The 72,089-nt window shown below is 45.5% G+C and overlaps 1 protein-coding gene and 2 long non-coding RNA genes across 4 annotated transcripts; 1 reads left to right on the top strand and 2 right to left on the bottom strand.

Moving 5' to 3' along the window:
- Nucleotides 1–19,736: 19,736 nt before the first annotated feature.
- LOC123077376 (uncharacterized) lies at nucleotides 19,737–22,868 on the bottom strand. 2 transcript variants are annotated; one of them, XR_006436608.1, is made up of 4 exons: nucleotides 22,322–22,868; nucleotides 22,029–22,221; nucleotides 20,432–20,571; nucleotides 19,737–20,333 (listed from the first exon to the last, which is right to left on the bottom strand). It is a non-coding gene; the product is annotated as an uncharacterized lncRNA (long non-coding RNA). The 2 variants fall into 2 exon arrangements; XR_006436607.1 differs by lacking the exons at nucleotides 22,029–22,221; nucleotides 22,322–22,868 and having other exon boundaries at nucleotides 19,737–20,025; nucleotides 20,108–20,333; nucleotides 20,432–22,008.
- Nucleotides 22,869–44,901: 22,033 nt separating this feature from the next.
- LOC123076147 (putative uncharacterized protein ENSP00000383309) lies at nucleotides 44,902–48,436 on the top strand (the record flags this gene model as incomplete). The annotated part of the gene is made up of 3 exons (XM_044498543.1): nucleotides 44,902–46,221; nucleotides 47,621–47,753; nucleotides 48,055–48,436. A coding segment is annotated over one exon (1,194 nt), but the record flags the coding sequence as incomplete, so codon positions are not given.
- Nucleotides 48,437–53,895: 5,459 nt separating this feature from the next.
- On the bottom strand, nucleotides 53,896–54,818 carry LOC123074105 (uncharacterized). Its single transcript, XR_006435860.1, has 3 exons — nucleotides 54,654–54,818; nucleotides 54,472–54,540; nucleotides 53,896–54,170 (listed from the first exon to the last, which is right to left on the bottom strand). It is a non-coding gene; the product is annotated as an uncharacterized lncRNA (long non-coding RNA).
- Nucleotides 54,819–72,089: the final 17,271 nt, after the last annotated feature.

The following is a 72,089-nucleotide window of genomic DNA, read 5'->3' on the forward strand; positions in this document are numbered from 1 at the left end:
GACCAAGCCCCCTTTAGTCCCGGTTGGTGCCACCAACCGGGACCAAAGGTCTCTTTTCAGCATCCCAAAGGGCGGGAAGCAGAGGCCTTTGGTCCCGGTTGGTGGCACCAACCGGGACTAAAAGGGGGGCATTGCTCCCGGTTGGTGCCACGAACCGGAACCAATGCACCCCTTTAGTCCTGATTGGTTCCACCAACCGGGACCAAAGGCCTTGTGCTGCCCGCGTCGCGGCCAAAAGTTTAGTCCCACCTCGCTAGTTGAGAGCGCTCGAGAGTGGTTTATAAGCGCTGTTGCGCCCACCCTCTCGAGCTCCTCTCAACTACAGGCTTTTCGGGCCTAATCTGTCACTATGTGCCTGTGGGCCAACTGGGCCTGCTGCGGGCCTGAATCCTGGCCCATGGTTGGGTTTCTAGTCGTATTCATGACGTGGTGGCCCAGTAGGTGGCACTTTTTTATTTTTTTTGTTTTCATTGTTGCGTTATTTATTTTATTTTGTTTCTACTTACAACAAAATACTTACTATTGCTATTTTTTGTTTTATTAAAGTTTACTTATTTTACTTTATTAAAGTTTATTTTGTTTCTACTTATTTATTTTATTAAAGTTTATTTTATTTTATTTTATTTTGTTTCTACTTATTTATTTTATTAAATTTTATTTTATTTTGTTTCTACTTATTTATTAAAGTTTATTTTGTTTCTACTTATTTATTTTATTTTCTTTTCTATTTATTTTATGAAAAAAATTGCTTTTATTGTTTTGAACAGAAAATACTTTGATAATTTTAGTTGCATAAATTTTATATAATTTTAGTTTCAATAATACTAGAGGTTTATAAAAGCTTTTTAGTTGATTCCTTTAGCTATTAGAGTTTCATTAAAGTTTTCTAGTTCATTCTTTTTTCTATTAGAGTTTCATTAAAGTTTTCTAGTTCATTCTTTTAGTTTATTATTTTTGCTATTAGAGTTAGATAAAAAATTTCCAATTCATTCTTTTTTATATTAGTTCATTCTTTGAGCTAAATGACCCTGAAATTGAAAAGCACTTCAGATGAACTCTGAAGAGGTTGAAAACTGGCATAGTATCATCATTTCACCCACATAGGATGTGCTAAAAATTTGAGAGTGTTACGGCAAAAACTGGATGCACTTCGTGTACAAAATGGACAATCTCTTTCGAAGTATCAGGGTTTCATACGGAAACTCATCTGTTACAAAGGGATTACATTTTTTTTGAACTTATTTGAACTCCAGACTTTTTGTGTGTTCAAAATGCACCATTCAAAGCCACATCATCAATTTTCGACCCTTTCTGACTTCATTTGTTATTTTTCATGCATTTACTAATTTTTTAGCTATATTACCCTGAAAATGAAGAGCACTACAAATGAACTCTGTAAAGGTTGAAAGTTGGCATGGTATCATCATTTCACCCACATAGCATGTGCTAAAAAGTTGAGAGGGTTATGGCAAAAACTGGATGCACTTCGTGTACAAAATGGACAATCTCTTTCGAAGTATCAGGGTTTCATACGGAAACTCATCTGTTACAAAGGGATTTCATTTTTTTTGAACTTATTTGAACTCCAGACTTTTTGTGTGTTCAAAATGCACCATTCAAAGCCACACCATCAATTTTCAACCATTTCTGACTTCATTTGTTATTTTTCATGCATTTACTGATTTTTTTTTTGAGCTATATGACCCTGAAAATGAAAATCACTACAAATGAATTCTGAAAAGGTTGAAAGTTGGCATGGTATCATCATTTCACCCACATAGCATGTGCTAAAAAGTTGAGAGCGTTACGGCAAAAACTGGATGCACTTCATGTACAAAACATACAATCTCTTTCGAAGTATCAGGGTTTCATATGGAAACTCATCTGTTACAAAGGGATTTCATTTTTTTGAACTTATTTGAACTCCAGAAATGCACCATTCAAAGCCACATCATCAATTTTCAACCCTTTCTGACTTCATTTATTATTTTTCATGCATTTACTGATTTTTTAGCTATATGACCATGAAAATGAAAATCACTACAAATGAACTCTGGAAAGGTTGAAAGTTGGCATGGTATCATCATTTCACCCACATAGCATGTGCTAAAAAGTTGAGAGGGTTACGGTAAAAGCTGGATGCACTTCGTGTACAAAACGGACAATCTGTATCGAGGTATCAGGGTTTCATACGGAAACTCATCTTTTACAACAGGCATTTCATTTCTTCACATGTAACTGCAGTGATATTCTAGATCAAAGGCATCATCATAATAGTTGTGGAGAGAAAGTCTTCACTTTTTCTTCGCTTGTGTCCTTTGCTTATTGCGCCATAACCATGGATATTTTTCATCGCTTAACAGGGTGCTTGGGTCAGCCTTGACTTTGAAGGGAGGAATTTCATGAAACTTTTCATAATCTTCAGACATGTCTGTTTTGCCCTCCAATCCCACGATGTCTCTTTTTCTTGAAATAACTATGTGGCGCTTTGGCTCATCGTATGATGTATTCGCTTCCTTATCTTTTTCTCGGTTTAGTAGACATGTCCTTCACATAGAAAACCTGCACCACATCATTGCCTAGGACGAATGGTTCGTCTGTGTACCCAAGATTGTTCAGATCCACTGTTGCCATTCTGTACTGCGGGTCTACCTGTACCCCGCCTCTTGACAGATTGACCCATTGATACATCTCCAACGTATCTATAATTTATGAAGTATTCATGCTATTATATTATCCTTCTAGGATGTTTTATATGAATTTATATGCTATTTTATATGATTTTTGGGACTAACCTATTAACCTAGAGCCCAGTGCCAGTTTCTGTTTTTTCCTTGTTTTTGAGTATCGCAGAAAAGGAAAACCAAACGGGGTCCAATTGACCTGAAACTTGATGGAGTTTATTTTTGGACCAGAAGAAGGCCATGGAGTAAAAGAGTTGGGCCAGAAGAGTCCCGGGCTGCCCACGAGGGTGGGAGGCGCGCCCACCCCCCTGGGCGCACCCCCTACCTCGTGGACAGCCCGGAGACCCCCCTGACTTGTTCTCGACACCAAAACCTCTTATATATACAGAAACCCCTAGAACATAACCTAGATCAGGAGTTCTGCCGCCGCAAGCCTCTGTAAACACCGAAAACCAATCTAGACCCGTTCCAGCACCCTGCCGGAGGGGGGGATCCCTCACCGGTGGCCATCTTCATCATCCTGGTGCTCTCCATGATGGGAGGGAGTAGTTCACCCTCAGGGGTGAGGGTATGTACCAGTAGCTACGTGTTTGATCTCTCTCTCTCTCTCGTGTTCTTGAGTTGGCACGATCTTGATGTATCGCGATCTTTGCTAGTATAGTTGGATCTTATGATGTTTCTCCCCCTCTACTCTCTTGTAATGCATTGAGTTTTCCCTTTGAAGTTATCTTATCGGATTGAGTCTTTAAAGATTTGAGAACACTTGATGTATGTCTTGCCTGTGCTTATCTGTGGTGACATTGGGATATTCACGTGATCTACTTGATGTATGTTTTGGTGATCAACTTGCGGGTTCCGTAACATTGTGAACTTATGCATAGGGGTTGGCACACATTTTCTTCTTGACTCTCCGGTAGAAACTTTGGGGCACTCTGTGAAGTACTTTGTGTTGGTTTGAATAGATGAATCTGAGATTGTGTGATGCATATCATATAATCATACCCTACGGATACTTGAGGTGAAATTGGAGTATCTAGGTGACATTAGGGTTTTGGTTGATATGTGTCTTAAGGTGTTATTCTAGTACGAACTCTATGATAGATCGAACGGAAAGAATAGCTTCGTGTTATTTTACTATGGACTCTTGAATAGATCGATCAGAAAGAATAACTTTGAGGTGGTTTCGTACCCTACAATAATCCCTTCGTTTGTTCTCCGCTATTAGTGACTTTGGAGTGACTCTTTGTTGCATGTTGAGGGATAATTACATGATCCAATTATGTTATTATTACTAAGAGAACTTGCACTAGTGAAAGTATGAATCCTAGGCCTTGTTTCAAAGCATTGCAATACCGTTTGTGCTCACTTTTATCATTAGTTACCTTGCTGTTTTTATATTTTCAGATTACAAAAACTTATATCTACCATCCATATTGCACTTGTATCACCATCTCTTCGCTGAACTAGTGCACCTATACAATTTACCATTGTATTGGGTGTGTTGGGGACACAAGAGACTCTTTGTTATTTCGTTGCAGGGTTGTTTGAGAGAGACCATCTTCATCCTACGCCTCCCACGGATTGATAAACCTTAGGTCATCCACTTAAGGGAAATTTGCTACTGTCCTACAAACCTCTGCAGTTGGAGGCCCAACAACGTCTACAAGAAGAAGGTTGTGTAGTAGACATCACCCATTTGCACTTAAACAAAGGGACCTTAAAATCATGTCCGTAGTCAAGTTCCCATATGTCCACTATGTAACCATAATATCTGTCCTTTCCCCTCTTGGTTGCTGCATCAAAGAGGACACCGCTGTTTTGGTTGGTGCTCTTTTGATCTTGGGCGATCTTGTAAAATGTATTACCATTTATCTCGTGTCCTTTGTAAGGCAATACAGTCGAAGATGGTCCCCTGGACAACGAGTACAGCTCATCAGAAACAGTGTTTTCACCTCTGCGACGTGTTTCCAACCAACTGCCGAAAGTCCTGATGTGTTCACATGTAATCTAGTCGTCACACTGCTCCGGGTGTTTGGAGCACAGACTGTTCTTGTGTTCATCGACATACGGGGTCACCAAGGTAGAGTTCTGTAGAACTGTGTAGTGTGCTTGAGACCAAGAATGCCCGTCCCTACATATTATTGAGTCCCCTCCAAGCGTGCCTTTTCCATTCAGTCTTGAAGTCAACACAAAACCCAATGACATCCTCTGTTTGATTGCCCATGGAGACGCTTCCTTCTGGCCTAGCGCGGTTATGGACATATTTCTTTAGGACTCCCATGAACCTCTCAAAGGGGAACATATTGTGTAAAAATACGGGGCCCAGAACGACAATCTCGTCGACTAGCACTACTGTAGGATGCTGCTAACGTGACACTACAATCAAAGACCCTTCGAGAAACTGTGTGCGATGCCATAATCGCAAACGGTGCTGTATGAAAACCGTCAGAAATGTATAAAATGTTTGCGATGACGGATGCATCAAACATGGTTCAGTTTTTAGTTGCGTGTGCGATGAAGGGCATATGGTTCAGTTCAATTAACTATTTGCGATGAGGAGGAACAAAAGAAATGGGCAGCCAGATGAAGGCGTGTGCGATACACAACATACGGTTCACTCGGATGAACTGTTTGTGATTAGGCAACACAAAAGAAACGGGCAGCCAGATGAAGGTGTGTGCGATATACATCATACAGTTCACTCAGATGAACTGTTTGTGATTAGGCAACACAAAAGAAACGGCCAGCTAGATCAAGGTGTCTGGGATATACGGCATGCGGTTCACTCGGATGAACTGTTTGTGTTGACACAAGAGTACAGAAATGGTTCAACTTAACAAGACGTGTGTGTTGTGTGATGGGATTGCATGCAGTTCACTCGGCCCTTGTTGTCAGTGTGTGACCTCTGTGGCAACTGTTCGCTCCCCAGGCGCCTCTTCGTGTACCGTGGCAACCGTCCACCGACTCTTCGCCTTTCCCTCTTGATTTGGAACTGCTGTCGCACGGTAGCTCTTCCTCCCTCCTCCATTTTCCTTCAACCTTCCTTCTGCCATTGTTTGATCGTATTCTCCATGGAGGGAACGAGCCGGAAACGACCCCGTTATTCTTGCCCCGATCTGAATGATGACGCGGTGGAGGAACTCATTGATCGGTGCGACGTCATCACCTCGGCTAGCATGGCAGGTTCGTTCAAGACCATTCTCGACTCAACTAATAACATCATTACAAGGAACCCAAGGGTTCATGAGCGGTTTGATCTCCCCTATCTTCTTCGCCGTGACCCTGCTGACTGGTGCAGGGACGAGGGAAGCCTCGCCTTGTGTAAATTGATGCCGCTTCATAATGATACGTATGATGTTAAGATGCCATCACTTGAGGGCAAGGCTTGGGCAGGCACAAATGGAGATTGGGTTGTTTATGTTGGGTACAACTGCGAGTGGGAACTTGTGAATGTGTACACTCGTCACCGGGTTCCACTTCGAAAAATCTCAGACGACTACCCAGAGGTTGAGTACACCGGTATTCTACGTGAGTTCAAATACGATCATGCTGACTGTCATCTACGGAAGATAGCAATTTTTCGAGTTCCCAACCGCTCTTGGGGTTATAGGAATTCTTATGTTGTCGCCATCTTCAACAAGCTTGTTGCCGTCCTTCATGGTTCGACTCGATGGATATTGCTCAAAAATCAGTTTCTATACACGGATGAGTACTGTGATGCAATTCAATACGAGGGTCTTGTGTTTGCTGCCACCACTCGTGGCACTGTTTTTGCATGGAATCCTCATGATTTCGATATGTTTGTCTTCCACCGTAATTATAATTGTTTCATCCACATGCATGCGGGTTAGCTAGTTTCCCTTTACTAATTAACCTTCTTGTGTTTCCAAGGTCCTGTGAATATTCCACCACCTATACTTGAAAATTTTATTCACGAGCATGAGGACGAGCAGGACCCATATACTCAGTGGCGCCTGGCAACTTATTCCAATGGATCACCTTCTTGTCTGTATGCAGGGCACTGCTGATGTTACTAAGGAAGCAGGTGTTGTCTCATATGGTCGCACTCTCCGGACCTATTCCAACATCCGTTGCAGAGTATTCAGGATGGATACTGGTGTACTAGCGCCAACACCTTCTCCCTAGTTCAGTATTGAAAGTCTTGGAGGAAACTCGCTCTTCCTTGGACAAAACTATCCAATGATGGTGGAAGGTGATCCAGCTGCTGTTGACACAACATTACTACCATTTATGAGAAGCAATTGTATCTATACCTCGGACATTACTATGCTTCCCTACTGTCCCAATATGGGTATTGAAATAGGCCGCTTCAGCCTGGATGAGCAGTCCTGCGTTGGTCTCGAGATTGAAAGTAGCTGGCCCTTCCCAGAGAATCACTTCTAGTTCAGAGCAAGCATTTCCAACGCCGACGAGTGGTTGATCTTAAGTTCATTTCATCGCTTTGTTATTTGTTGTGTGAGAAAAACTTTACTAGAATGTTTTGTTGGAAATGATCTATAATCCAACGTGTATCCTCGTTGTCGTTGTGGGTTGATGACTTGTTGTATGTAATCAATGGTACATTTGCATATGCGTCCACGAACTCACGCCTGCTAGTGGTGTCCATATGAACAGTGCTAGTGATTTGAGTTGCAAAAGTTAGATAGTGCTAGTGATTTGTAGCTGCATATTTTGACAAATCGCAGTGTTACAAGGTTGACGAATGGCAATGTTACTAGAAAAAAAATGTCAATCTTTCTAGTTTGAGAAATGGCAACATACCAAAAATGATAGATATGCAAATCTTACCCAATTTTTTGTACGTGGTTGCACACGGGTCGTGCAGAAATCCTGCTCGGCACATTTTCCCTTGGCTTCCTGGGGAAGCTGTCGGTTTGCATACGGGTGTTCTAACTAAAACGTTTGCGATGAGTGTTTTATATTTAAAAACCGTTGACATTTTTTCAAAAGAAAATTGTTTGATAAGTCTGTACATTAAGAGAGAAAAAACGCAAGTTCGTTCAAACCATATCTTTCATTCAGTCACACTGTGAATTTATATTCATATGATTGAGAATTCGAGATACAGTATTAAACCCCAAAAAACTATTTCCGGCGGCGGCAGAGGCGGCGTGCCACGCCGTCGTTTTTGTTGTCGTCCTCCGGGACGCCGTTGTTAAAGTCTTCAAGGCAGCACAAAATGTTCTTCACTTGTAAATCAAACATCATGTCGTCGCGCGATCGACGGGGGGGAGGGGGCGCGGGAGGACGGCAACTGGTGCCGCTGAGAGGTAGCGGTCGACGGCAGCGTCCCATGCCACTGAGGGGGGCCCGCACGGGCACGGGCACGGGCGCGGCGGGTGCAGCCAAACACACGGGGACCGGCGCCGCGGTGGGTGGAGGGGCGGGCACGGGCGCGGCGGATGTAGCCAAACGCACGGGGGCCGGCGGCACGGTGGGTGGAGGGGCACGCACGGGCACGGGCGCTGGCGCTGGCATGCACACGAGCTCGCGCGGGCCGCGGAGACCTCGCTGAAGCCCGCGGCTACCAGCTCTGCGATAGTGCTCGGCGACCAACCCGTCAATGCTACGGGGATGGTCGCTGGCGCAAGCGCATGGATGGGAGCTAGGACGGGAGCGGGGGCAGCAACCGCCGCGGCCAGCTTGTTATGGGCCATGTCCATGAGGCCCCATTCCTCCTTATTTTCTATCTCCTCCGGCTCGGAGTCGACTTCACCATACTTGAAGACTAGTGGCAGATGATCATTCTGCGCCATGGCGGTGGAGGTGTGCGGTGGGGAGGGGAATGGGAGGCGAACAGTAAGGCCGCCCGTATTAAATAGCGGCTCGGGCGCCATTAATGGAGAGGAAGGCGGGTGGCCATGGAAGTCAAAGGGCTCCCTTCCCAGTGAGCTTGCGCAGCGTAAAGCTCGCACGCTTCCCGGTGAGCTTGCGCATTGGAGGACAGCTTGCATGCCTCTCGGTCAGCCTGCGCACCGGACTGCCCTCTCACGCCTCCCGTTCAGTCAAGGTCAAGCAGCTGTCCGCACGGCACCTACTACAGCCATTAAAACCAAGACACGTGGTGTCACGTGAATGGTTAACAGAATGCACACGTTTTGAATTATACAAACGTTTGAGATATTAAGTGGCAGCTATTTTTTCAAAATGCCTTTGTTGGCTGTCATTATTCGAGTGCGCCTTCTCTCAAAATGGACACGAAAAATGCCACATCATGTCGGGCGCCATTCCAAGACAGCATGCCGAGTTTCATGAATTTCAGACAAGTTTTGGATTTACAAGAATTTAAAAACCAGGAATCTCAGTGTTTTGTCGGCAATCAACGGCGCCCTGGTGTTTGAAATTCATTCCCATTTATTGCATGGGACCTAAGCATGCACCCAAGGACACAGATTCTATTTTTCAACCAATTTATATGCACTGGAGCATGTGCATGTAGTTCAGATTCAAATTATGCACATAAATGCATTGAAAACTCAGTTAATGCATAAAAATGTCCAAAAGAACCCCGAAAAATCACAAAAATTGACACAACACTCCTGTTGTTCTATGTTGACATGAGAAAAATTTTGGAAGCAATAAGAGGCAGTGGATATCGTTTCGTCCCCAAAGGTGGGACGTTCCCTACCGAAACCATGATGCTTGTTGTGAGAAGCTCTGGTTTGTGAGAAGCATATACCCAAACCTGCCCCAAACGGGACAAAATTTTACCACGGCATGTTGATGCCGCTCCATGAAAGCATGCCAAGTTTCATGAATTTCAGACGAGTTTTGGATTTACTAGAATTTAAAAACGAGGCATCTCAATGTTTGCCGGCAATCAACGGTGCCCTGGTGTTTGAAATTCATTCCTATTTCTTGCATGGGACCTAAGCATGCACCCAAGGACACATATTTGATTTTTCAACCAATTTATATGCACTGGAGCATGTGCATGTAGTTCAAATTTGAATTATGCACATAAATGAATTGAAAACTCAGTTAATGCATAAAAATGTCCAAACGAACCCCGAAAAATCCCAAAAATTGACACAACACTCCTGTTGTTCTATGTTGACACGAGAAATTTTTTGAAAGCAATAAGAGGCAATGGATATCGTTTCGTCCCCAAAGGTGGGACGTTCCCTACCGAAACCATCATGCTTGTTGTGAGAAGCTCTGGTTTGTGAGAAGCATATACCCGAACCTGCCCCAAATGGGACAAATTTTTTAACACGGCATGTTGATGCCGCTCCATGATAGCATGCCAAGTTTCATGAATTTCAGACGAGTTTTGGATTTACTAGAATTTAAAAACCAGGCATCTCAATGTTTTGTCGGCAATCAACAGTGCCCTGGTGTTTGAATTTCATTCCCATCTCTTGCATGGGACCTAGAAATTCACCCAAGGACACATATTAGATTTTTCAACCAACCTTAGTGCATTGGAGCATGTGCTTGTAGTTCAAATTTGAATTATGCACATAAAATGCCTAGAAAACCCAGTTAATGCATAAAAATGTCCAAACGAACCCCGAAAAATCACAAAAATTGACACAACACTCCTGTTGTTCTATGTTGACACTAGAAAATATTTGAAAGCAATAAGAGGCAATGGATATCGTTTCGTCCCCAAAGGTGGGACGTTCCCTATCGAAACCATCATGCTTGTTGTGAGAAGCTCTGGTTTGTGAGAAGCTTATACCGAACCTGCCCCAAACGGGACAATTTTTTACCATGGCATGTTGATGCCGCTCCATGATAGCATGCCAAGTTTCATGAATTTCAGACGAGTTTTGGATTTACTAGAATTTAAAAACCAGGCATCTCAATGTTTTGCCGGCAATCAACAGTGCCCTGGTGTTTGAATTTCATTCCCATCTCTTGCATGGGACCAAGAAATTCACCCAAGGACACACATGTGATTTTTCAACCAACTTTAGTGCATTGGAGCATGTGCTTGTAGTTCAAATTTGAATTATGCACATAAAATGCCTAGAAAACCCAGTTAATGTATAAAAAGGCCAAACGAACCCCGAAAAATTCCAAGATTGAACACAACACTCCTGTTGTTCTATGTTGACACTAGAAATTTTTTGAAAGCAATAAGAGGCAACGGATATCGTCCCGTCACCAAAGGTGGTACGTTCCCTATCGAAACCATCATGCTTGTTGTGAGAAGCTCTGGTTTGTGAGAAGCTTATACCCGAACCTGCCCCAAATGGGACAAAATTTTCACCACGGCATGTTGATGCCGCTCCATGATAGCATGCCAAGTTTCATGAATTTCAGACGAGTTTTGGATTTACTAGAATTTAAAAACCAGGCATCTCAACGTTTTGCCGGCAATCAACAGTGCCATGGTGTTTGAATTTCATTCCCATCTCTTGCATGGGACCTAGAAATTCACCCAAGGACACACATGTGATTTTTCAACCAACTTTGGTGCATTGGAGCATGTGCTTGTAGTTCAAATTTGAATTATGCACATAAAATGCCTAGAAAACCCAGTTAATGTATAAAAAAGGCCAAACGAACCCCGGAAAATTCCAAGATTGAACACAACACTCCTGTTGTTCTATGTTGACACTAGAAATTTTTTGAAAGCAATAAGAGGCAACGGATATCGTCTCGTCCCCAAAGGTGGTACGTTCCCTATATATTCGAAACCATCATGCTTGTTGTGAGAAGCTCTGATTTGTGAGAAGCTTATACCCAAACCTGCCCCAAATGGGACAAAATTTTCACCACGGCATGTTGATGCCGCTCCATGATAGCATGCCAAGTTTCATGAATTTCAGACGAGTTTTGGATTTACTAGAATTTAAAAACCAGGCATCTCAACGTTTTGCCGGCAATCAACAGTGCCATGGTGTTTGAAATTCATTCCCATCTCTTGCATGGGACCTAGAAATTCACCCAAGGACACACATGTGATTTTTCAACCAACTTTGGTGCATTGGAGCATGTGCTTGTAGTTCAAATTTGAATTATGCACATAAAATGCCTAGAAAACCCAGTTATGTATAAAAAGGCCAAACGAACCCCGAAAATTCCAAGATTGAACACAACACTCCTGTTGTTCTATGTTGACACTAGAAATTTTTTGAAAGCAATAAGAGGCAACGGATATCGTCTCGTCCCCAAAGGTGGTACGTTCCCTATCGAAACCATCATGCTTGTTGTGAGAAGCTCTGGTTTGTGAGAAGCTTATACCCAAACCTGCCCCAAATGGGACAAAATTTTCACCACGGCATGTTGATGCCGCTCCATGATAGCATGCCAAGTTTCATGAATTTCAGACGAGTTTTGGATTTACTAGAATTTAAAAACCAGGTATCTCAACGTTTTGCCGGCAATCAACAGTGCCCTGGTGTTTGAAATTCATTCCCATCTCTTGCATGGGACCTAGAAATTCACCCAAGGACACACATGTGATTTTTCAACCAACTTTAGTGCATTGGAGCATGTGCTTGTAGTTCAAATTTGAATTATGCACATAAAATGCCTAGAAAACCCAGTTAATGTATAAAAAAGGCCAAACGAACCCCGAAAAATTCATTCCCATTTCTTCCATGGGACCTAAGCATGCACTGAAGGACACAGATTTGATTTTTCAACCAATTTGTATGCACCGGAGCATGTGCATGTAGTTTAATTTTGAATTGTGCACCTGAAATGGCTAGAAAACCAGTTTAATATATGAAATGTCCAAACGAACCCTGAATAATTCCAATTCTTTTACGACACACATACAGTTGCATGTTCACTGCAGATAAAAGGTCTAGCAATTCAAACACCGTCCATTGCCGCTGTGACCCCATTTTGTAATTCAAATCAAGTAGATCCCACACAGTTTATTCTCACCAACCGTGTGAGATGTAGTACAAACTATCTTGGAGCACCGTCGGTGTATAGTACGCCTATGGCTTACGCGAGAAGGTGCATCGGCTACAATCCACAGCCGGCGTGTCAAGCACACTAGCTCGCTCCCCCAAAACTCCCGCCTCTGCATCCCTCTCTGCTTCAGTCCCTTGATTCAAATTTTCAGTAGCCCCGACATTTTACTCCCGCCTCTGCATCCCTCGCAATCTCAAAAATATCTGCTCACCCTTGATCCAAATTTTCAGTATCCCTGCCTTGTTACTCCCGCCTAGTAAAATTTTCAGTTGTCGCAGTATTTCCTCAAACACAACCTCCGCTCACACAGACACACACAATCCTCGAAACCATTGGTAGGTCGCCGCCATTGCCGGCGCCTCCGTCCTCAACCTCTGCCGGGGAACTTGAGTAGCCAATGGCCAAAAGGAGGTTTATCGCGGCCTTTTCGCCCGATGCCGGCGAGATAGCCGCCGAGGTGCCCCCATCGTCCTCCGCGGGCCCGATCCGCCGTCGTCGGTCCCCCGATCCGCCCGCCGCCGCGCCCCTACGCCAGCTCGAGGACTTCCCCATCCTCCCTCGGACCCGGCAGCCGACGAAGTCCTACCTCGGGGTCCGGCAGCGGCGGTGGGGGACGTGGGTCGCCGAGATTACAGATCGAGAGAACCACACCCGCCGGTGGCTCGGTAGCTTCCACACGGCCGAGCTCGCGGCCATGGAGTACGACCGCTGGCAGGTCCGCTACCACGGCGCGGGTGCTAGGCTCAATTTCCCCTTCGGCACATGTCCGGTCCACCTCGTTCCACCAGAGCCAGGGGTGGTGAGCTCGGCTATGGCGCGGGAGGACCGCGAGGCGTGGAAGCATCTCGAGGCCGAGGCTGCCGACGAGGCCTACATGCAAGAGCTCCGCTGGCAGCACCCGGAGCTCGTGGAGGCGGAGCGGGCGATCTTTGCCGGCGTGGAGGGCGGCGAGGTTATCGCGCTCTCCTCCGATGACGAGGTCGAAGGTGGCGAGGACGGCGGTGCGGAGGGCGGCGAGGTTATCGTGCTCTCCTCTGATGACGAGGTTGAAGGCGGCGGCGACGGCGGCGAGGAGGGCATCAAGGTGGGCCCCCAGGACGAGGAGATCGACGTCGACGAGTGGAGGAGGGCCTTCCCCAACGACCCCGACGACGGTACTGGCCCGGACCCAGCTCGCGGCACACCATACATGACGAGGAAGGATTGGCTCGACCTCTACTTCGACCGAAAGTAGTTTAGCTTAGTTTAAATTTATGTTTTATGTTCGGTTATGCAAAACTATCTATGTTTATGTTTGAATGCATGCTACTTTCGGTTGAACCTGCTTTGAACTTGATCAAATTGAAGTTTACAACCTTAAGTTTAGGGGATCGACTAGAAAAGGACAAAAATTGTTGGAGTATATATATATCCACTAAGGGTTTTAGTCCTTTAACTTTTTAAGGATCGCCTAGAGATGTCCTTATGACTTGTTTATTTCAGTTCTTCACAATGTGATGCTCTATATGTGCAACTATTTGCTGTGCAGTTCAATTTCATCAATAACAGTTTCAACAATACCACTATGAATTACGATATTTGGTTGCTGTTAAGGATATTGCAGTTAACATGCCTTTTCGTTTTTCAATTGTTGTTTAGCAACATGCATTGTACTGAATGACTAAATATGCAATCCCAGGCTACATAGCAACAAGGAAGAGTGTTACCTTAATGTTCTGATGATGTCTAGATATACATGTAATAAAATCTTATATAATGGGATGGATGGAATGTTGTACTACATCATTTTTCAATTGTTGTTTAGCTTCTAATATTAACTTGGTGCTTTTAGGTACATATATCATTGCCAAAGATCCACACTTCGACCCTTTCTGCGCATGGGGCAATGAGATATTCATGAACCAGCATCAAGTGAGGAAACTGATAAAGATTGTTACTAAAATGGGTCAAAAGATGTCAATCGAACTATTTGTTTACACTTTATGCAAGACAACAGTGAACTGCAGGATGGTAAGTAAGAACCCTGTAGCCTTCTTTTTACTGCCCGTAATGAGTTGTGTTAGATGACAATATCTGAATCTTTTTTCTTTTGCAGTGGATCCTGAAGCAGTTTACTCAAGATTACCTCTCAAACTACATGATTGGCGGCCGGCCATCACAAGGGGTTGGACTAGAGTCCTGCATGCCTTCTGCATCCAGGAGAGCACAATAGGGCCATTCCGCTTCACCTTGTTCAGCAACTGGAATGTCTGTCGCCTCTTTCTTTACCATCTGTAATAGTACAAGTATAGAACCCTGGTACATCATTCTTTATTTGGTGCTTCTGTAATTCTTAAACATATGTACCTGTGAATCGAATAATGCATTGGTTGTTTGAACCTGATGGATATGAATAAAGCTATAGCCTACTTTCAAGTTTAAATTAGGTACAAGTTTAAATAGCAGCAATTAAATTAGGGCAAAATTACGTTGTGCAGGTCATTACGGCACACACGGTTGGTAAAACACAAACGTTTGCGATATACACCATAATCCGAGACGGTTCACAGAGAGGAAACGTGTGCAAGCATGCACACAGTTGCCGTTCGCAAAGCGTGTGTGATGTCAGACACTATCACATACGGTGCGGGAAAACTAAATGTGTGTGATTGTCTACCTATCGTACACGGTTTATAATCATGAACTGTTTGTGATGTGCCAGGCATCGTAAATCTCCCGTGCCTGGAATCTGCCTAGAATCTGCCTAGAAAGCTCCCGTGCCTAGAATCTGCCTGGTTTTAGGCAGAACCACAAAACTCCGACTGCGATGGCAATGCGAGCACAAATGATTAGCAAGGATGAAGCGTTTGGGATATTCGAGATATCAGAAACGGTTATATAGGGACAACTGTATGCATCAAGGCTCCCTATCCCCGACGGTTTCTGGGTCGTGTGGGAAGGACCCCCCTATCGCCCACACTCACTTGGCGACGGTTCCAAATGCCGTCGCAGAAAGGGGTAAAAAACTGATTGTTTAGGACCGACGCGCACCAGTGTAGATGAACTAGGACGTGCGTCATGATATTGAAGAAGCATGGTGGGAACACCAGCTCGAAACTGACAAGACATTGCGCCACATCACTCCTTAGCCTTGGTATGATTTCTGGATCGATCACCTTGTGAGAGATTGCATTGAGGAATGCACATAGCTTCACAATGGCTAATCAGATGTTTTCCGGTAGAAGCCCCCTCAATGCAACCGGAAGCAGTTGCGTCATAATCACGTCGCAGTCATGAGACTTTAGGTTCTGGAAATTTTTCTCTGGCATATTTATTATTCCCTTTATATTCGACGAGAAGCCAGACGGGACCTTCATACTGAGCAGGCATTCAAAGAAGATTTCCTTCTCTTCTTTGGTAAGAGCATAGTTGGCAGGACCTTCATACTTCTTTGGAGGCATGCCGTCTTTTTGTGCAAACGTTGCAGGTCCTCCCGTGCCTCCGGTGTATATTTTGTCTTCCCATACACGCCCAAGAAGCCTAGCAGGTTCACGCAAAGGTTCTTCATCACGTGCATCACGTCGATTGAAGAGCGGACCTCTAGGTCTTTCCAGTAGGGTAGGTGCCAAAATATAGATTTCTTCTTCCACATGGGTGCGCGTCCCTCAACGTCATTTGGAACGGATAGTCCACCGGGACCCTTTCCAAATATTACGTGTAAATCATTGACCATAGCAAGTACGTGATCACCGGTACGCATGGCGGGCTTCTTCCGGTGATCTGCCTCGCCTTTGAAATGCTTGCCTTTCTTTCGACATTAATGGTTGGTCGGAAGAAATCAACGATGGCCCAGGTGCACATTCTTCCTGCATTTGTTCAGGTATATACTTTCGGTGTCAGCTAAATAGTGTGTGCATTCGTGGTATCCCTTGTTTGTCTGTCCTGAAAGGTTACTGAGAGCAGGCCAATCGTTGATGGTTACAAACAGCAACACATGCAGGTTAAATTCCTCCTGTTTGTGCTCATCCCACACACATACACCGTTTCCATTCCACAGCTGTAAAAGTTCTTCAACTAATGGCCTTAGGTACACATCAATGTCGTTGTCGGGTTGCTTAGGGCCTTGGATGAGAACTGGCATCATAATGAACTTCCGCTTCATGCACATCCAAGGAGGAAGGTTATACATACATAGAGTCACGGGCCAGGTGTTGTGATTGTTGCTCTGCACCCTGAAAGGATTAATGCCATCCGCGCTTAAACCAAACCATACGTTCCTTGGGTCACCTGCAAACTCAGCCAGGTACTTTCTCTCGATTTTTCTCCACTGCGACCCGTCAGCGGGTGCTCTCAACTTCCCATCTTTCTTACGGCCCTCTCTGTGCCATCACATCAACTTGGCATGCTCTTCATTTCTTAACAGACGTTTCAACTGTGGTATTATAGGAGCATACCACATCACCTTGGTAGGAACCCTCTTCCTGGGGGGCTTGTCGTCAACATCACCAGGGTCATCTCGTCTGATCTTATACCGCAATGCACCGCATACCGGGCATGCGTTCAAATCCTCGTACGCACCGCGGTAGAGGATGCAGTCATTAGGGCATGCATGTATCTTCTGCACCTCCAATCCTAGAGGGCATATGACCTTCTTTGCTGCGTACGTACTGTCGGGCAATTCGTTATCTTTGGAAGCTTCTTCTTCAATATTTTTAGTAGCTTCTCAAATCCTTTGTCAGGCACATCATGTTGGGGAACGTAGTATTTCAAAAAAATTCCTATGATCATGCAAGATCTATCTAGGATAAGCATAGCAACGAGCGAGGAGAGTGTGTCCACGTACCCTCGTAGACCGAAAGCGGAAGCGTTTAGTAATGCGGTGGATGTAGTCGAACGTCTTCGCGATCCAACCGATCCAAGCACCAATCGTACGGCACCTCCTCATTCAGCACACGTTCAGCTCGGTGACGTCCCTCGAACTCTTGATCCAGTTGAGGCCGAGGGAGAGTTGTGTCAGCACAACGGCGTGGTGACGGTGATGATGAAGTTACCGGCGCACGGCTTTGCCTAAGCACTACAACGATATGACCGAGGTGTGTACTATGGAGGGGGGCACCGCACACGGCTAAGAGATTGTCTGTTGTGCTATTGGGGTGCCCCCTGGCCACGTATATAAAGGAGGGAGGAAGAGGAGGCCGGCCTAGGAGGGGCGCGCCTATAGGGGGGTCCAACTAGGATTCCCAATCCTTGTTGGAGTCCCCTTCCTTTTCCAAGAGGGGAGAGAGGGAAGGAGTAGGAGAGGGAGGAGTCGCCCCCTCCCAAGTCCAATTCGGACTTGCCATGGGGGGGCGCGGCCACCCCTTGAGGCCCTTCTCTCCTTTCCGCTAAGGCCCATGAAGGCCCAATATTTCCCCCGGCGAATTCCCGTAACTCTCCGGTACTCCGAAAAATACCCGAACCACTCAGAACCTTTCCGATGTCCGAATATAGCCTTCCAATATATCGATCTTTATGTCTTGACCATTTCGAGACTACTCGTCATGTCCGTGATCTCATCTGGGACTCCGAACAAACTTCGGTCATCAAATCACATAACTCATAATACAAATCGTCATTGAACGTTAAGCGTGCGGACCCTACGGGTTCGAGAACTACGTAGACATGACCGAGACTCATCTCCGTTCAATAACCAATAGAGAAACCTGGATGCTCATATTGATTCCTACATATTCTACGAAGATCTTTATCGGTCAAACCGCATAACAACATACGTTGTTTCCTTTGTCATCGGTATGTTACTTGCCCGACATTCGATCGTCAGTATCATTATACCTAGTTCAATCTCGTTACCGGCAAGTCTCTTTACTTGTTCCGTAATGCATCATCCCGCAACTAACTCATTAGTCACATTGCTTGCAAGGCTTATAGTGATGTGCATTACCGAGAGGGCCCAGAGATACCTCTCCGATACACTGAGTGAAAAATCCTAACCTCGATCTATGCCAACTCAACAAACACCATCGGAGACACCTGTAGAGCATCTTTATAATCACCCAGTTACGTTGTGACGTTTGATAGCACACAAGGTGTTCCTTCGGTATTTGGGATTTGCATAATCTCATAGTCATAGGAACATGTATAAGTCATGAAGAAAGCAGTAGCAATAAAACTAAACGATCAATATGCTAAGCTAACGGATGGGTCTTGTCCATCACATCATTCTCCTAATGATGTGATCCTATTCATCAAATGACAACACATGTCTATGGTCAGGAAACATGACCATCTTTGATAAACAAGCTAGTCAAGTAGAGGCATACTAGGGACACTCTGTTTTGTCTATGTATCCACACATGTATCAAGTTTCCGGTTAATACAATTCTAGCATGAATAATAAACATTTATCATGATATAAGGAAATAAAATAATAACTTTATTATTGCATCTAGGGCATATTTCCTTCAGTCTCCCACTTGCACTAGAGTCAATAATCTAGTTCACATCGCCATGTGATTTCACACCAATACTTCACATCTTTATGTGATTAACACCCATAGTTCACATCGCCGTGTGACCAATACCAAAGGGTTTACTAGAGTCAATAATGTAGTTCACATCACCATGTGATTAACACCCAAAGAGTACTAAGGTGTGATCATGTTTTGCTTGTGAGAGAAGTTTAGTCAACGGGTCTGCCACATTCAGATCCGTATGTGTGTTTTGCAAATTTCTATGTCTACAATGCTCTGCACGGAGCTACTCTAGCTACACTACAACAGGAACCCCCCTATAGCAACGCATTTTTCTGTATCTAAAAGTTCATATATGCGTTGTTAGTGTCTTTACCAACGGAATAGGATGTGTTGCCTTACACGGCGTTGCTAGCGCATAATGCAACGCTTATATTGTCGTTGGTAAAAGGGACCGTTGCAAGAATACAACACATAAAAGAGAATTGTGCAACACTTCTATATGTTGGTGCTTAATGTACAGGAAACAAAATCCCATTGCTTGGCAACGAAGAATTTGCAACGCTTCAAGTTTTGGTTCATATATAGCGTAAACAATATTATTTTTAATACATATTGCCAGCAATTAAATTAATGCTTCACATAATGCTGATAATAATTTATTTCAAGTGAAGAAAAATGAGAGAAAATACTCATGGGAGACAGAAATCATATATTAGTTAAAACTGTTTGATTACAATGGTAGACATTACATGAGGAAAATCATCCAAATGGGATGTATAATATAAATGTTCTCTTGATGGTGAAACTTAAATTGAAAGCATGCATCAACATCCCTACAGATTAACTAAAACATAATTGAGGAACATCATCCCTACAACTTTACTAAAACTGAAAGCATCCGTCTCCATCATCATGAACACGAACATCATCGTCATCATAGTAGTATGCTTGCCCACACACCCATATAATCATCCATTTATCTTTTGAATCTACAAACAAAAAAACAAAATGAACTGTTCACACACAAAGCATGATGCAATTCGTGATAGAGGCAGGATATTAGTCACTTACAAAGGTTGCCATGCAAAAAAATTCTGCATTACCAAGAGTATTACAGTTTTTGCGACTCCATACCAAATATTTAGTTTTCACAAGTGCCATATCGACATGCACTACCTACAATTCATTAGTAATTTCAGCACCATCAAGCTCAGATTTAGGATCACAACTTACAATTGTAGCAATACCGGTCTCCGTTATGATTTTTCAGGCTCATTAAAAATACTTTTGGTCCTGCCTGTTAGAGAAAATCAAAGTTACCATTGGCAGAAACATGTTGAGCAAAATAATTAAAAGAAAAGTGACATATAACAGAAAAAGTTCAGAGGCCAAGACCTATCGTGTTTGCATCTTTTCCTTTACTATATGGTCTCTTGTGTTGTCCCATGAGATGCCATCTTTGAAGTCTTTCAAGGGATAAGAGATTATAAGCCAGCTAACACTGAGTTATATTGTGCCATCACACATGTACCTGCCTGCTATTTAAAGGACATACCAATATAAATGGGGCGGGAAATAATGGAAGCGTGTAAAGAATTTAAAATGCTCAAACCATGCCACATTGTAAAAACATACGTCTAGTCAATGCACATAGAAGAAAATGGAAGGAAGCAAGGGAAAAAGCCTTTCAGCATACAACGGCTATAACCCAACATCACACACGTCATATGGTTATGAATACATTCTTCTACGGGTTAATCTCATGATGTGCAACATCTATGAAATTCTATGAAGCCTTTCACTACCAACAAAGTAGTTTTGGTGATGAACGCTTAAAATAATTAAACTTCATATGATAGCTTCAGTGTAGAACACAAAGATAAACATTTTTATTCAAGTAGCAGTATGGTACGATCAACTGCATAATTCTGAGGCACCTACTGGGAGATACTGAAGCAGTATGTTTGAGCTTTAATCAGGTAACAAAATATTACTATATCAATACCTTGGACATATTAAGCCAAAAGATAAATTAAATTTACTGAATTAGTACAAATAAAACATATTAGACAATATAAATAAGCTTTGAAGTATAAGATCCATCATAAATGAGGTACTCCCAGTACCGGCCTAATGATTTTGCATGAAGTGCAGCGAGGACAGCAGGGAGGATCGACCATTAGTTCATCTTTACCACCAACTCCTAATAAAATAGCTAGTATATATCCAGATCAAACTCTAAATAGCACATCTGAGCAGATCAATCAGTAGTGACACTACTAAGAAAAGGAGAAGACACGGCAGAGAAAACAAGACTGTAGCATGCTCGAACAAATAATTAGGACGCCCTGTTTGTAGACTACAAATACAAATTTACTTCTCTTTTCCCCATGGTGTGTATTCTTCTTTGTAAAGGAAAAGCACGTCAAGGGAATAAAGGAGTGATATTACGAATGTAGGTAAGCATAGTACAAAGAGGAAGCATGGACCACACAAGAAGTGTCTAGAATTTGGCAAACCAGTAGAGAGAACCGTGTAGGTATATGTTGTTAATAATATGAGAAAGGGGACATCAATCAAATTCCAAAAGCCAAGTGAATAAATGGAAAACATCCATGGTTTTTTATTCCTGGAACACAATCTAGTTCAGCTATCTTTACAAAATACAGAAGTCAGATAAGTTGTAATAGGTGTAGAATTTTATCTAACATGTCACTTGACTAAATAAGTACTACTCGTCTCAGCGTAGTTTTATAAGACCTGCTTCTCTAATCTCTTCTACTGTATTTAGGGGTTACACAGTAAACATTTTATGTTCATAAATCATAAGTAAATCGCAAGATCTGCTTGCTTCAAAAAAAATTGATATGACATGAAGCTCACATAAACATCTTTTAAAATGGCAAGCATAGCTCATGGTAGATGTACTCAATAATATTTTCAGAGTTTTCTGACAAGCAACAGTGATTGATCACCAGATTGCCTTCCTTACGCTCTTGAACTCCAACTGTAGTGGGCAGAAAGCCTTATGAAGCTCTGAGTGCTAATAATGTCACCAGATGCTGATGGATGATGATGCGGAGAACTGTGGATCAGAAGCCCTAAGATCCAACAAGTACTCGGCCTTGCCATGCTCTGCACCGATGTCCTTCTCCCCCAGCGTCACAGTGGCTTAGTCGACCGAGCTTCATAAAGTTGTCAAGCTGCTCCTCAGTTTGTAGTAGCAGAGAACATAGAGATCGAAATGGTCTTTTAAGCGGATGAATATATGCAACAAAAAGTTACCAAACTGTGTCTCAAATAAAAGACAGGGAGAAAGTTTTGGGGTCATGTCCATTGCAACATATCAGTGCTTGAGTGTGATTGCATTTCTCTACACCGAGTGTAGGTAATTATTACTTAGTAGAGAAATTTGATATTGTAACCTGCTCCGAAGTCTCGGAAAGAAATATGAGCATATGACGGCGTGAGTGATCAGGCCTACAACATAAGCAAGTGGCACCGTAAGCAGAAAGTGGAACTTTGAAGCATCAACATCAACCACGAGACTAAGACAACAAGCCTTATTATACAATCAGTCAATCACATAATCAAAGACAACAACCAACGACTGCACAATCAAGTTTCACTTCCATGGGCTGGTGACAAGCTCCTGAGCCATAACTAGAATCAATTCAATCACAGCAAGAGGCCTCAGCTAGAAGCTCCCCTCCGCACCAACCATCTATAATTCAACCTCTCGGTCATTACCAGGGACGAGCAAGTCGTAAGTAGCAATTCCCAACTAGACTGAAGTCGAGTAGAGCAAGATGGGGAAAATAAAATTGGAGAAGAAAAGCGGTCCGGCTCACCACGGCAGCGCGATCGCGAGGGTTGTTGTAGCGGTAACTCTGCCCGTAGCCGCAGGCCCTCGTGCGGAGGTAGTAGACGCAGTTGGTCGTAGGGAAGCGGTGACGAGGGGCGGCGCGCCGGGAAGCAAGGTCGCAGAGGAGAGTTGACTAGGGACGGCGCGCCAGGATGGAGAATCGCAGGGGGAGTGGTGAGGGGCGGCCTTCCGAGACGGAGGATCGCAGGGGAGTGGTGAGGGGCGGCGCTCCGGGATGCAGGTAGGTTGAGGGGCGGTGGGCAGCGTGAGAGAGATCGAGAGGAACAGGGAGGCTGGGAAAAGGTAATGACCTAGATTAATTGTGAAACCAACTTGGGCCGGGCCACAAGAGTCTGGAGTTGTGGAGCACACATCTACAACGCATATTCTACAATGCTTATTATCTGTATCTGTTGGGAATTTTGTAACATACAGTCAAAACGTTGTAGAATATATGTTGCATTATAGGGGGTTTTCTTGTAGTGCTAATAGCTCCCACTTTCAATATGTATCTAGATAGAGACTTAGAGTCATCCAGATCGGTGTCAAAGCTTGCATCGACGTAACTCTTTAAGACGAACTTTTTATCACCTCCATAATCGAGAAATATTTCCTTATTCAACTAAGGATAATTTTGACCATTGTCTAGTGATCTACTCCTAGATCATTATTGTACCCTCTTGCCAAACTCATGGTGAGGTACACAATAGGTCTGGTATACAGCATAGCATACTTTATAGAACCTATGGCTGAGGCATAGGAAATGACTTTCATTCTCTCTCTATCTTCTCCAGTGCTCGGGTTTTGAGTCTTACTCAATTTCATACCTTACAACTCAGGCAAGAATTCTTCTTTGACTGATCCATTTTGAACTCCTTCAAAATCTTATCAAGGTATGTACTCATTGAAAAACTCTTATCAAGCGTCTTGATCTATCTCTATAGATCTTGATGCTCAATATGTAAGCAGCTTCACCGAGGTCTTTCTTTGAAAAACTCCTTTCAAACACTCCTTTATGCTTTCCAGAAAATTCTACATCATTTCCGATCAACAATATGTCATTCACATATACTTATCAGAAAAGTTGTAACACTCCCACTCACTTTCTTGTAAATACAGGCTTCACCGCAAGTCTGTATAAAACTATATGCTTTGATCAACTCATCAAAGCGTATATTCCAACTCTGAGATGCTTGCACCAGTCCATAGATGGATCGCTGGAGCTTGCACATTTTGTTAGCACCTTTAGGATTGAGAAAACCTTCTGGTTGCATCATATACAACTCTTCTTTAATAAATCCATTAAGGAATGCAGTTTTGATATCCATTTTGCCAGATTTCATAAAATGCGGCAATTGCTAACCTGATTCGGACAGACTTAAGCATCGATACAAGTGAGAAAATCTCATCGTAGTCAACACCTTGAACTTGTCGAAAACCTTTAACGACAATTCGAGCTTTGTAGATTGTATCACTACTATCAGCGTCCGTCTTCCTCTTGAAGATCCATTTGTTCTTAATGGCTTGCCGATCATCGGGAAAGTCCACCAAAGTCCACACTTTGTTCTCATACATGGATCCTATCTCAGATTTCATGGCCTCAAGCCAGTTCGCGGAATTTGGGCCCATCATCGCTTCCTCATAGTTCGTAGGTTCGTCATGGTCAAGTAACATGACCTCCAGAATAGGATTTCCATACCACTCTGGTGTGGACCTTACTCTGGTTGACCTACGAGGTTCGGTAGTAACTTTATTTGAAGTTTCATGATCATCATCATTAACTTCCTCACTAATTGGTGTAGGAATCACTGGAACTGATTTCTGTGATGAACTACTTTCCAATTCGGGAGCAGGTACAATTACCTCATCAAGTTCTACTTTCCTCCCACTCACTTCTTTCGAGAGAAACTCCTTCTATAGAAAGGATCCATTCTTAGCAACGAATATCTTGCCTTTGGATCTGTGCTAGAAGGTGTACCCAACAGTCTCCTTTGGGTATCCTATGAAGACGCATCTACGATTTGGGTTCGAGATTATCAGGTTGAAGCTTTTTCACATAAGCATCGCAGCCCCAAACTTTAAGAAACGACAACTTCGGTTTCTTGCCAAACCACAATTCATATGGTGTCATCTCAATGGATTTAAATGGTGCCCTATTTAACATGAATGCAGTTGTCTCTAATGCATAACCCCAAAATGATAGTGGTAAATCGATAAGAGATATCATAGATCGCACCATATCTAATAAAGTACGGTTACGATGTTCAGACACACCATTACGCTGTGGTGTTCCAGGTGGCGTGAGTTCTGAAACTATTCCACATTGTTTCAAATGAAGACCAAACTCATAACTCAAATATTTGCCTCCGCGATCAGATCGTAGAAACTTTATTTTCTTGTTACGATGATTTTCCACTTCACTCTGAAATTCTTTGAACTTTTCAAATGTTTCAGACTTATGTTTCATCAAGTAGATATACCCATATCTACTAGGTTAGAGAATAACGATACCCGCCACGAGCCTCAACACTCATCGGACCGCATACATCAGTATGTATTATTTCCAGATGCTCACTCCATTGTTCCGGAGAACGGAGTCTTAGTCATCTTGCCCATGAGGCATGGTTCGCAAGCATCAAGTGATTCCAAAAGCCCATCAGCATGGAGTTCCTTCATGCGCTTTACACCAATATGACCTAAACGGCAGTGCCACAAATAAGTTGCACTATCGTTATTAACTTTGCATCTTTTGGCATTAATATTATGAATATGTGTATCACTACGATCAAGATTCAATAAACCACTTATATTGAGTGTATGACCGTAGAAGGTTTTATTCATGTAAATAGAACAACAATTATTCTTTGACTTAAATGAATAAACGTATTGCAATAAACATGATCCAATCATATTCATGCTCAATGCAAACACCAAATAACATTTATTTTAGGTTCAACACTAATCCCGAAGGTAAAGGGAGTGTGCGATTGTGATCTTATCAACCTTGGAATCACTTCCAACACACATCATCACCTCGCCCTTAACTAGTCTCTGTTTATTTTGCAACTCCTATTTTGAGTTACTACTCTTAGCAACTGAACCAGTATCAAATACCGAGGGGTTGCTATAAACACTAGTAAAGTATAGATCAATAACATGTATATCAAATATACCTTTGTTCACTTTGCCATCCTTCTTATCTGCCAAGTATCTAGGGCATTTCCACTTCTAGTGACCATTTCCTTTGCAGTAGAAGCACTTTGTTTCAGGCTTGGATCTAGCTTTGGGCTTCTTCATGGGAGTGGCAACTTGCTTGCCATTCTTCTTGAAGTTCCCTTTCTTTCCCTTGCCCTTTTACTTGAAACTAGTGGTCTTGTCAACCATCAACACTTGATGCTCTTTCTTGATTTCCACCTTCGCCGACTTCTGCATCACGGAGAGCTTGGGAATCATTTTTGTCATCCCTCACATATTATAGTTCATCACGAAGTTCCAGTAACTTGGTGATAGTGACTAGAGAACTTTGTCAGTCAGTATCTTATCTGGAAGATAAACTCCCACTTATTCAAGTGATTGTATTACTCAGACATTCTGAGCACAAGCTCACTAGCTGAGCTATTCTCCTCCATCTTGTAGGCAAAGTATTTGCCAGAGGTCTCATACCTCTTAACACGGGCATGAGTCTAAAATACCAATTTCAGCTCTTGGAACATCTCATATCCTCCTTGGCATTCAAAACGTTTTTGAAGTCCCGGTTCTAAGCCGTAAAGCATGGTGCACTAAACTATCAAGTAGTCATCATACCCAGCTTTGTCAAACGTTCATAACATCTGCATCTGCTCCTGCAATAGGTCTGTCACCTAGCGGTGCATCAAGGACATAATTTTTCTATGCAGCAATGAGGATAATCCTCAGATCACGGACCCAATCCGCATCATTGCTACTATCATCTTTCAACTTAGTTTTCTCTAGGAACATATCAAAAATAAAACAGGGGAGCCATACACGAGCTATTGATCTACGACATAGATATGCAAATACTATCAGGACTAAGTTCATGATAAATTAAAGTTCAATTAATCATATTACTTAAGAACTCCCACTTAGATAGACATCCCTCGAGTCATCTAAATGATCACGCGATCCAAATAAACTAAACCATGTCCGATCATCACGTGAGATTGTGACACCCTTGATTCGACCGTACACTAATCATACACGCAAATGTGTATGACCAAGATCAGGGACTCACGGGAAGATATCACAACACCACTCTAGACACAAATTAAAATAATACAAGCTTCATATTACAAGCCAGGGGCCTCGAGGGCTCGAATACAATCTTGATACACAAGAGTCAGCGGAAGCAACAATATCTGAGTATAGACATAAGTTAGACAAGACTGCCTTAAGAAGTCAAGCACAAAAGCAACACGATCGAAGAGGCAAGGCCTCCTGCCTAGGACCTCCTAACTACTCCTGGTCGTTGGCGATCTCCATGTAGTAGTATCCGTCGGTGGTGGCATCTGGCTCCAAGGATCCACCATCTGGTTGCATCAACCGGAAAGAAGAAGGAAGGGGGAAAAGGGGTAGCAAAGCAACCGTGAGTACTCATCCAAAGTACTCGCAAGCATCAGATCTATACTAAGTATGCATTAGTATCAAAAGGAAGGGCTGTATATGTGGATTGAACTGCAGAATGCCAGAATAGAGGGGAAGGCCTAGCCTATCGAAGACTAGCATCTTCAAGCAGCTCCAAGCATCTTGCAGCATGTGGAAGAGTAAAGAATAGCAGTTTATATTTAACAAACATGTTGTAGCATTAACGCCCAGAGATCCTTCCTCGACTCCCTACGAGAAAGCAATCCTGGAGCCACATATCCATCTCATGTCTCAAGTATCCATTTCTAGTTATATAAGATCCGGATACAAGTCTGAACGTCCATTACCGAGGACACGGTATTCGAATATATATCTTCCCTGCAGGGGTGCACCACGTTACCCAACACGCTCGATCACTCTGGCCGGACACACCTTTCTGGGGTCAATGCCCGGCCTCGGAAGATCAACATGTCATAGCCCTACCTAGGTTCAGCAGAGAGGTCCCCGTCGGTCTACATCCTAAGCACTCCGGGGTCTGGGCCCATCGCCCGTTGCACTCTGGGTCGTTGTGCGACGAGCCGGGACAAGCACCACCTCATACTGGATGGCACTGGCCCGACAGGCCCACAATGCTGAACTGGACGTCTGACAAAGCTTCGGCTGATACTGTGACGTCGAGGCCCATAACTATTCTTGTGTCGTGGTTAGTGCATAAAGGCCAAAGGCCAAGAACAAATACCCAAACTTGTTAGTGCATTGGGGGCTCGCGGAGACGAGCAGAGACTCAAGATAATGTGACCCCGTCGCCCTGTCTCATGGACTTACAGCAAGGGCCCAGACTGCCCGGCCGTGCCATGTAGAAAACTCGCGGGTGCTCAACGGGCCCGCCCGACTTTCACATCAACTCGCGGGTACCCCTCAGGGCCGACCCAACTTCAACAAAGGTCTCAAGTAAAGTCCCGGTAACCATGTGTCCAAACATCAAGGGTAAAACCCGAGGAATCACCCCCGGTGGATTCCACTCAATGTAATCATCAAGGTGAATGTAAGAGGGACCACCCTCGAGGTTCACACTTGAGGTGTTGCACGACAGAGCCGTATCGGGAATGGTTAAAGAGGAAATCACCCTCGATGACCACGACCGAATAGCTACACTACAGAATTATCATCAGGAGTGCGTTATGAGGGATCACCCTCAGTACTCTATAGTAGCTCCGCAGAGTCGAGCAACAAAAGGGGCGTCATGTGATGTGTCAGCCTCTGGTCATCGATCACGTTGATCGAGTCGTCACTGATGAAGCAGGGGCAACAAGGACAAGGTGGGGGTCACTGATGTATCACTAACCAACCTATACTAAGAAGTTTAGGATATGCAGGTAAGGTACAACAGCAGGTTACAAAAGCAGGCTATGCATCAGAATAGGAGCAAACAATAACAGTAGCAAAATCTAATGCAAGCATGAGAGAATGGAATGGGCGATATCGGGATGATCAAAGGGGGGCTTGCCTGGAAGCTCCGCTGAAAGGGAAGAAGGGTCGTCATCGACGTAGACGATCACAGGGGCATCAGCAGAGGTCTCGGGGTCTATCAAAGAGAAGAGGGGGAGAAGAAGTAAATACATAGCAAGCAAATGTATAACAGGACAACAGGCAGAGCAAGACGTGTTCTAACGCAGTGCTACACATTACCGGCGCAGGGGTAACATCCGGGAATTCTTTCCCGAAGTTTGGCATTTTCGGACAGACGAACCGGAGGGGAAAGGTTCGATGTTCTCTATGCTAGGGATGTGTGGCAGACAAACGGATCGCGTACTCGGATTCGTCTCGTCGTTCTGAGCAACTTTCATGTATAAAACTTTTTCATCCGAGTTACGGATTATTTTATATGATTTTCAAAGTTTTAGCAATATTCTAAAATTATTATTAATTCTAAAATGTGGTTATTGCATCAGCATGACGTCATCATGACATCAACGGTCAATTGAGTTGACCAGAGTCAACCCTGACGTGTGGGGCCGGTCAGTGCCCAGTCAGCAGTACAGTCAGTGTTGACTGGGTCAATGTTGACCAATCAACAGGGTCAATGGGGCCCATCTGTTAGTGTCACATACTTTAAATGGGTGTTTAAATTAAACTAACTAGGGGTGGGGCCCCACTGTCACAGAGTCCTCTGACTAACTAATTAGTTAATTAGGCAAAATTAATTAAGTTAATTAACTATCTTACTAATTAATTAATTATATATTTTTCTAACTCGCTTTTTTTAACAGGGCAGTGGGGCCCATATGCCAGTGGCCCGGGGGCTTAGCGGGCGCAGAGCTATCGGGCATGGGCGCCCGCCCGAACGCACGGGCGTGTGGCGCGGCGGACGAAGGTCGCCGGGGCACGGCGGGGCACCGCAGCCGGCGAGGTCGGGGAGGCCAGCACCGGCGAGCGGTGGGGCCGAGCCGGCCACGCGATAGGGAAGGGGCCCCGGGCGCGGCCATGACCAGGCAAGCGCGACGGGGGGGCGAACAGGCGCGGCCTGGGCGTCGCGGGCGGAGCAGTGGGGCGGGTGGCGACGGCAGTGGAGGCTGCGGGCTCCGACAAGCGCGCGTGGGAGGCGAAGGCGGTGGGCGTGAGCAGGAGCTCAAACGAGCTGCAGGCGGCAATAGCGGTTAGCAGCACGAGCTGCAGCAGTGCAGAGCAGCGAGGGCGGGCGCCGGTGCGGGGCTGACGAGCGGGCACTAGGCGTGGGCGCAGTCGTGGGTGGGCACGCACACGGCTGTGCGGGGCCGTGGCAGCAACAATAGCAGGTCGAGCAGCCGGAGCATGTGAGCGTGCATGCGCGGACGAGTTCCAGCGGCAGCGAACATGGGACGGCATCTACGGCGAAGGATTCAAATGGGAAACAGGGGAAATCGAATGAGGTGCTCACCACGGAGGCACACGGAGGCCCGCTGGTAGCTTAGTAGCAGCAGGGTGGCCGGATCGACCACGGCGGACGGCGACGCCCGACGGGGAGGCGAGCTCGATGCAGACGACGTGGGGCCTCCCTGGCTCTAGCTGGCGTAGGTAGAGGGTGAGGTTGAGGCCGACGACGCCCTTGGACACGTCGGAGAGGGACGCGGGCGGTGGTCGCCACGGCGAAGCGAGATGCACGGCGATGACAGTCGCGGTGGGGTGGATCTTGGGTAGGGGAGAGAAGAGTGTGGGGAAGGGGGAGTGGATGAGGAGGAGCGGCAGGGCAAGTGGGATAGGGGATCGAGGGGGCACGGCGTCGGCGTCCTTATCCCCTCGGGACGGCATCGGCGAGGTGGTTCGACGGGGACGCGCCCCTGTTGCGGTTTGAGACCGAGGAACAGGAAGCAGGGAGAGGTCAAGGCAACCGGTGCGGGGGGGAATTGGGCTGGCTGGGTGGGAGTGGGCCGAGGCCCAAGGGCAGTAAGGGAGTTTTCCTTTTTCTTTTGCTTCTTTTCTTTTTCCATTTTTCTTTTATCTAGCAAATGTATCTTGTACAATGTGGGACTTGGCCAGATAAATACCTTGCATTTACTAGCACTGCCACAAAAAGTTTGGGAGGCTTTCGAGTTCCTTTGAAATTTTTCATAAATGGAAAGGCATTTAAATGATTGTTTAAGCCACCGTTATGTTCTAAACACTTTACAAAAGTGTTGGGTCACCACCATAATTAGTTATGGAATATTTGCCACACTTTGAACATTTTATTTTGCATGTTTGAGAAACTTGAATTTTAGACTTTAATTTGAATTTGAATTTGAATTACGATTCGGATCAACCGAGGAATTAGCAACAGTAAGAGTGGTGACGTGGCACCATTAACTTGGGATTATTGTAGCTTAATTATCCGGGCGTCACAATTCTCCTCCACTACAAGAAATCTCATCCCGAGATTTAGGAGGTAGAAGGAAACAAAAGCGGGGTATTCATCTCGAAGACGATCCTCGAGTTCCCAAGTGGCTTCATCTTCAGAAGGATTTGACCACTGAACTTTCAGAAATTTGATAGCCCTTAGACGGGTGTGACGTTCAACTTGAACGAGAACGTGGATCGGATGCTCTCTGTTTGTGAGATCATCTTGCAGAGGTTGAGCTTTAAAAGCCATGTGGTTGTTGCAATAAGACTTGCGACTCAGGGCATCGGCCATGAATTAGCATTGCTAGGGGTATAAAAATATTGTAGTCATGGTCTGCGATTGTTTCCATACATCACTGTTGACAGAGTTCCAGATCTAGCTGAGTAACAGATACTTCAGACTTTGATGATCAGCGAAGATCTCGCAACGATTATCAGGAAGATAATGCCGCCACAACTCCAGTGCAAATTTTAACTACATCAAGTTCAAGGTCATAGACTGGATAGTTCTTTTGGAAAGGCATTCTGGAATTCACAAACGACTGGAGCGTGTTCAATCCTCACAAGAGGAGAAGCGTTCAACACAATCAAGGGATAAATCCGTGCTTCGGCATTTCGAACAAGATGAGCATGGTAGCTTACTATCTCATTTGAAGGATGAAGTAGATGAACGGTTTTAGTGGCGCAAATCATAGGGGCGGTATGTGTTTTCAACCATTCCATTCCCAGAATGAGGTTGATATTGGATGACTTCAAATCAGTTGGGGAAACATGGAATTCCAACCCTTCAATTTCAACGGGGATATCGTGACTAACCAAGGTGGTTCGACATTGGCCCATGGAATGCAGTTTGGAATTCCGGCCAAGCAATGGCGGTTCCAACAGGTAAGGAACGCCTGTGGCTGTCCTACCATTGAGCAGCGGGACCTTTAGGTAGTAAGCCGCGAAGGTGACATAGTTGGCAGGGGCTACATCAGTAGACTCCAACTCAAAAGTGATGTCACGGAGCCAACCATCAGCATCAAGGGGTTGAGTTGAGCTGTGGTAGATGACTGGGTTGAGACGCGCAAAGTCTTGTAGTCTCTGGGGCGGGTTGCTGATTTATAATGGGATGCGAAAACTGAGCCATGACTCCTTCCATGAACTGACGATTCAGCATCAAACTGTTGTATCATTCCGGCCATGTATTCGGGAGGTGGTGGATTGTTACCAGCACGACCATGACCAGCGGGTCTAACCATGCTTCTTAAATGCAACACGGGGGTAGTTCAGCAAGGGTTGGTGCAAGTGTATGGAGTCATTCATGATGTTACTAGAGCAATGAGCAAAGGCTCAGTATGTACGAAGCAGTAGTCATTAAAGACATACCGATACATATATAGAGCCAATTACACGCTGTTAGTATGAGTTCGGACAAGAGAAACGTCATAGACATACTAGGCGGCACGCATGCACGCGATGGAGGGATTCAACAACGGGACATAGCAAAGGCTACATCAGAGTCGGAGAACCACTGGAGCGGGGGATTCGCAAGTGACAACGCAGGGTGCCATCGATATGAGGATCCTACAGTCAGTGAACATTGTGAAGCAGAACTTGGCCCTCCATTCGAGAAAGGGTTAATACAAACCTCCGGGTGGATGTGATCACGAGATCCTAATGTTAGATTTAGCGAAATCATTTAACCCGAATAGAAGAGATGTCAGAGTCCCAGAGTATAGACGAGGAGTAAAAGAACCTAATACCACCCATTGGCGACGTGGGCCCGTAAGCCACACAGCCAAGTTAGTAAATCAGTTTTTCAAAGACTAGACTCAACTTCGGCCAAGGAGTTGGAAAGGGGGTTCCTACAGGAAGTCGGCTCTGATACAAACTTGTGACGCCCCCGATTCGACCGTACACTAATCATACACGCAAATGTGTATTACCAAGATCAGGGACTCACGGGAAGATATCACAACACAACTCTAGACACAAATTAAAATAATACAAGCTTCATATTACAAGCCAGGGGCCTCGAGGGCTCGATCGAATACAAGCTTGATACACAAGAGTCAGCGGAAGCAACAATATCTGAGTACAGACATAAGTTAGACAAGACTGCCTTAAGAAGGCAAGCACAAAAGCAACACGATCGAAGAGGCAAGGCCTCCTGCCTGGGACCTCCTAACTACTCCTGGTCGTTGGCGATCTCCATGTAGTAGTATCCGTCGGTGGTGGCATCTGGCTCCAAGGATCCACCAGCTGGTTGCATCAACCGGAAAGAAGAAGGAAGGGGGAAAAGGGGTAGCAAAGCAACCGTGGATACTCATCCAAAGTACTCGCAAGCATCAGATCTGTACTAAGTATGCATTGGTATCAAAAGGAAGGGCTGTATCTGTGGACTGAACTGCAGGCTGCCAGAATAGAGGGGAAGGCCTAGCCTATCAAAGACTAGCATCTTCAAGCAGCTCCAAGCATCTTGTAGCATGTGGAAGAGTAAAGAATAGCAGTTTATATTTAACAAACATGTTGTAGCATTAACGCCCAAAGATCCTTCCTCGACTCCCTACGAGAAAGCAATCCTGGAGCCACATATCCATCTCATGCCTCAAGTATCCATTTCTAGTTATATAAGATCCGGATACAAGTCTGAACGTCCATTACCGAGGACACGGTATTCGAATATATATCTTCCCTGCAGGGGTGCACCACGTTACCCAACACGCTCGATCGCTCTGGCCGGACACACCTTTCTGGGGTCAATGCCCGGCCATGGAAGATCAACACGTCGTAGCCCTACCTAGGCTCAGCAGAGAGGTCCCCGCCGGTCTACATCCTAACCACTCCGGGGTTTGGACCCATCGCTCGTTGCACTCTGGGTCGTTGTGCGACGAGCCGGGACGAGCACCACCTCATACTGGATGGCATTGGCCCGGCAGGACCACAATGCTGAACTGGACGTCTGACAAAGCTTCGGCTGATACTGCGACGTGGACGCCCATAACTATTCTCGCGTGGTGGTTAGTGCGTAAAGGCCAAAGGCCAACTCAGAACAAATACCCAAACCTGTTAGTGCATTGGGGGCTCGCGGAGACGAGCAGAGACTCACGATAATGTGACCCCGTCACCCCGTCTCATGGACTTACGGCAAGGGCCTAGACTGCCCGGTCGTGCCATGTAGAAAACTCGCGGGTGCTCAACGGGCCCGCCCGACTTTCACATCAACTCGCGGGTACCCCTCAGGGCCGACCCGACTTCAACAAAGTTCTCAAGTAAAGTCCCGGTAACCGTCTGTCCAAACATCAAGTGGAAAACCCGAGGAATCACCTCCGGTGGATTCCACTCAATGTAATCATCAAGGTGAACGTAAGAGGGACAACCCTCGAGGTTCACACTTGAGGTGTTGCACGACAGAGCCGTATCGGGAATGGTGAAAGAGGAAATCACCCTCGATGACCACGGCCGAATAGCTACACTACAGAATTATCATCAGGAGTGCATTATGAGGGATCACCCTCGGCACTCGATAGTAGCTCTGCAGAGTCGAGCAACAAAAGGGGCGTGATGTGATGTGAGGTGTCAGGCTCTGGTCATCGATCATGTTGATCGAGTCGTCGATGATGAAGCAGGGGCAACAAGGACAAGGTGGGGGTCACTGATGTATCACTAACCAACCTATACTAAGCAGTTTAGGATATGTAGGTAAGGTACAACAGCAGGTTACAAAAGCAGGCTATGCATCAGAATAGGAGCAAACAATAACAGTAGCAAAATCTAATGCAAGCATGAGAGAATGGAATGGGCGATATCGGGATGATCAAAGGGGGGGGCTTGCCTGGAAGCTCCGCTGAAAGGGAAGAAGGGTCGTCGTCAACTTAGACGATCACAGGGGCATCAGTAGAGGTCTCGGGGTCTACCGAAGAGAAGAGGGGGAGAAACAGTAAATACATAGCAAGCAAGTGTATAACAGGACAACAGGCAGAGCTAAACATGTTCTAACGCGGTGCTACACGTTACCGGCGAAGGGGTAACATCCGGGAATGCTTTCCTGAAGTTTGGCATTTTCGGACAAACGAACCGGAGGGGAAAGGTTCGATGTTCTCTATGCTAGGGATGTGTGGCAGACAAACGGATCACGTACTTGGATTCGTCTCGTCGTTCTGAGCAACTTTCATGTATAAAACTTTTTCATCCGAGTTACGAATTATTTTATATGATTTTTCAATGTTTTAGCAATATTCTAAAATTATTATTAATTCTAAAATGTGGTTATTGCATAAGCATGACGTCATCATGACATCAGAAGTCAATTGAGTTGACCAGAGTCAACCCTGACGTGTGGGGCCGGTCAGTGCCCAGTCAGCAGTACAGTCAGCGTTGACTGGGTCAATGTTGACCAGTCAATGGGGCCCATCTGTTAGTGTCACATACTTTAAATGGGTGTTTAAATTAAACTAACTAGGGGTGGGGCTCCACTGTCACAGAGTCCTCTGACTAACTAATTAATTAAGTTAATTAACTATCTTACTAATTAATTAATTATATGTTTTTCTAACTTGCTTTTTTTAACAAGGCAGTGGGGCAAATATGCCAGTGGCCCAGGGGCTTAGCGGGCGCGGCGCTATCGGGCATGGGCGCCCGCCCGAACGCACGGGCATGTGGCGCGGCGGACGAAGGTCGCCGAGGCACGGCAGGGCGCCGGCAGCCGGCGAGGTCGGGGGGGGGGGGCGGCCAGCACCGGCGAGCGGTGGGCTGGGCCGGCCACGCGATAGGGAAGGGGCCCCGAGCGCGACCATGGCCAGGCAAGCGCGACGGGGGGGCGAACAGGCGCGGCCTAGGCGGCGCGGGCGGAGCAGTGGGGGGCGGCGACGGCAGTGGAGGCTGCGGACTCCGACGAGCGCGCGTGGGAGGCGAAGGCGGTGGGCATGAGCACTAGCTCAAACAAGCTGCAGGCGGCGACGGCAGTTAGCAGCACGAGCTGCAGCAGTGCAGAGCAGCGAGGGCGAGCGCCGGTGCGGGGCTGACAAGCGGGCACCGGGCGTGGGCGCGGTGGTGGGTGGGCACGCACGCGGCTGTGCGGGGCCGCGACAGCAGCAACAGCAGGTCGAACAGCCGGAGCATGTGAGCGTACATGCGCGGACGAGTTCCAGCGGCGGCGAACATGGGACGGCGTCTACGGCGAAGGATTCAAAGGGGAAACAGGGGGAATCGAATGAGGTGCTCACCACGGAGGCACACAGAGGCCCGCTGGTAGCTTAGTAGCAGCAGGGTGGCCGGATCGACCACGACGGACGGCGACGCCCGACGGGGAGGCGAGCTCGATGCAGACGACGTGGGGCTCCCTGGATCCAGCTGGCATAGGCAGAGGGTGAGGTCGAGGCCGACGACACCCTTGGACGCGTCGGAGAGGGACGGGGCGGTGGTCGCCACGGCGAAGCGAGATGCATGGCGATGACGGGCGCAGTGGGTGGATCTGGGGTTGGGGAGAGAAGAGTGTGGGGAAGGGGGAGTGGATGAGGAGGAGCGCCAGGGCAAGTGGGAGAGGGGATCGAGGGGGCGCGGCGTCGGCGTCCTTATCCCCTCGGGCCGGCGTCGGCGAGGTAGTTCGACGGGGACACGCCCCTGTTGCGGTCCGAGACCGAGGAACGGGAAGCAGGGAGAGGTCAAGGCAACCGGTGCGGGGGGGAATTGGGCTGGCTGGGTGGGACTGGGCCGAGGCCCAAGGGCAGTAAGGGAGTTTTCCTTTTTCTTTTGCTTATTTTCTTTTTCCATTTTTCTTTTAGCTTGCAAATGTATCTTTTACAATGTGGGACTTGGCCAGATAAATACCTTGCATTTACTAGCACTGCCACAAAAAGTTTGGGAGGCTTTCGAGTTCCTTTGAAATTTTTCATAAATGGAAAGGCATTTAAATGATTGTTTAAGCCACAGTTATGTTCACAAGAGGGGATTTAAACACTTTACAAAAGTGTTGGGTCACCACCATAGTTAGTTATGGAATATTTGCCACACTTTGAACATTTTATTTTGCATGTTTGAGAAACTTGAATTTTGGACTTTAATTTGAATTTGAATTTTAATTACGATTCGGATCAACCGAGGATTAGCAACAGTAAGAGTTGTGACATGGCAATATTAACTTGGGATTACTGTAGCTTAATTATCCGGGCGTCACAGAGATGGAGTAGTTTTCAATGATGAACATCACTATGTTGATCATATCTACTATATGATTCACGTTCGATCTTTCGATCTCAGTGTTCCGAGGCCATATCTGCATATTCTAGGCTTGTCAAGTTTAACCCGAGTATTCTGCGTGTGCAAAACTGGCTTGCACCCGATGTATGTGAACGTAGAGCTTATCACACCCGATCATCACGTGGTGTCTCAGCACGAAGAACTGTCGCAACAGTGCATACTCAGGGAGAACACTTATACCTTGAAATTTTAGTAAGGGAGCATCTTATAAAGCTACCGTCGTACTGAGCAAAATAAGATGCATAAAAGATAAACATCACATGCTATCAAAATATGTGACATGGTATGGCCATCATCATCTTATGACTTTGATCTCCATCTCCAAAGTACCGTCATGATCTCCATCGTCACCGGCATGACACCATGATCTCCATCATCTTGATCTCTATCAACGTGTCGTCACATGGTCGTCTCGCCAACTATTGCTTTTTGCAACTATTGCTATCGCATAGCGATAAAGTAAAGCAATTACATGGCGCTTGCATCTTATGCAATAAAGAGACAACCATAAGGCTCCTGCCAGTTGCCGATAACTTTACAAAACATGATCATCTCATACAACAATTTATATATCATCACATCTTGACCATATCACATCACAACATGCCCTGCAAAATTAAGTTAGACGTCCTCTACTTTGTTGTTGCAAGTTTTACGTGGCTACTACGGGCTTAGCAAGAACCGTTCTTACTTACGCATCGAAACCACAACGATTTTTTTGTCAAGTGTGATGTTTTAACCTTCAACAAGGACCGGGCGTAGTCCCACTCGATTCAACTAAAGTTGGAGAAATAGACACCCACTAGCCATCTGTGTGCGAAGCACGGCGGTAGAACCAGTCTCATGAACGCAGTCATGTAATGTCGGTCTGGGCCGCTTCATCCAACAATACCACCGAATCAAAGTATGACATGCTGGTAAGCAGTATGGCTATTATCGCCCACAACTCCTTGTGTTCTACTCGTGCATATAACATCTACGCATAGACCTGGCTCTGATACCACTGTTGGGGACGTAGTATTTCAAAAAAAATCCTACGATCACGCAAGATCTATCTAGGAGAAGCATAGCAACGAGCGGGGAGAGTGTGTCCACGTACCCTCATAGACCGAAAGCGGAAGCGTTTAGTAACGCGGTTGATGTAGTCGAACGTCTTCGCGATCCAGCCGATCCAAGCATCGAACGTACGGCACCTCCGCGTTCAGCACACGTTCAGCTCGGTGACGTCCCTCGAACTCTTGATCTAGTTGAGGCCGAGGGAGAGTTTTGTCAGCACGACGGCGTGGTGACGGTGATGATGAAGTTACCAGCGCAGGGCTTCGCCTAAGCACTACGACGATATGACCGAGGTGTGTAACTGTGGAGGGGGGCACCGCACACGGCTAAGAGATTGGCTGTTGTGCTATTGGGGTGCCCCCTGGCCACGTATATAAAGGAGGGAGGAAGAGGAGGCCGGCCTAGGAGGGGCGCGCCTATAGGGGGAGTCCAACTAGGATTCCCAATCCTAGTTGGAGTCCCCTTCCTTTTCCAAGAGGGGAGAGAGGGAAGGAGTAGGAGAGGCAGAAGGAAAGAGAGGGAGGCGCCGCCCCCTCCCAAGTCCAATTCAGACTTGCCATGGGGGGGCGCGCGGCCACCCCTTGAGGCCCTTCTCTCCTTTCCATGAAGGCCCATGAAGGCCTAATACTTCCCCCGGCGAATTCCCGTAACTCTCCGGTACTCCGAAAATTACCCGAACCACTCAGAACCTTTCCGATGTCCGAATATAGCCTTCCAATATATCAATCTTTACGTCTCGACCATTTCGAGACTACTCGTCATTTCCGTGATCTCATTTGGGATTCCGAACAAACTTTGGTCATCAAATCACATAACTCATAATACAAATCGTCATCAAACATTAAGCGTGCGGACCCTGCGGGTTCGAGAACTATGTAGACATGACCGACACTCTTCTCCGGTCAATAACCAATAGCGGAACCTGGATGCTCATAATGGTTCCTACATATTCTATGAAGATCTTTATCGGTCAAACCACATAACAACATACGTTGTTCCCTTTGTCATCGGTATGTTACTTGCCCGAGATTCGATCGTCGGTATCATTATACCTAGTTCAATCTCATTACCGGCAAGTATCTTCACTTGTTCCGTAATGCACAATCCTGCAACTAACTCATTAGTGACATTGCTTGCAAGGCTTATAGTGATGTGCATTACCGAGAGGGCCCAGAGATACCTCTCCGATACACGGAGTGACAAATCCTAATCTCGATCTATGCCAAATCAACAAACACCATCGGAGACACCTATAGAGCATCTTTATAATCACCCAGTTACGTTGTGACGTTTGATAGCACACAAGGTGTTCCTCCGGTATTCGGGAGTTGCATAATCTCATAGTCATAGGAACATGTATAAGTCATGAAGAAAGTAGTAGCAATAAAACTGAACGATCAATATGCTAAGCTAACGGATGGGTCTTGTCCATCACATCATTCTCCTAATGATGTGATCCCATTCATCAAATGACAACACATGTCTATGGTCAGGAAACATGACCATCTTTGATAAACATGCTAGTCAAGTAGAGGCATACTAGGGACACTCTGTTTTGTCTATGTATCCACACATGTATCAAGTTTCCGGTTAATACAATTCTAGCATGAATAATAAACATTTATCATGATATAAGGAAATAAAATAATAACTTTATTATTGCCTGTAGGGCATATTTCCTTCACATCATTCTCTGCCTTCCACTGTAGCAATTCTAGTACGGTACCAAGCTTTGTGTTGCCATCTTCGCAATTGGGGTACAACCCTTTTTTGTGATCCTCTAACATGCGATCGAACTTCAGCTTCTCCTTTTGACTTTCGCGCTGTCTCCTTGCATCAATAATGACACGGTGGAGATCATCATCGGGCACATCGTTTGGTTCCTCTTGATCTTCAGCAGCTTCCCTTGTTGCGGCATCACCGTATTCAAGGGGCACATAGTTGTCATCGTCCTCTTCTTCTTCGTTGTCTTCCATCATAACCCCTATTTCTCTATGCTTGGTCCAAACATTATAGTGTGGCATGAAGCCCTTATAAAGCAAGTGGCTGAGAAGGATTTTCCGGTCAGAGTAAGACTTCGTATTCCCACATATAGGGCATGGAAAACACATAAAACCATTCTACTTGTTTGCCTCAGCCACTTCGAGAAAATTATGCACGCCCTTAACGTACTCGGAGGTGTGTCTGTCACCGTACATCCATTGCCGGTTCATCTACGTGCATTATATATAATTAAGTGTGTCAAAAACCATTACAGAACATCATGGATAGATAAGTGACCAAATTAATAGAAGTTCATCATCACATTAAAACCAAAGTACATACATAGTTATCATTGAACAACATATAGCTCTCCAGAGCATCTAATTAAACCATACATTGAAACTATGTAAAACATTTCAATGCAACAACAAATGCGATCATAATCGCAACCAAGGTAATAATTGATCCAACGGCATAATGATACCAAGCCTCGGTATGAATGACATATTTTCTAATCTTTCTAATCTTCAAACGCATTGCATCCATCTTGATCTGGTGATCATCGACGACATCCACAACATGCAACTCCAATATCATCTTCTCCTCCTCAATTTTTTTATTTTTTCCTTCAAGTAATTCTTTTCTTCTTCAACTAAATTTAACCTCTCGACAATAGGGTCAGTTGGAATTTCCGGTTCACATACCTCCTAGATAAATAAAATCTATGTCACGTTGGTCGGCATAATTGTCATAAACAATAAATGAACTAAATAGTTATAAAAGATAATATATACCACATCCAAATCATAGACAGGACGAGGGCCGACGGGGGCGGATACGAAAACCATCGCACTATATAATAACAAGCAATAATAAAAGTAAGAAAATTAGACAAGTATCTATCTAAAGTAAGAATTTTTTTTCTTTTAGAAAGAAGATAAGAACAAGAGGCTCACCACGGTGGTGCCGGCGACGAGATCGGTGGGGGCGATCGACAGCGGTGAAGACGGAACGGGACGTGACGGACCGCTAAACCTAGACAAATCTCGAGGAAAATGGAGCTTTGAGGTCGAGCTTCGAGAGGAGAAAGCTTAACTAGTGTGGCTCGGGCATTTCATCGAACACCTCATGTGCATACGAGGTGAGCTAGAGCACCACAAAGCTCTTCCCTTGCCGGCCAGAAAAAACAGAGCAGTGTGGAGTGCTTTGCTCGCCGGCGATGGGGTATATATAGCCACCCCATTGGTCCCGGTTCGTGTCTGGAACCGGGACTAAAGGCCCCCTTCTGTCCCGGTTCCAGCCACGAACCGGGACCAATGGCTATGGGCCAGGAGCGAGGACCATTGGTCCCGGTTCATGCCTGGAACCGGGACAAATGGGTCCAGACGAACCGGTACCAATGCCCCACGAGGCCAGGCCGCCCCCCTAGGCGCACGAACCGGGACGTATGCCCCCCATGGGTCCCGGTCCGTGACTGAACCGGGACTAATGGGTTGGCCAGGCCCGAACCAAAGCCATGTTTTCTACTAGTGCCACGTAAGGGTATGGGACAAAAAATTACTCATGGGTTCATAAAATAGGAAAATCTCAAACCTGTCGGGTAGAGAGGGTACGGGTATGGGATTGTATAACCCATACCCGCATACCCAAGCACATACCCTTATAAAATATGACAAGTGGGCCTCGCTATTTCATTCGAAGTCGTTACAATGTTGAAACTTTATTGTAATTCTTATTTCGTAACTTTATGTACTTCCAAAATATCTCTAACGTACTACTTATCGTGAGTTTGTGAACTTAAATGTATGACTATGTGATGTTGTTTTTAAGTGTTGTTATTTCAAGTAAATTTTGTTTTTTATGAGAACATGCTACTATTTGGTCCGTTGTTGTTTGTAAGTATGTGGTTGTTGTTATGGTGTATTGTTGTTTATAATCTATGACTATATGTTTTTGTTTTTTACTATATGTTGCTAGAGTTGATGTGTTGCAAACATAGGTATCTTTACCTGCGGGTACCCATTTACCCTGTCGAATGTCGGGTATGGGGAAAAAATTGTATCTGTTGATGGGTATGGGTACGGGTGATGGGTAAACTCAAAGAAGATGAGGAAGGGTATGAGGAGGCTCCACCCGCACCCAAACCCGGCGGGTGTTATCCCTACTCTGCATCTCTACACAGCTGCAAAGCCAGTCCGGATAGGAAAACCATGTTATTTTTACTAAATGACCCCTCAAGAGTCTTATTACGTCCACTGACCCCCCTCCCCCCCATAAAAGTCGTATTTCTTTGTCTGACCCCGACATTCATGCCAATTTATTTGCCATTTTTAATACATGTAATAAAGCCTGATTATTGGGCACCACCTAATCCTCGCCGAAGTCAATCTAACGGTCAAAAAGTCAATCATGCCAAATAAATTGACGTGTGTATCCTTTCTTCACACCCTCTTTTTGGTGAAACGACAGCCTATATGCTATCACAAGATGGCTACATCTCGTGCGTAGGTTCATGGAGGTTAACCTTTCTGATGTAATAGACTCTTTGCACTGGAAGCTATCCGTGTCAGGAGTTTTCTCGCTTAAATCCATGTACACGGATTTGATTAACACCAGGACAATCCCTAGGACGGTTCATATATGGAAAGTTAAGGTGTCGTTGAAAATAAAAGTGTTTATGTGGTTTGTGCATAAGTGCATAATTCTAACTAAAGATAACCTAGGTAAGCGTAATTGGAAAGGAAGTAAAATATCTTGCTTTTGTGATCAGGATGAAACAATAGAACATCTGTTTATCAAATGCCCGCTTGCTAAGTTACTTTGGAGAACTATTCACGTTGTGTTTAACGTCACTCCGCCTCTCACGATATCACATCTTTTTGAGAACTGGTTGGTTGGGGTAGCGCCTCAGACCGCGACACATATTCGAGTGGGAGCATGTGCATTGCTTTGGGCCTTATGGAATTGTCAAATCGCCTTTAACAAACAAACCATCACAAATTTATTGCAGGTCATCTTCAGAGCGTCTACTTGGATCCGTACGTGGTCCTTCAGCCATGCGGACCACAGGGCGCATATGGATACTGGGTGCAGTCGATGGGAGATGGTTGCACGGGATACATACAACCGGTTTGGATGGCGGTCTAATAATAGGATAAGTGTTTAGTCATCTTGCCCTATTTTCATCCGTTGTGGCATTTATTCACTTCGACTTTTTGCTTATGTTGGAGACTACTTGTTTGAACCTATTATTTTAATAAATGGTTGTATGCATCAAGAGATGCAGAGGTCGGGGGCACGCCTCCTTTTCAAAGAAAAAATATGCTATCACAAGATATTCTCTCTCGACGTAGACTTGGATGAGGTCAAGGCAGAAAATCGAGACGGACTAATAGGAGATTAGTTACTAGGATGTGGTTATCTAGCGATTAGTTAGGGGCCTGACATATACATCTGGTGGGAATGCATGCGGGGACTCATTCGTGGCCCCTATGACCGTCGACATGCCGCCTTGCTCGCCTCCGACGAGTTCAAACCGACGCAACATTGATCGCCTCGGAGAGCTCAAGGTGGGAGACGAAAAAGGCATGGGTTTGCGAGGTCGCTTTATGAATCTATGATAATATGGGGTTCGTCTCGAAAGATTTGTAAGGATGTCTTTGCGATAATACTCCCTCTTAGATTTTTATTATTTTTGTAAAAGGCACATAGCCTGGTGCATGCCCATTTCCGACATGGCATTCGACCTCCAGCGATTCCGCCTCTTTTATAGTCAAACGTTACCGCGATCGAGCTGGTGCATCACTTTTGTGAGGTTTTGAAGATTGTGTATGAATTTGTTAAATTCATGCAAGTTCTTGTACCGTATGGGTAATTAACTCAAACATTTAAAAGGAAGTGGGTTTGAATGCAGAGAGATTTTGGCCACTGCAAAATCAAATCAGTGATTTTAGCCACTGCGACACGCTTGCCTGCCGTGTGCCGGTCTATCCACAGGACGGGATGTGGGCTGGCAATGACAGAGGGCGTCTCTCTCCATGACCGGAATGAACTGCAACCCCAAAAGATGGCGTCCAACTGCTCTGTTTGCTGCAGCCGCTAGCCGACGAACCCAAAAGCCTCCTTTGCCGTGGTTTGAATGCAGTCCAAGGCTGCCACCCTTCCTAGTTTGACCGTCGTCGTCCTCCTCCGTTGTTTGCCAAAGGCTGCGATGCCTGTCCTCCGCCGTCCGCCGTCTGACCGTCGTAGTTCCGTGACCGCGTGACCCGACCTGAGCAGTCGAGCGAGCACCATCCGGTTCACTCCGCTCCGCTTGGCCCCGACGGCCAGCATAAAGCCCCACCCCCGTCGCCTGCCGGGGCAACGCCGCCACCACCACTTCCCCTCACCAGTCAGTCACCACCGACGCCGCGCGCGCGCACGCACGACCCTCCGCACCAAGCTAGCCTGGCCGAGATGGCGTCCGCCGCCTCGCCCGCGCCGTCGTGGGTCATCCTGGGCAGCGTGCCGCGGGTGCTCTCGGCGGCCGACGCCAACGCCGACCTCCCTCCGGGTCCAGGCGCCGCCGACTTCTCCCTCGCGCTGCCGGCGCCCCCGCGCGTCGCGCTCCTCACCATCCCCCCGCGCATCTTCCCGTGCCGCACCACCCCCGAGAACTTCCCCTCCGTCCTCGCCGCCGACCCCTCCGCGGGCCTCCTCCTCCTCCACGCCGACCAGGGCCGCGCCACGGGCCCCACCATCATTGACACCCCCGGCCACCAGGAGTTCTCCTGGCGCCCGCTCGTCGCGGGCTACTTCGTGCTCGACGCCGCCGCCGCCTCCGCCCTGCCGCTCCCCAAGCCCGAGCTCATCGCGCACCCGGGCCACCTCGGCCTCGTCGCCTCCCCGGTCGGCGAGGGCTACATGGTCGCCGAGCTGCAGCCCTTCCTCGGCGGCGACACGGCCTACCTCCTGCGCTTCTCGTCGCAGGTCGGGGAGTGGGTCAGCAAGAGCGTCGGCTACCCACTCCCGGCACGCCCGCTCAGCCCCAACGGCGTCGTCGCCTGCTCCGGGAGGCTCTGGTGGGTCGACCTCTCCTGGTGCCTCCTCACCTGCGACCCCTTCGCCGACGCGCCGGCGCTCGACGTCGTCCCGCTCCCGGACGGCAAGGCGCTCAAGTCCAAGGAAGCCTGGGGGCTGCTCGACAAGTACCGCTGCGTGGGCGTCAGCGCCGGCAAGCTGCGGTTCGTCGACATGTACCGCAACCGCAACAGCAACGGGGCCGCGCAGATCAGCGTCTGGACGCTCGCCGACTACCCGTAGTCCACGGACTGGACGCTGGAGTGCGAGACCACCTTCGCGGAGATCTGCAACGACGCCAGCTACAAGGCCACTGGTCTGCCGAGGAAGATCCCCGTGCTCGCGCTCATCCATCCCACCAACCCCGACGTGGTCTACTTCTTCCAGGACGAGCAGCTGATCGGCGTCGACGTGCGTGCCCGCAAGGTCGTGGGGTGCGAGGTCTACGAGCTGGTTGAGCCGCCGCGCGAAGACGTCGCTTCCCGCTTCGTTCACGCTTGGCAGCTGCCACCGGCTCTCTGCTCAGGTAACTCAGTGTACATTTCTACTGCACGACTCTCAGTGTACATTGGAAATGACGAGGTTCTGTGGCATTGTGATTTGTGAAAGGGCTAACGTTTTAGTTGTTGCTGCAAAATGTTGAAATTTTCAGAGGCTAGCTTGTGTTTATTGATGCAAAATGTAGTGGTTATGTTTGATAAGTGTAAGGGGCTAAAAAATGAGCTTTTAGAGTAAATTAGTCCTCTTTGAATATGTTCGTGATCATATCTGTGTGAGATTTATATATAACTTACTACTATTTAGTGTTTAATTACTAAACAAGCTCTAATCCACATTATGTATTCCACCAAAAAAACAAGCTCTATATACATTTCCATTCAAAACTGTAAGGTCGTTAACCGCTACGTTATTCAGTTTTTTCCCTCCCTGTATCTGTCAATAAGCCTAGTGATGTTTACACAGCTTCAGTAGATGACATTGTATATGTTTTTCTCAGTAAATGCAAGACATTGTATTCAACACTAGTCCCCTAAGTATGCCATGAGCATGTGAATAGCCCAGTCATGTAGTCTTTGTGCTTAGTGCTTACTAACTAGGTGTTCTCAGTTTATAAAGGGTTTTGGGAGTACATGCCTGTTGCAAATGGATTGGCCTGTTGTTAGATGCATGGGTCTGACACTTCCAGTGATTTCTAACTTAGACAGTTTCATTTATGTAACTTTGCCAACAATTTTGTTTGTAACGGCATTATGCACAGTAAGGTCCTTCCATGGATTTCATGTGGCTCCTTGAGTTGTAAGATGCAGCTCCAACGTTGAATATATTTTGAATGTTTCTAAAGATACTCTCTGTTACGGTTACTTCAATATATACATGAATGTTTCTGATAGAAGCTGTCTGCAGGAATCCATACGCCAGTGTTTGCTTGTTTAAACATAGCATCCTTCTCTTGTTCATAGCACTCGCGCTAGTATATAGTGGCCACGTTTTTTTTCCAAGACTTGCAATGGTTGGATAATATGCATAGTGAGTCATGTCTTAGACATAAATACTGCATAGAGCAAGCATATTGAAATGAATTGCCATATGGTATTTCCATTTGTTGTTTCATTCAGTTCCATGAACACATATTATGTTCCTATGGATTCTCTGGTTCGCCTCACTATGTATATATGCAAATTTCTAATTGATTACTGTTAGCGGGGTTTGTCTTACATTTTTAGTGTTTTGTATGAGAATGCTTGTGCCAGCTCCTTTTTTTCTTCTTCTTTTCCCTTCAGTTTGCATTGGTGTGACAAAGGTGTAATGAATAGGCAGAATGAATCAACTATTAGTCCTAAGCACTTGCAATCTGCCCGATATCTGTGATCCATAAAAGATCCATGAAACAAGTTGGCTGATATAATATGCTCTGTCCTTTGAAGGTCCTGCAGAGGAAACCGTCGATGCCGCAGCTGAAGAGCTGGAGCAACTGAATCTGCATGATTATCTCAAAAAGTACAAGCTCATCTGTTAGATGAAGATGAGGAATGAGAATCAGGGTTAACTTCTTAACAGGTGACACCAATTAAGTTGTATTACCTCTTTCTCAAAATATAAGACGTTTTGGTAGGTCATTTTAGTCTACCAAAAAGTCTTAAATTTTGGTACGGAGGTACTCCCTCTGTTCACTTTTGTAAGTCGTTTAGGACAGCTGAAACTGAACTGTTTTAGGTGCTGTCTTAAATGTTTAAAAGGTCTTACAAAAGTGAACGGAGGGAGTAGTACATTTGTCCATGTACCACATTAACTGTCTCTCCCACTACTGATATCATACAGACTCTGCCGGCCGCTAAAAATTTATTTTCCTTGGTTTCAGGTAGGGGAAGTAAAACTACATCGAAGTATCAGGCTGTTGTGATGCTGAGTGACCACTGGCCGGTTGGCAACGGCTGAAATGTTTCGGTGATCACTGTTTTAGCTGAGACGTTAGTAGTATTGTTTTTTACGATGTAGCACTATGCATGGATGATCCACCACTGTCTTGGCTCAGAACTAAAGTCCAGTTCTCATGGGTATTACTGCAAGGCAGAACTACTTCAGTTAGGCTGTTGCTTTTTCCTTTTGAGGGAACAATCAGTTAAGGTCTTGTCATGTTTCTTGCTGAACTGGGCAAAATGTTTGCCACATTCATTGGTTAAGAACAAGGTTTAGAGTTTTTGGCCAAAGGAATTACAACACATTACTCTCACGGCATTGCATTACTTAAGTGTTTAGCTCTGGCGGCCTACGATGTTGTGAGCGTGTCATGAAATTCAACCTTGTGTGTGTGAGATTGTTTTTTAGAGAAAAAAGGCCAATGGTTCAGTCCCTTGGCAGAGAACCAAAAACTGAAGAGGGAAATAAGACTGAAAACTGAAAAATACTGTTCGCAGCACACCAAAATGACAGATTCACAGGGATATCCAAGACGTTTTGTGTGAGAGATGAGCTTGGTTATTGGGAGGTTCTGCCGAGTTAGCTCAGTGATTTCTGCCGATCGACCGAGTGAGCTTTTGGACGTCAGTTTGTTGCGCACATTAGTTTTTTCCCCTTCAGTTTTCGCTTAGCCCGACCAGATGGCTTTTCCCAAGATTAGCTTGACGATGACAAAAGAATACTCGACGGTGACAAATGTTTCAGTATCTGCCACCTTCGAGTATTCTTTGATCTTTTACCGTACAGAGAGGAACAAGAATATGCTTCATCATGCTGCGGAAATGCTCTCTTTGGGCTTTGAGAATATGCTTCATCAGGTTTCTGGGTCTTTGCGCCGGGCTTGGGGCTTTGTTATGCCTGTGCTTCATACAAGTATACTGAAAAAATGTACCAACAAGACAAAACCGCCAAACTGTGACGTTGTATCTTTTAAGTCCAGAATTTTGTGAGAGTGGGCTTTTATCATGGATGGATCTACTTTCCACTGCAGCTTTCAGATTCGTGCTACTCTTTTTTTTAGAACAATTTATCTTGTCTCAGTGTGTCATGTAATATTTCACTGCGGTTTTTTCCTCGTAACAAAGTGGGTTTCATCGTGTACCAACAAAAAGAAGTGTGTATGTTTTAGATTAGATTTACTGGTACACAATGAAACATTTTGATACACGTTGAAATGAGAAAAGAAAACTAAAGCAACATTCCGAAACAAGGCAACATTTGCCAAACCTGGAAAATATATCGTGAATCTCAAAGCAATAGTGGATAGTGGATCCATATGCATGGAAGATCGTTTCTCCCAAACTTGTAGATATTGTTCTAACCTTATCCATAAATATTCAAGTCTGAATTGTCGCCAACGAAGCGTCGATAGCCATGTGTGGGAGAACTTTAGCAATGCGGTGGACATGTCGTTCTAACTATTCACTCTTGAACTCGAGCAAGCGGACAACTGTTAGTTCAAGCCGAAAGCAAGCTACGAAACGCCATGCATATTGCTACAAGGTCGGGTGCCAGTGTTGCAAGACGGGTGTTGATGGTACAAGACGGGACGGTGTTGCATGGCCGACCATTGCAGCTGCAAGGCCGAGCACTCAGTGCAACAAGCTTGTGTTAGTGACCCAGTGCACCATGACAACACGGTGCGACGGCCTACAGCCCAAGACAGCACAACTGGCGAGTGGGTCCCAGCTGCCTGGAGAAGGAACCGAAGGAAGAAGCCTAACACTGGTGTCTCTCCCTCTCGAAGTGGGAGTGAGGCCTAGCCCAACTGGGGGCTTATTTGTGTGTGTCGTGTATCGACCGAGGCATCGGTGATCACTTTACTTGTCTTGCCACGGCCACCCTGTTCCTCATCGCTTCTTCCTACTCCGACTCTAGAACAACTGTGGCATATACCCCTGATTTTTGTATGATTGAGAGGAACTGATACTAGAGAATCTTACCACTCGCAATCAGAGCTTAAATCCCTACACTAGTGTCGGTGCCCGACTACCTCGTCAAGCACACATACACCACAAGGTAACATAAGCAAGCCTTGGTCATGGAGTCACATATCATCGAGATCCTGGAGAGGATAAAGAAGCTCGATGAGATCCTGGAGGTGCAATGATTACATTTGATCCGGTTCCGGATGTACTAATAATACCTGCCTTTTTCTCTTAGTGGTTGTTTGGATAAACAAAATTAGCATCTAATTTTAACAAAACCCGTTTTAATAGGATTTTTTAGCTAAACTAGTTTTACTAATAACTCTGTTACAAATAAGTACTCCCTCCATCCCAAATTTTTTGTCCGTATCTAATACTAAAACGTGAATTGATACATCTGTATTTAGATAAATCTAAGACAAAAATTATGGGATGGAGGGAGTATGAATAAAATCTTGTTTGGATGGTAAACCATGTTTATGTTGGAATATTAGGCAAGTTCATGATTAATTCCAGTAAATAATTCATGACTAGAAGAGATACTAGCATGCAAAAATCTAGCAAACTAGAAGAACAGCAAGACATGCATAACAGCAGCAAACACGTAACAATAGCTGTAGAAACAGACATGAACAGAGGATGTTGGACGTACTGATCGTTAGCTATTATGGGTGCGACAGGGTTGATGACGATGTTGGCTGCTGACGGCGATGAATACGACGATGAGTAGCACCGCCCGACTTGGACGGAAGACGACCCGTGATGACGAATTTGAGCAGTCGCGCACAGCGCTTCCCAAAAAGCTAATTTGTCCTCTCCCGGTGCAGGATCGCAAAGACGAACGGTTCCGGAGACCTGCTCTCCCATGCGCCGATGCACGCCGGCGTTTGGGATGGAGTAGACTACGATGGCGGCGCAAGTTGTGAGATGAGGCAAAACGGTGTTTTTTCGATGTATCTCTGGCCGCAGCCGGTAGCTGTATATATATTAGGACCAGAGGCGGTATTGTGTCGCGACCACAATCCCAAACCGACTCGGTTTCTAATTCGTATACTTCCTCGCCTCGCCTCGCCAGGCAAGCGAGCGCGCACGTGTGGTTTTCCCTTTCTCTTCTCACACACCACTTAAAGTGGTGGAGAGAACCCACTATATAAAGAGGTCCAACTCTTCTTCAACTTCCAAGGTGGGACTAAACTTAGCACCACCACTTGCCATTTTACACATGGGCTTTGAGATTTCAGAAATTGCTATGGGCCTAGCCCATTAATTCTAACAGTTTAAGCACAAGGGCTGCACCATTGCCCCATGGTTGCCACTGCCGAGCACGGACCCGTGGCCACGGCCTTGCATCCGCGGAAGAGATGGTTGCGTCCAGCGGGATTCCTCGTCGTACTCCTTGGCTGGTGTCCGTCATTTGATAGAGGCTCAAGACAGAGTAGCGCCGCAGCTCGACGGGTGGCACAACAATGAACGAGAGACGATGAGAATGCTGATGAGATCATGTAGTGGAGGCGCTCTACAGTTCTCCATGCATCTTTAGCGTAGACTGCGCAGCTCTCGTGAGTGCAGGTGGAAAACCAGTCTGAGCGACACGACATCGTCGCCGGTGAAATTGAGGAGATACTCATGGCGGCCATGCGGCTTCTACTTGACGGCTCGGTGCGACAACGGCGGCGGCCCTGCGGTTTCCACTCGACGACCCCACAACTCGGCGCGACGACGGCGGCGGCGGCGGCGGCTTCCACTGGACTACTCGGCGTGTGCGCTCGGCGGCGGCAACTTCCCTCGGCGACTTGGCACGCATGGATGGCGGCCGTTTCCACTTGCCGACCCAGCACGCGTTCGCTGCCGCTTTCCTTCGTCGAATCGGCCAAGATTAGTTGCGATGAGTATTTGTATAATCGTGTTTTCATAAAAACGTGTATTAGTAGTTTTTCATAAAACACATAATCTTGGCTTTGTGGAAACCGAATGTTGCTAATCCACGTTTTTACTGCGGGGCCCAAACATGGTTTAAGTCTGTTACACGGTAATATGCGTTCACGGAAAACTAGTTCTGCCAAAACTACTTATCCAAACAAGGCCTTAGGTCCCAGAGGGGTACATCGCCTAGCCACCTTTCCTCGTAGAACCTAGTTTCAAACCATCCTTGATTTTGAAAGATCTGAAGTGAAACAAAAAGTTCTTCACTTCCATCAAACCAGCCCAAAAGTGTGAATCCTCTGGTTTTCATTGAACGTGAGAAATCTCTTTCAAGTCAATGTAATTGTTACAGAGTTCTTGTTGTACCCCATTATCGGTAAGAAGCTTAAATAGCCATTTACAGAGGACATTGATGATCTTAATATCTACATATCCTATATCTCGAGGCCGCCATGTTCTTTTGGGTGGCAAAATCAACATATAGTCGTGAAACAGGAATTATTTATTATTTCTATAAGTGAACTTTTGCAACAAATTTTTAAAAGGAAATGCAACAAAACGGTTTGATGTATGAAACAATCGCCTTTAAATACATTAATATAGAGAAGAAAGTGAAATCAACACACAAATAATAGCATACCTAATATCCACGTGCAATTAATATATTGCCTAAATATTAACGTATTTTGTATACGGCTTTTGCAAGCTCAATCTACAAACCAACCCGACCCAAGGTATGAACAGGTCCAGGATAAGCACCATCAACAGGCAACACACGAGAGGGAGGATGGGGTTTTTGTGCAAGAACCGAGGAAGGTTCAGTCTGGGGTGCAGGCATGGGCCGACTGACTCATCTTTCTGACGCTCTCCAAGCTGAAGCTTTTGCTTGTTTGCAGGCGATTCAATTTGCCCGAGATGCTGGAATGAGCCGGGTCATCTTTGAAACTGATGCTACAAATTTGAAGGATGCCCTGTGTAGCAGTGCATATGATCTCTCACAGCACGGTACTATCATTAGGCAAGCCCGTCTCCAGGAATTCGGGGCTCCGGTGCGAAAAGAAAAATGGGGCCCTAATATTTGTAAAAAGAAACATAATATAACTCAAGCATAATCACTTTATTACATTAGTGCAGAATTGGTCATTAGTCCCGGTTCGTAAGGGTCTTTAGTCCCGGTTCATCAACCGGGACTAAAGGGTGGGGACTAAAGCCCCCCCCCCCTCCTAGTCTGGTTTCATCACGATCCGGGACCAAAAACCCACCACGTGGCACGAGCCCGCGCCGGGGGATGGGGGACCTTTAGTCCTGGTTGGTGACACCAACCGAGACTCGAGATTTAGGGTTTTAGGATTTATGATTTATGCTTTATTTTTCCTTTCCGTTTTGTGTTTTCCATTTAATTGTTTTTCATTTCAAACATATTTTACACTACTGCAGTCACCAAGTGTACTGTACACGCCATATAATAGAATCTGTCGTACGACCAATCATATTTTACGCATACTGCAGTCGTCAAGAAATTTTACAATCAACAAAATCCTGAGCAAAACTTTTCTCCAATGTTCCTTTTCTTTTTCAAGTTCTCGCTGAGCAACTTTATCAATTGTTTGATTCTTCTCGAATCTGAGACAGTAGTCATACCATGCAGTTATATTTGTGATATGCTCTCTACTTGATTCATGCTCTTTAAGTCTAGCCCCAAGATGAATCCAGTTACTTAAACCATCATTTGCTAGCTGGCCTCTAACAAGCCCCCTTTTTAATAACTTGCAACAAAAACAAAATACTTTGTGAAGGTCGCTACTGTATACAAGCCAGTCTCTGTCAAACATTTCTCCATTTGAGAGAATTTTGTTAAATGATAATGCAGAAAACCTTCTAGAGAACTCGTCATACGGACCATGCTCAATATCTTCTCTTTTAAGACCCTTTTACAACACAATATCAATCTTTTTAGGATCAAGGCCATCCCAATTTCTAGGATAAAAAATATCAGGCTGAACAGAATTATTCATGTCATCGGAAATATTAGGACCATGATCTTCATCAGCAATATTGGCATCGTTACCTTCACCAATTTCCGTCGTGGGAGCCTCGACCTCTTCTGCATTATCACTATGACCATCATCACCTTCATGAATTTCTGTAGCGGGAACCTCAGCCTCTTCTGCATTATTACCATGACCATCATCAATATTAGCTTTTGGTGTTTGATTTTCAGAATTAGTTCGGGGTCTTTTCAGAACAAATTTATCAATGGCACCCTTTGAGATTCAGCACCCTCTTCTAATTTAAATTTCTTCTTACGCTTGAAAGCACCGGAATCATAGTTTCTTCTAGAACTAGAATGCATGATTGTATTTGTTTATGAACCAAACAAAAAATAATATCAATGAATTTAAACTGATAAACTCCATGAATTATAGGCTTGTAACTTGTATAGACAGTTATAAAGAAAAAGATAGAACCTTGATTTTGGACTTGGACGAGCGACTATTGAATATCTCGAATATGTGACAACTTCTGAACTTCAACAACTAGACAAAAAAATCTTCTAAAACATATTAGTAATTAGTAAACTGTTGTACAAGTTTGCAAGTTTTTTTGTATCAAAAATAGCTAGAGAAAAAGGGAGTGTAGGGCACCGCACCGGTTGGCCTTCTCTTCGGCGGCACCTCGGCAGCATGGCCGGCGGCCAGCGGGGCGGCGTCCGGCACCGCGGCAGCTCTGCTGCTTTGGCTGGCTGCAGAAGCGATCGCCGATTCAGTCGAAGCGAAAAGATGGGAAGGGAATTAGTGAAGGGATTATTTTTTGAAAAAATTAATGAAGGGATTAGGCAGGGAAGGAAACGACGGAAGTCACATAACCTACGTGCTTTGCGGTTGCCGTTTCGTCTATCAATCAGATTGATCCACGAGAGATAGCGTACATGCATACTGGATTGAGGCATTGAGCGGGCCAAGCCCAAAAAGGAGTGCTTGTTGGCCCAAAACTATTTTTTTTCAGACTAATACATATAGTATATGGACCCTATTTGGGGGCCCTGGATTTTGGGGGCCCTGTGCGAGCGCACAGCTCGCACAGGCCCTTCAACGGCCCTGTCTTTAGGAAGGCCAAGTATATGTTGTTTACTAGTTTTATCGAGTACAAAGTTGTATCTTGTGTCCGCGAATGTAATAGTGTTGCTCATAAATTAGCGGGTCAGGGTGCGTCTATGGAACCTGGTGCTCATATGTTGTGGCATGGTACGGTTCCAGACTTTGTAATCTCTGATGTAGCCAGTGAATATGTTGTACTAGGTGGTTAATGGAATCTATGTTTCCCTGATAAAAAAATAAAATAAAAACAGGTCCAAGATGATGATTGGATCCCGTATCTCCAACTACTTTTTGGCGGTCTGAACTTAGTGCTATAGCAAGCGCTGCTAGACACCGTGCCAACCTGCTGTTTGTGACAAGTAAAAGAGCGTGACCTACTTGAAGCGAGTCAATCCGATTTTCTCTGGGTTTCTTTCGTTTTCTTTTCTTTTTTCCTCTCCATTTTTCATTATTTCTGCTTTTTTTCTTCCTTTTTTTTATTTTTTTCTTGGTTTCTTTTGTTTATTTTTCGGATTTCATTTTTCCCATTTTCTTTCTTTTTCTTGTTTTCATTCTCTATATTTTGTATACGGTAAGAATATTTCTCTAATACATGTTAAACATGTTTTCAATACATTTTTTTAATACATGGTCAACATTTTTCTATAAATATTTTAAACATTATTTCAAATGCTTGATTAAAATTATTCAAATTGAAGATAAATATTTTTTTAATATATGGTCAACGTTTTCATGTAAACACTTTAAAAAATTCAAATACTTGATTAAAAAATTTTAAATACAAGATTAACATTTTCTAATGCATGGTCAACCTTTTTTTAAATGCTTGATTAACTTTTTTAATATAATATTAAGATTTTTTGAACACATGGTCAAAAAATTCTAAACAATTTTTTTTTAAAATACTTTGTTAACATTTTTCAAATACTTGTTTAACATGTTTTTCAAATGCTTGATTTAATATTTTTATATACATGATAAAAAAATTCATCATTTTTTCAATACATGGTCAACATTTTTTCTATATGCATTTTACATTTTTAAAAATACTTGTACAACATTTTTTAAACGCTTGATTAACATTTTTATATACATGATTAATTTTTTAATCATCTTTTTAATACATGATCAAGTTCGGAGACGGAGCGTACTTCAGCGACCCGGAGGGCGAGGCGGTGGAGGCCATGGAAGCGCTCCTCGGCAACGGCAACAGCAAGCCCAAGGTGTACACGGTCGGCCCGCTGACTCTGCTTGCGCCGGTAGTTTTGAAGTACGCATGTATACAAGCCAGCAATTTTTTTTAACTCCAGTAACATAGATGGCCCGGGGAGGGGGGCAGGATTTACCACAATCCGTGTCATAGAAACACCGGCCAATGGCAGGGCGCGATATACGCACAGCGATCCGTGTCACCGTCGATCTCAGCCGTAAATTATTTTGAATCTGCAACGCCAGTGCCAATCAATCAATCCATGTATAGCGCAAATTACGGCAGGTATCAATTCCTAAGTGTCCGCTACCGTTAGGCTCGGACCACCTATAAACACCCGTGCCCTTCGCTGCTTCTCCCAGAGAACACAGAACGGCGGGTCTCGCCTAGCCTGAGTCACAAGGTGCCGGAGCGCAAGGCATAGCAACAGTGAGAGGTACACAATTTCAGTACCTCCCAACTGTTGTGGTACTAGATTAGCCTTATTACTTCTTCCGGCGGTAATTTTTTGTTTGCTTTCATTGTGTTGGTCGTCACTCGTTTCAACGTGCATGCATAGTTTAGCCAATGCAGTATCTCTGTTTTTTAGCTAACAATCGCTGATATAATCTGATCAAAACTTATGAACTTGCTGGGTTAGACCGTGATCCTTTTGCTGTGTTATTTGTGATATTTTTCTGCAATGATTTTGCTGTGTTATTTGTGATCCTTTTGCAGTGTTGTTTCTCTACACCACATGTAAAATATACAATCCAAGATATATTTCTAGTTGAAGTCTAAATATTTTGGCTTCTACACACGTTCTAGAAACAACAAATTTTATGGGGGTAGGTGGTCACATTTGTTTCAGATGTCCTACAAAGAATGTGTCGCTATGTTATCATCTTATTGCATTTTTTTACTTTTACGCACGACCCACTATTTTGTTTGTAGGCACTAGTAGAAAAGAGGGCTTTGATTCAGGCCGGGTCAGCCCATTAGTCTCGGTTCAGTCCAGAACCAGGACCCATGGGGGCACTGGTCCCGGTTCGTGAGGCCAGGGGCCTGCCGGGCCTCGTGGGGGCATTGGTCCCGGTTCGTCTGGCCCCTTTGGTCCCGGTTGGTGGGACGAACCGGGACCAATGGGCCTCGCTCCTGGCCCACCACCATTGGTCCCGGTTGGTGGCTTGAACCGGGACCACAGGCTGCCCTTTAGTCCCGGTTCATACCACGAACCGGGACCAATGAGGTGCCTATATATACCCCTCGCCCGCGAGCAGAGCACTCCAGTGCTCTGTTTTTCTCTGGCTGGCGAGAGGAGGGCTTTGTGGTGCTCTACCTCACCTCCTATGCACATGAGGTGTTCGATGAAATGCCCAAGCTACACTAGTTAAGCTTTCTCGTCTCGAAGCTCGACCTCAAAGCTCCATTTCCCTCGAGATTTGTCTAGGTTTAGCGGCCCGTCACGTTCCATTCCCGTCTTCACCGCCGTCGATCGCACGCGCCGATCTCGTCGCCGGCACCACCGTGGTGAGCCTCTTGTTCTTATCTTCTTTCTGAAAGAAAAAATTATTACTTTAGATAGATACTTGTCTAATTTTCTTACTATTTTATTGCTTGTTATTATATAGTGCGATGGTTTTGGTATCCGCCCCCGTCGGCCCTCGTCCTGTCCATGATTCGGATGTGGTATATATTATCTTTATAACTATTGGTTCATTTATTGTTTATGAAAATTATGCCGACCAACGTGACATAGATTTTATTTATCTAGGAGGTATGTGAACCAGAAATTCCAACCGACCCAATTGTCGAGAGGTTAAATTTAGTTGAAGAAGAAAACAATTTCTTGAAGGAAAAAATAAAAAATTGAGGAGGAGAAGATGATATTGGAGTTGCATGTTGCGGATGTCGTCGATGATCACAAGATCAAGATGGATGCAATGCGCTTGAAGATTAGAAAGATTAGAAAATATGCCATTCATACCGAGGCTTGGTATCATTATGCCGTTGGATCAATTGTTACCTTGGTTGCGATTATGATCACATTTGTTTTCGCATTGAAATGTTTTACATAGTTTCAATGTATGGTTTAATTAATTAGATGCTCTGGAGAGCTATATGTCGTTAGATGAGAACTATGTATGTACTTTGGTTTTAATGTGATGATGAGCTTCTATTAATTTGGTCACTTAATTATCTATTCATGATGTTCTGTAATGGTTTTTGACACACTTAATTATATATAATGCACGCAGATGAACCGGCAATGGATGTACGGTGACAGACACACCTCCGAGTACATTAAGGGCGTGCATGATTTTCTCGAGTGACTGAGGCAAACAAGCAGAATGGTTTTATGTGTTGTCCATGCCCTAAATGTGGGAATACAAAGTCTTACTCTGACCGGAAAATCCTTCACACCCACCTGCTTTACAAGGGTTTCATGCCACACTATAATGTTTGGACGAGGCACGGAGAAATAGGGGTTATGATGGAAGATGGCGAAGAAGAAGAGGACGATGACAACTATGTGCCCCCTGAATACGGTGATGCTGCAACGGGGGAAGCTGCTGAAGATCAAGAGGAACCAGACGATGTGCCCAATGATGCTGCAACGGGGGAAGCTGCTGAAGATCAAGAGGAACCAGTGCTCGATGATGATGATCTCCGCCGGGTCATTGTCGATGCAAGGACGCAATGCGAAAGTCAAAAGGAGAAGCTGAAGTTCGATCGCATGTTAGAGGATCACAAAAAAGGGTTGTGCCCCAATTGCGAAGATGGCAACACAAAGCTCGGTACCGTACTGGAATTGCTGCAGTGGAAGGCAGAGAATGCTGTGCCTGACAAAGGATTTGAGAAGCTATTGAAAATATTGAAGAAGAAGCTTCCAAAGGATAACGAATTGCCTGACAGTACATACGCAGCAAAGAAGGTCGTATGCCCTCTAGGATTGGAGGTGCAGAAGATACATGCATGCCCTAATGACTGCATCCTCTACCGCGGTGCGTACAAGGATCTGAACGCATGCCCGGTATGCGGTGCATTGCGGTATAAGATTAGACGAGATGACCCTGGTGATGTTGACGGCGAGCCCCCCAGGAAGAGGGTTCCTGCGAAGGTGATGTTGTATGCTCCTATAATACCATGGTTGAAACGTCTGTTCAGAACGAAGAGCATGCCAAGTTGATGCGATGGCACAGTGAGGACCGTAAGAAAGACGGGAAGTTGAGAGCACTCGCTGACGGGTCGTAGTGGAGAAAAATCGAGAGAAAGTACTGGGCTGAGTTTGCAGGTGACCCAAGGAACGTATGATTTGATTTAAGCGTGGATGGCATTAATCCTTTCGGGGAGCAGAGCAGCAATCACAGCACCTGGCCCGTGACTCTATGTATGTATAACCTTCCTCCTTGGATGTGCATGAAGCGGAAGTTCATTATGATGCCAGTTCTCATCCAAGGCCCTAAGCAACCCGGCAACGACATTGATGTGTACCTAAGGCCATTAGTTGAAGAACTTTTACAGTTGTGGAATGGAAACGGTGTGCGTACGTGGGATGAGCACAAACAGGAGGAATTTAACCTGCACGCGTTGCTGTTTGTAACCATCAACGATTGGCCCGCTCTCAGTAACCTTTCAGGACAGACAAACAAGGGATACCACGCATGCACGCACTGTTTAGATGACACTGAAAGTATATACCTGGACAAATGCAGGAAGAATGTGTACCTGGGCCATTGTCGATTTCTTCCAACCAACCATCAATGTCGAAAGAAAGGCAAGCATTTCAAAGGCGAGGCAGATCACTGGAAGAAGCCCGCCATGCGTACCGGTGATCACGTACTTTCTATGGTCAATGATTTACACATAATCTTTGGAAAGGGTCCTGGCGGACTAGCTGTTCCGAATGACGCTGAGGGACACGCACCCATGTGGAAGAAGAAATCTATATTTTGGGACCTACCCTACTGGAAAGACCTAGAGGTCCGCTCTTCAATTGACGTGATGCACGTGACGAAGAACCTTTGCGTGAACCTGCTAGGCTTCTTGGGCGTGTATGGGAAGACAAAAGATACACCTGAGGCACGGGAGGACCTGCAACGTTTGCACGAAAAAGATGGCATGCCTCCGAAGCAGTATGAAGGTCTTGCCAGCTACGCTCTTACGAAAGAAGAGAAAGAAATCTTCTTTGAATGCCTGCTCAGTATGAAGGTCCCGACTGGCTTCTCGTCGAATATAAAGGGAATAATAAATATGCCAGAGAAAAAGTTCCAGAACCTAAAGTCTCATGACTGCCACGTGATTATGACGCAACTGCTTCTAGTTGCATTGAGGGGGCTTCTACCGGAAAACGTCTGATTAGCCATTGTGAAGCTATGTGCATTCCTCAATGCAATCTCTGAGAAGGTGATCGATCCAGAAATCATACCAAGGCTAAGGAGTGATGTGGCGCAATGTCTTGTCAGTTTCGAGCTGGTGTTCCCACCATCCTTCTTCAATATCATGACACACGTCCTAGTTCATCTAGTCGACGAGATTGTCATTCTGGGGCCCGTATTTCTACACAATATGTTCCCCTTTGAGAGGTTCATGGGAGTCCTAAAGAAATATGTCCGTAACCGCGCTAGGCCAGAAGGAAGCATCTCCATGGCCCATCAAACAGAGGATGTCATTGGGTTTTGTGTTGACTTCATTCCTGGCCTTAAGAAGATAGGTCTCCCTAAATCGCGGTATGAGGGGAGACTGACTGGAAAAGGCACGCTAGGAGCGGACTCAATAATATGCAGGGACGGGCATTCTTGGTCTCAAGCACACTACACAGTTCTACAGAACTCTACCTTGGTGACCCCGTATGTCGATGAACACAAGAACAGTCTGCGCTCCAAACACTCGGAGCAGTGCGATGACTGGATTACATGTGAACACATCAGGACTTTCAGCAGTTGGTTGGAAACACGTCTCAGAGGTGACAACACTGTTTGTGATGAGCTGTACTCGTTGTCCAGGGGACCATCTTTGACTGTATTGACTTACAAAGGATACGAGATAAATGGGAATACATTTTACACGATCGCCCAAGATCAAAAGAGCACCAACCAAAACAGTGGTGTCCGCTTTGATGCAGCAACCGAGAGGGGAAAGGACACATATTATGGTTACATAGTGGACATATGGGAACTTGACTACGGACATGATTTTAAGGTCCCTTTGTTTAAGTGCAAATGGGTCAATCTGTCAGGAGGCGGGGTACAGGTAGACCCACAGTACGGAATGACAACAGTGGATCTGAAAAATCTTGGGTACACTGACGAACCGTTCGTCCTAGCCAATGATGTGGCACAGGTTATCTATGTGAAGGACATGTCTACCAAACCGAGAAAAAGAAAAGATAAGGAAGCGAATACATCATACGATGAGCCAAAGCGCCACATAGTTCTTTCAGGAAAAAGGGACATCATGGGAGTGGAGGGCAAGACAGACATGTCTGAAGATTATGAAAAGTTTCATGAAATTCCTCCCTTCAAAGTCAAGGCTGACCCAAGCATCCTGATAAACGATGAAGATTATCCATGGTTACAGCGCAATAAGCAAATGACACAAGCGAAGAAAAAGTGAAGACTTTCTCCCGCAACTATTATGATGATACCATGCCAACTTTGTAACAGACGAGTATGATACCATTGTCCATTTTGTACACGAAGTGCATCCAGTTTTTGCCGTAACCCTCTCAACTTTCTTGCACATGCTATGTGGATGAAATGATGATACCAAGCCAACTTTCAACCTTTTCAGAGTTCATTTGAAATGCTTTTCAATTTCAGGGTCTTATAGCTCAAAATAATCAATAAATGCATGAAAAATAACAAATGAAGTCAGAAAGGGTTGAAAATTGATGATGTGGCTTTGAATGGTGCATTTTGAACACACAAAAAGTCAGGAGTTCAAATAAGTTTCAAAAAATGAAATCCCTTTGTAACAGACGAGTTTCCGTATGAAATCCTGATACTTCGAAAGAGATTGTCCGTTTTGTACACGAAGTGCATCCAGTTTTTGCCGTAACCCTCTCAACTTTCTTGCACATGCTATGTGGATGAAATGATGATACCATGCCAACTTTCAACCTTTTCAGAGTTCATTTGAAATGCTTTTCAATTTTAGGGTCTTATAGCTCAAAATAGTCAGTAAATGCATGAAAAATGGTGCATGAAAAATAACAAATAAAATAAATAAGTAATTAGAAACAAAATAATATAAACTTTAACAAAATATATAAGTAGAAACAAAATAAAATAAACTTTAATAACATAATTAAAATTTATGAAACTAAAACTATCAAAGTATTTTCTGTTCAAAACATTATAAGCAACCTCTAGTATTATTGAAACTAAAATTATATAAAATTGATGCAACTAAAATTATCGAAGTATTTTCTGTTCAAAATCATTGAAAGTAGAAAGAATTTTCATAAAGAACTTTTTTTGTTAGAAACTTTAATAGCAAAAAGAATTATCATCAAGTAAAATAAATAAGTAATTAGAAATAAAATAAAATAAATAAGTTTTTTGTTGTAAGTAGAAACAAAACAAAATAAATAAAGCAAAAAAGAAAAAAACAGGCAAAAAATAAAAAATATGCCACCTACTGGGCCACCACGGCCTGAATACGACTAGAAACCCATCGATGGGCCAGGATTCAGGCCCGCAGAAGGCCTAGTAGGCCCATCAGGCATAGCAGTGATAATTAGGCCCGTAAGCCTGCAATGCAGAGGAGCTCGAGAGGGGAGCGACAGTGGGGCTTATAAACCACTGCGCGCCCCTCTCAACTAGCGAGGTAGGACTAAACTTTCGACACGGGCGCAGCAGCACAAGGCCTTTGGTCCCGGTTGGTGGCACCAACCGATACTAAAGGGGTGCATTGGTACTGGTTCGTGGCACTAACCGGTACCAATGCCCCCCTTTAGTCCCGGTTGGTGCCACCAACTGGGACCAAAGGCCGCCGCTTCCCGCCCTTTGGGCTGCTGAAAAGAGGCCTTTGGTCCCGGTTGGTGACACCAACCGGGACTAAAGGGTGGCATTGGTACCGGTTTGTGCCACCAACCGGTACCAATGGGTCTGCCATATAAGCCAGCACTTGTGAAAATTTCGTCAGTTCTTCGATACCTCCGACGACGCCGCCAGGCTGCCCGAGCTCGCCGTGCCTCTACCGCGCCCCCGACCACGCCGCCGTCGCCCCTGCCCCCCATGCCGCGCGCCCTCGCCGTGCCTCTGCCGTGCCCCCGACCCACCCCGCCGTCGCCGTCGCCCGCGCCCTCGCCATCGCCGCGCCCTCGCCCGACGTCGTCGCCGCGCGCCGTCCCTGCCCCGACGCGCGCCGCCCCTGCCACGACGCGCGCCACCCCTGCCCCGCCGCGCGCCGCTCCTGCCCCGACGCCGTCTCCGCGCCACTCCCCGCGCCCTTGCTTGCCCCGACGCCGCCCGTCGCGCGCTCCTCCCTCTATGAGCACCGCGCCTCTGCCGGCCCCGCCGTCGTGCTATTTTTTTACATGTTTTTAGATTTTCATATATGTATGTATGTATTTTTTTGATGTATGTTCATATATGTATGTATGTATTTTTTACATGTTTTTTGTATGTATGTATGTATTTTTTCAATTGTAATGATGTTTTAAAAATACATATATGCAAAAGTTAGATTTTTAGAAAAGTTTTATCTATATATGTTATCTGATTTAGTACATTTTAGGTTAGTTTCGTTTTTAGAAAAGTTTTATATATTTAGGAAGAAGGAATAGAAGGAAGAAGAAAAAGTTTTATATATGCAAAAGTTACATTTTTAGAAAAGTTTTATATATCTAGCTAGGAAAGGAAAAAGAAGAAAAAGAATGAGAGGAAAAAGGAAAATAAGAAGAAGAAGAAAGGAGAAGAAGAGGAGAGGAAGAAGATGAGAAATAAATAAGAAGAAGAAAAAAGAAGAAAAAGAAGAGGAGAAGAAGAAAGGAATAGAGGAGAAGAAGAGAAAATAGAATAAAGGAAAAAGAAGAAAAAGAATGAGAGGAAAAAGGAAAATAAGGAGAAGAAGAAAGGAGAAGAAGAGGAGAGGAAGAAGATGAGAAATAAATAAGAAGAAGAAAAAAGAAGAAAAAGAAGAGGAGAAGAAGAAAGGAATAGAGGAGAAGAAGAAATTCTATTTTCTCTTCGTCTCCTCTATTCCTTTCTTCTTCTCCTCTTTTTTCTTCTTTTTTTTCTTCAATCTTCTCCTCTATTAATATCTTCTTCTCCTCTTTTTATTTCTTCTTCGTCTTCTTTTTTTATCGGATATGTCGTTGTCGATATACCCCGTGTCCCGATAACTTCAACACGAGGGGGGGGGGGGTTCGACCTACCCCCTCCCCGATAACATTATTTTCCCATGTATGTATGTCGTCGTTGTCGATATAACCCCCTCCCGGATAACTTCGACCGTGATAACTTATACCATGGGAGCACTCCCCGGCCCTCTCGCTCGACCAAAACTCTCGAGGACACCCAAACCCTAGAAAAAACAATGTCGGTCTCCTACCCCCTCCCGCCGCGCCCCTACCCTTGAAGCGTTGCCGAGGCCACCCCAAACCCGGAATAAGTTAGGTCTACGTTTGCACTAATATATCCACCTGCTGTCATGTTTGTGTAATAATTGCCATGTTGTAATATTTGCAGAAACAAAGGAGCACGGACGAGACGAGGAAGCAGAAGAGGTGTTGGGGGACATAATCTTAGCCGGAGGTGATGTCTTGTCGTATCTTAATGACAATGATGGTCTGGAAGAACAGGGTGAAGAAGCAGGCTACGGTGATCGAAGAGTGGAGGAGGAAAGACATGATTATGATGGCTCCGGTGACCCAATGCTGGTGCAAGAAGGAGCCCGTGGTGACGGCTCCGGTGACCGAACAGAGTCCGGCCAGGTAAATATATTAGTTAAGCCTGTGCTGACTAGCTAATTGATGCATTCATTGTTTTGGTATGTACACATATTAATTAACTCTCGTCTTTCTTATTTTTTCTAGCCCTCCGGATCGAGCACAACTTCGGTAAAGAGACGAGGCCCGAAGAGAAAGTTGCGCTCAGATGAAAGGTTTGAGATCACAGCAATCGCGCGCGACGGCCAACCGATTGAACCCATCCGGACAAAGGAAGCATTTGCTGCTCAGTGCGGGGTTCTTGTTAGGGACAAGATCCCGATCAGCATCCACCAATGGTATAAGCCTAAGAAGGAAGACCCTGAGGTGTCTTATGTCAATGATATGCAGAAAGATGATCTTTGGACTGAGCTGAAGGCAAATTTCACCCTACCGCCAGAGGAGGATCCGGAGAAGCCAGTTAAAGAGCAATTAATCAAGTCTCATGCTCTTAAGAAGATGGCAGACCTATTCAGGAGGTGGAAGAATGAGCTGAAAACGTTTGTCGACAAAGAAGAGACACCAGAATTCATCGGCAAATATGAGAAAATCAGAGATCACTGGCCCGCATTTGTGGCCCACAAGACATCGGAAAAGAGTAAGAAGTTGTTAGCGACAAACAAGAAAAATGCTGTGAAGAAGAAGCTTCACCATCGCACGGGGTCAGGTGGCTACCTCAAAGCCCGGCCTAAGTGGGCCAAGGCCGAGAATGATCTGCTTGATAAAGGGATCGAACCAGAGACAATGAACTGGCCAGACCATTGCCGGACTTGGTTCTTCGGGGCTCGCGGAACCTTGGACCCTGTATCAGGGAAGTGCGTTTGGACGGACGAGCTTTTGAGAATACCAGTCAAGAGGCTTCAGCACTATATCGATGCAGTGCAGCAAGGGACGTTCGTTCCAGACAGAGAGAACGACGAGCTCACAATGGCCCTCGGGAATCCCGAGCACCCTGGACGGACACGAGGCACGCCAGGCTCCGTTCCGTGGAAGGCTGGTTTTCCGGACGCAGGCGGTTACAAATGCCAGGAGAGGAGGAAAAAAATGGAGCAGACCCAAATTCAGAAGCTGCACGAAAGGGTTTAAGCGCTAGAGGAACGAGACGTAGCTCGCAGCAAGCGACCTGCCGAAACTACCCCCGAAGCTACCCCGCCATCTCAGCGGAGAAGCAGCATGGCTTCCACCGAGCTGCTTCAGCCGGAGCATGTCTTGACGGCTCCTGCTAGCTACCCCGTGGATGCTATCACGGAGTCTCAACATTGCCACCTTATGACGCAATGGTAGAACTTCAAAGTCAAGGCGGCTGTCGGCTCTGTTCGACCTCCTGAACCCGGCGCAACTTTTCACTGTCGTCCGATTCTAGAAGGATATGCTAGGGTGACGGTGGACGAAATAACGGAGGGATTTGAGGACCTCCAGCTTGACCACCCTACCGGTGAAGGGGAGACTCGGCTGGGTTCTACTCTGAAGACTCCATGCCTATGGCGGAAGGAGCTCATCAACCTTCCGAACTGGACGCCTCTGCCTCCTCCTCCTCCTCCGGCGAGTAAGGGCACTCCGCCTCCTCCTCCGGCGAGTGATCAGGGCACTCAGCCTCCTTCTCCGGCGCGTGGCGGCACTCCGCCTCCTCCTCTGCCTCCTCCTCCGGCGAGTGATCAGGGCACTCAGCCTCCTTCTCCGGCGCGTGGCGGCACTCCACCTCCTTCTCCGCCTGCGCCGGCGCGCCCGAGCAGCCAGCCTCCTCCTTCTCTGCCTCGTCGGCAAGGGCGGAAGAGACCCGCCGCCGCTCCGGCTGCTCCGGCGCATCGTAGTCCTTCTCCTCCGCCTCGTAAGCAAGGAAAGAAGACAGCCGCAGCCGCTCCGTCTGCTCTACCGGCGTCTAGCAGTACAACCAGAGGCGGGAGGCAATACAGATTCGGTCCTTCTCTGAAGACTCCAGAGAAGTTACCATACGAGAGGACCGAGGAGGAAACCACGAAGATCGTGCGAGCCGAAGTGACGAACTTCTTTGAAGGGGTGAAATCAAAGAAACATCCACCTCCGGAGGAGAAGGTAGATCCGGTGAAAGCGAAGCGCACTCTGGCTGCCCTGACAAAACCACCAAAGTCTCCGCCGAAAGGCAACTATGAGCGCATTATTGCAAAGACATTTGTCGAAGCGGAGCGGTCGGGAAGTACTGTCAGTGATCAAAGGTTAAAAGAACGACGAGCTGGGAAAAAAATTGCCCAGCTCGGCGAACAAGCGAACCAATCGTGCCCCCCGCTCAAGGTGTCTAGAGACATCGTCGCTAATGATCCGAGGATGGTGCCCGGTTATAGCAATCTTGGATATTACCTGCCCGACGATGTACTTATGATTTCTTGGAGGTGGACGAACACAAATACCATTACGGGAAGCCTCTCATCAAAGATGAAAGATCTCTAACAACGATGATGCGAAGATTACATGATTGGTACATGAAAACCTGCAGAGAGTCTGGGGGGAGGAATACTTTGACGCTGAGAGTTAAAGAGGAGCATGACCTCGTTGGAATTGAAATGTTGAATGTTCCATTTGAGGAGTTCTTCCAGTTTTTCAATCAAAAGGCCCTCGATAAATCAACGATCACTTGCTACTGTCTGTAAGTAGTACTACTTCTGTCATTAAGTCTCTCTATATAGGTCAGCTCTTTCATTGCATGTATTTATAATTATCCTCACTATATTATGCAGATTGAAGATCGCCGAATTGAAGAAAATCAGTGATATTGGATTCATTAACACAAATCTCATAGATGCAACTGAGGTTAAATATCATGCCAAAAATACCGAGGCCAACTTGCTACGATCGTTGGTAATAAATGAAAACAAAGATATAATACTCTTTCCTTACAACTTCAAGTGAGTGTTACTGTCTTGTGCATATTCGGTTTCCCTTATTAGTCCAGGTTATAGCAATGTAATTGATGACTTATGCATGCGTGCGCAGCTTCCACTATATTCTCCTAGAGATTAAGCTTGAGCAGGGACTAGTAACCGTCTTAGACTCGAGACGAAAAGATCCCCAGGACTATGCGGACATGACTCAAATGCTCGAGAAGTAAGTTAAATCGATCATTATCCACCATATCAGCAACTTTGTTCATTTCCTGATATCAAGTAATTGTTTTCTTTGTCTGGCAGGGTTTGGAGAAAATTCACCAAAAAAGCTCCGGGATTGCCGAAGAAGCTGCAATTTAGACACCCGAAAGTAAGTACTATAGTAGCATGTTCCACGCATCTCCTAGTGATTCAAGCACTAGTTTCATCAATAACATTTAGCATGCTTGCTTATCAGTTTGATTGACCTCTATTTCTTGTAAAGTGGTTGTGGCAGGAACAAGGGAATGATTTCTGTGGATACTACGTTTGCGAGTCCATCCGCTACACGACCTGTGAGCGGGGCTACTCTGATGAACAATATGAAGTGCATAAGCAATAATATTCACAATTTTATTTTATTACCATCATTTGTGTTGAGTTTCATTTATTCATATATATATGTATTGACCCCTTCTTGAAATTAGATCTTTCGGATGCGGGATGAACTCCTACCACCAAATCGTATGCGAGCAATTCAAGAGGAATTGGCGGCATTCTTCCTTGACCACGTGATCGCTGAAAATGGATAATACTATGTGGACCCTGTGTACATATATAATTAGGAGATTATATTGTAAGAGATAATTATTGTATATATGTAGCTGGTAGTGTCGGATAGATATACGAGAACTTGTTGTTCGACCAATCTCTCGGAGAAGGAGAGGTGGTCGATATCACTTCTATCTGTATGCATATATATGTTCATGACGATCTTCTCTTTCCTTCATTTGCTTACTAGCTAGCATGTCTAGTCCTCTCTATACGTATATAGTACGTAGCGTCGACCAAGCACGGAGATAAGAGAGGACACTTCTCTCTATTAATTAGCTAGCTAACACAATATATGAAACACCTAAATTAACCCCCCAAAACCCCAACGCCCCCCTTAAAAAAACAAAACAAAAACCCCAGCCCCTGAAATGCTGACGCGTGGATGCCTATTGGTCCCGGTTAGTGCCACCAACCGGGACCAAAGGCCCTCCTGCCTGGGCTCGCCGTGAAGGAAATATGCCCTAGAGGCAATAATAAAGTATTATTTATTTCCTTATATCATGATAAATGTTTATTATTCATGCTAGAATTGTATTAACCGGAAACATAATACATGTGTGAATACATAGACAAACAGTGTGTCACTAGTATGCCTCTACTTGACTAGCTCGTTAATCAAAGATGGTTATGTTTCCTAGCCATAGACATGAGTTGTCATTTGATTAACGGGATCACCTCATTAGGAGAATGACGTGATTGACTTGACCCATTCCATTAGCTTAGCACCCGATCGTTTAGTATGTTGCTATTGCTTTCTTCATGACTTATACATGTTCCTATGACTATGAGATTATGCAACTCCCGTTTACCGGAGGAACACTTTGTGTGCTACCAAACGTCACAACGTAAATGGGTGATTATAAAGGTGCTCTACAGGTGTCTCCAAAGGTACTTGTTGGGTTGGCGTATTTCGAGATTAGAATTTGTCACTCCGATTGTCGGAGAGGTATCTCTGGGCCCACTCAGTAATGCACATCACTATAAGCCTTGCAAGCATTGTGACTAATGATTTAGTTGCGGGATGATGTATTACGGAATGAGTAAAGAGACTTGCCGGTAACGAGATTGAACTAGGTATCGAGATACCGACGATCGAATCTCGGGAAGTAACATACCGATGACAAAGGGAACAACGTATGTTGTTATGCGGTCTGACCGATAAAGATCTTCGTAGAATATGTGGGAACCAATATGAGCATCCAGGTTCCGCTATTGGTTATTGACCGGAGAGGTGTCTCGGTCATGTCTACATAGTTCTCGAACCCGTAGGGTCCGCACGCTTAAAGTTACGATGACAGTTATATTATGAGTTTATATGTTTTGATGTACCGAAGGTTGTTCGGAGTCCCGGATGTGATCACGGACATGACGAGGAGTCTCGAAATGGTCGAGACATAAAGATTGATATATTGGACGACTATATTCGGACACCGGAAGTGTTCCGGAGAAGTTTTGGATAAAACCGGAGTGCCGGAGGGGTTACCGGAACCCCCCGGGGAAGTATTGGGCCTTAGTGGGCCTTGATGGGAGAGAGAGGGCAGCAGCCAGGAAGTGGCGCGCCCCCTCCCATGAGGAGTCCGAATTGGACTAGGGGAGGGGGGCGCAGCCCCTCTTTCCCTCTCCCTCTCCCTATCTTTCCTTCCCCCCCTCTCTACCTAGTTGGACTAGGAAAGGGGAGTCCTATTCCTACTAGGAGGAGGACTGCCCCCTCTCCTTGGCGCGCCCAAAGGCAGCCGGCCTCCCCCTTGCTCCTTTATATACGGGGGCAGGGGGCACCTCTAGACACACTTGATATACGATATTTTAGCCGTGTGCGGTGCCCCCCTCCACCATATTACACCTCGAGAATACCATTGCGGAGCTTAGGCGAAGCCCTGCGTCGGTGGAACATCATCATCGTCACCACGCCGTCGTGCTGACGAAACTCTCCCTCAACACTCGGCTGGATCGGAGTTCGAGGGACGTCATCGAGCTGAACGTGTGCTGAACTCGGAGGTGCCGTGCATTCGGTACTTGATCAGTCGTATCGCGAAGACGTACGACTACATCAACCGCGTTGTGATAACGCTTCCGCTGTCGGTCTACGAGGGTACGTGGACAACACTCTCCCCTCTTGTTGCTATGCATCACCATGATCTTGCGTGTGCGTAGGATTTTTTTTCAAATTACTACATTCCCCAACACGCCGCACCGGCCATGTGGAGGCCCATATGTCCCGGTTCGTGTAAGAACCGGGACTAAAGGGCTAGGGCATTAGTAACGACCCTTTAGTCCCGGTTCAACAACCGGGACAAAAGGCCCTTACCAACCGGGATAGATGACCCCTTTTCTACTAGTGAGGACGGCTCAAACGAAGTTTACCCACCGGAGGAAAGGCTCCCACAAAGCACCTTAGGGCTTTCTATGTAATATTTCTTAGTGTTTAACTTTACTATTTGCATTACTACGTAATACTGCAAAAAAGTTGATCACTTTGTATGTTATAGTTGTTAATTTATTTGACAATAACTTTATTATCGGTTTTGCGATGATAGGCAGCCGCTCGTAAAACAGCTCCAGCTACTGGAGGAGTGAAGAAGCCCCGCAGATATCGTCTTGGAACTATTGCTCTTCGGTATGTGCAACATATACAATTATAGGAAATGTATTATTATTACACATTATGAGGTTCTTATCATTCATACACCTGCTTTTGTAGTGAATCGCAAGTATCAGAAGGGTACCGAGCTGCTCATAAGGAAACTACCTTTTTCAGAGGCTCGTGAGGGAGATTGCTCAAGTTTTCAAGGTAATTTTATGGGGCTCGGTTGACATACACTGGAATCAGGCTCAATCTCTTATAAAAATATCCATGTATATAGGTCACGTTAGGTGTTTCAGAAAAAAATCTCTAATGCAGTTTAATTGAATAAGAAATATTTATGCTTACGATGCTTTTCTTTGGCTTTATGTGCCCCCCTCCACCATATTGCACCTCGATAATACCATTGCGGAGCTTAGGCGAAGCCGTGCGTCGGTGGAACATCATCATCGTCACCACGGCGTCATGCTGACGAAACTCTCCCTCAACACTCGGCTGGATCGGAGTTCGAGGGACGTCATCGAGCTGAACGTGTGCTGAACTCGGAGGTGCCGTACGTTCGGTACTTGATCGGTCGGATCGTGAAGACGTACGACTACATCAACCGCGTTG

The sequence above is a fragment of the Triticum aestivum genome, chromosome 3D, assembly GCF_018294505.1.
Source record: "Triticum aestivum cultivar Chinese Spring chromosome 3D, IWGSC CS RefSeq v2.1, whole genome shotgun sequence".
NCBI classification, from domain to species: Eukaryota; Viridiplantae; Streptophyta; class Magnoliopsida; order Poales; family Poaceae; genus Triticum; species Triticum aestivum.